Source organism: Notolepis coatsorum (assembly GCF_963971535.1).
Source record: "Notolepis coatsorum genome assembly, chromosome: 7".
Lineage (NCBI taxonomy): Eukaryota > Metazoa > Chordata > Actinopteri > Aulopiformes > Paralepididae > Notolepis > Notolepis coatsorum.
In genome coordinates this window covers 121,322,011-121,394,099 of record NC_140171.1, presented here as the reverse complement: position 1 = coordinate 121,394,099, position 72,089 = coordinate 121,322,011, and the positions used below count along the sequence as shown (strand labels likewise).

The following is a 72,089-nucleotide window of genomic DNA, read 5'->3' as shown; positions in this document are numbered from 1 at the left end:
TCGATTGCTTAAGCATGATTTTGAAAACGGGGCCCGGTGTTTCAAAACACACAATTAGCACAACCACATACAATTATCAGAACACCTCAGATCCTTTGCTAAATTAAACACTTGTCAAAACCATACACTAATTTATAAAAACTACATTTTGTTACCATATGAAACACACGTTTCATATGACTTAATTCTGTTTGAACCAGTTACACACACTGCTGTGCTTAACCTAAAACACATTTAGCAATTCTACTTCTCAGTGATTAGAGTACTGTAAGTGAAGTACGCAGAGAATGTGCAAATATACAATAAATTCACCAAACACTACACAAGACCAATGCTGTAGACTGATGAAAATATGTTGTATTGTTTTGCAAAAAGTGTGAGGCTGAGATTGTGCTTATAGGGGTGCAAATCTGGGCCTATGTTTTGCTCCTTGAGTGTAAGGTTTTGATAATTGTGTAATACTTTTGATTTGCGTGTTTATGCAATTGAAGAAAACTGTAAAGACTAGAGATGAACTGTTTATTTCTTTTGTACAGGCTGTGCATATGTTTGTTTGTTTGTTTATTTGCTTATATGATTCTTAACTGTGTTTTTATTTTGTTATTGGTGTATATGTGTGTATGTATGTACAGTATATGTATATATATGTGTATATATGTATATTTGTACTCCTGTTGGGGCCTCTTGGACCAGATCAATGTTTTATCTGGCTAAATAAAGGTTAAATAAATAAATAAGAAACTGATGATAGGGGAGCTCCAGTAGCTCACTGCGTACCTCGAACGCTATTTCGGCGTCAGGGACAACCGTGCTCATCACGGATCTGGGGTAGCAAGTTCGATTCCCGGACAAAGCCGTAACTTTCTCAGAGTGTCTTCCCCCCATCTGTACCCCCATTCAACCTGTTTCTGTCGGTCATACTTGACCAGAGAAAAAGCGATAAACGCAAAAAGAACCAGCGGAATGGTCAAAGTTTAAAAAAAAAAAGAAACTGATGATTTGGTCCTGTTAACTTTGAATTTTCTATGGGGACTTCCCAGATCCCTCTCGTGGACATGGACCTCACTTTGAGAACCTCTAATGGTTCTAGTTCTTCAGTATTCATCTCTAATTACTCAAAAATTGCATATTTCTGTGTTAAAAAAATGAGATTTACAGTATTTTTAAATGTCGACCCCCATACTTCCACACAGTAAGATATAAGGAAGTATAAGTGAGCAGTAAATGATGTACAAGGCTTTATAGTTAAATATATCCTTACATTTATACAAGATTGCTACTGACTTAGATATTTTCGCTTGAATATAGTTAACATGTTGTTTCCAATCAATAACTACCCCTAGAATTTTTATCTCAGAAACTCTTTCTATTTTTACATCACATATTTTTTACCCGATATCCCCCTCTATTCCTTTTCGATTACCAAAAACCATACATTTAGTTTTCTTAATATTGAGAGACTATTTATTAACGTCAACATACTCTTTTTATTATTGTCTAAAACTGAATCAAACCTTAAACAAGGTGGCCTGTTGGGATGTTAGATCCTAATGTAAAAAACTGTGATTTTATATGTCTGCACTTTATGTGCTCATTTTATGCCTGTCTTTTTTCTGTTGTGAAGCACTTTGAGCTGCAGTTTCTGTAAATAAATAAAGTTTATTATTATTATTATCAAACCAAGTTTTGAGAATTTCAAGCTCTCTTCAATATCAAAATGAAGTTTGTTTAAATTATTTCCTGAGCAATATAAATTTGTATCGTCTGCAAAAATCTAAAAAACTTTAACAGTTCAGCAACATTGCACATAATCATAAATATAAAGTATAAAACGTTTTGGACCTATCACAGATCCCTGGGGTACTCCACAGGAAAACTCAGATAATCTGTCTCCCTCTAGTTTAGCCCAAGCTGGTTGGTATATAGCAGGGCCGTGCAGAGACATTTAGAGGGCCAGGTGCTTAAAATTGAAAAAGGGCACATGTATCAAAATGTTAGAGGGAGGGTGACGGGTCGCGCAACATAACAGAAAACCATGCTCCTCAGACAGACAGGCATTAAAATATTTATTTTTATTTATAATATTATTAATTGTTTAAATTATTCTTGATGAGGACCATGGGCATTGCCCTTTACAATAATAATAATAATAATAATAATAATAATAATAATAATAATAATAATAATAATAATAATAATAATAATAATAATAATAATAATAATAATAATAATAATAATAATAATAATAATAATAATAATAATAATAATAATAATAATAATAATAATAATAATAATAATAATAATAATAATAATAATAATAATAATAATAATAATAATAATAATAATAATAATAATAATAATAATAATAATAATAATAATAATAATAATAATAATAATAATAATAATAATAATAATAATAATAATAATAATAATAATAATAATAATAATAATAATAATAATAATAATAATAATAATAATAATAATAATAAAAAATAAAATAAAAAGGGCACTTTGGTCATCAACGGGCAACTACAACCCCCCCCCCCCCCCCCCCCCCCCCATCTGCACGTGGCTGGTTGGTAGTGTGTGTGTGTGTGTGTGTGTGTGTGTGTGTGTGTGTGTGTGTGTGTGTGTGTGTGTGTGTGTGTGTGTGTGTGTGTGTGTGTGTGTGTGTGTGTGTGTTACTGGCTGCCTTGAAGCCGACGAGGTGAATAATGTTAGTAGAGGAGACTCACCTCCATTTTCATAGTCGGAATAACATTTTAATAGACTTTGGCACTTGACGTGTAGATAATATGAATATGTACAACATAATTTTTGTTATGGTTTGTAACCGACCCCAATCGCACAACACAAGACAGGTATGAGAGTAAGCCAAGAACTGGGCATTTATTGTATACAACAGAAAACGGCACTGTCCCTTTAAGGGAGAACACAAAATACTGGAAAACAAGAAATGGGAAAATAGGCACAGTGCCTTTAAGAGGCGAGCTGGCTAAGGGGAAGGCTAAGGGAACAGGGGCAAGGGACAAGGGCAGGAACAGGGAGGACTAGGAGGACTGGACAGGGATGACTAGGAGGACTAGGAGGACTGGACAGGGAGGACTAGGAGGACTGGACAGGGAGGACTAGGATGACTAGGAGGACTGGAAGGACTGGACAGGGAGGACTAGGAGGACTAGACGGACTGGACGGACTGGACAGGGAGGACTAGGAGGACTAGAAGGACTGGACAGGGAGGACTAGGAGGACTAGAAGGACTGGACAGGGAGGACTAGGAGGACTAGAGAGGGGAAACAGGGACAGAGGCCCGCGGAGGCGGGCTGGGGACAGGGAGGACTAGGAGGACTAGAAGGACTGGACAGGGAGGACTAGGAGGACTAGAAGGACTGGACAGGGAGGACTAGGAGGACTAGAGAGGGGAAACTGGGACAGAGGCCCGCGGAGGCGGGCTGGGGACAGGGAGGACTAGGAGGACTAGAAGGACTGGACAGGGAGGACTAGGAGGTCTAGAAGGACTGGACAGGGAGGACTAGGAGGACTAGAGAGGGGAAACAGGGACAGAGGCCCGCGGAGGCGGGCTGGGGACAGGGAGGACTAGGAGGACTAGAAGGACTGGACAGGGAGGACTAGGAGGACTAGAATGGGGAAACAGGGACAGAGGCCCGCGGAGGCGGGCTGGGGACAGGGAGGACTAGGAGGACAGGACAGGGATGACTAGGAGGACTAGGAGGAACTGGACAGGGACAGAGAGAAACAGAGTCAAGGCCTTGGACAGGGCGAGGGCTGGAGTTGCTTACAGGGAGGAGTAGGAGGGCGCAGGCTCGGAGAGCGCATCTGGCGCGGAGGTCTGAGTGGTGCGCGTCTGCTTGGAGTACGCGCCGGTACGGAGGGCGCATCTGGCGCGGAGGTCTGAGTGGTGCGCGTCTGCTTGGAGTACGCGCCGGTACGGAGAGCGCATCTGGCTCGGAGGTCTGGATGCGCATCTGGAGTGCGTCTGGATGCGCGTCTGGATGCGCGTCTGGAGTGAAGAGCGCGTCAGGCTCGGAGGTCTGGATGCGCGTCTGGAGTGCGTCTGGATGCGCGTCTGGATGCGCGTCTGGAGTGAAGAGCGCGTCAGGCTCGGAGGTCTGGATGCGCGTCTGGATGCGCGTCTGGAGTGAAGAGCGCGTCTGGCTCGGAGGTCTGGATGCGCGTCTGGATGCGCGTCTGGAGTGAAGAGCGCGTCTGGCTCGGAGGTCTGGATGCACGTCTGGATGCGCGTCTGGAGTGAAGAGCGCGTCTGCTGCGCGGAGGTCTTAGTGGTGCACGTCTGCTGCGCGGAGGTCTGAAGTGGAACACTGGAATACCTCCCGTAGAGGATTAGAGAGCGCAGTACAATGTCTCCCTCCAGGCAAACGGCGACAGGTGGCCAAAGCTTGCACCTCGTCTCACGCCGGAGATAAAACAGCATATAGACAGAAACAGAAACTCCCGTAGGAGCCTACAGACAGAGAACCTCCCGACGGAGCTTGGTGATAGAGATATGATACGGAGCGACCCGACCAGGACTGAGGGGAAGAGCGAGGTACTTAAAGCCCACAGGGGTGCTAATTAGAATACACATCAGGTGCGTGATGGTAAATGATACTCGAACTAGAAGTGTGTGTTCGGCACCAGACCAATCAAACACATAATGACAGGTAGTCCAAGGGTGTGGCTGCTGAAGAGCAAACGAGAGTAAACAAACGCGAGGGTGGGGGCTAGTGAGGTGAGGAGACAGGGAATTAAAGGTCAAGGGAAGGCGAACCTCACAGTACTCCCCCCTCCACGGGAGCCACCGGGCGACCCAAAAATACAGACAGAGTGGCAGGGGACAAAACAAGGCAACAAACAAAAAGTACCGGGCCATGCTAGCAGGGGAAGCTACAACAAAAGTGGGGCTAGCAAAGGAACAGGGTAGCTGAGGGGTAACCAGGGTAGCAGAGGGGTAACTAGGGTAGCCGAAGGGCAACTAGGGCAGCTGAGGGGTAAGTAGGGTAGCTGAGGGGTAATTAGAGGAGCACCGGGAAGGGGCTAGCAGAGGGAAAGGGCAGCTGCCAGGGCACTGATAGCTACAGGGCCTATGCTAGCTGTACTGCTACATTAACAAAGAGGCTGCGCTAGCTGCCGGAGCTAGGCTGGCAGACAGGGCTGGACCAGCATGAGAGAACAAGCTAGCTGGAAGGACAGTCCTAGCTGTGGGGAACTGACCTTGCTAGCTGAAGGGGCAGTCCTAGCAGTGGGGAAAAACTGACCTTGCTAGCTGAAGGGGCAGTCCTAGCAGTGAGAGAAAACTGACCTTGCTAGCTGAAGGGACAGTCCTAGCAGTGAGAGAAAACTGACCTTGCTAGTTGAAGGGGCAGTCCTAGCAGAGGGGAAACTGACCCTGCTAGCTGAAGGGACAGTCCTAGCAGTGGGAGCAAACTGACCTTGCTAGCTGAAGGGGCAGTCCTAGCAGTGGGAGAAAACTGACCTTGCTAGCCGAAGGGGCAGTCCTAGCAGTGGGAAAACTGACCTTGCTAGCTGAAAGGGCAGTCCTAGCAGTGGGAAGGCTACACAAAAAGTGGAGACCATGCAGAGGGACCGGGTTAGCTGCCCGGGCATGGCTAGCTACAGGGCCCATGCTAGCTGCAAGGGCTGCATTAACATAGAGGCTGTGCTAACAGCCGGGGCCAATCTAGCAGACTGGGGCCATGCTGGTAGTAGAGGCCTAACAAGCTGCAGGGGAGCTAACGAGGCTAACAGGGAAGCAAACAGGGGAGTCAACAGGCTAACAGGGGAGCTAACAGGGGAGACTAACAAGCTAACAGGGGAGCTAACAGGGCTAACAGGGAAGCTAACAGGGCTAACAGGGGAGCTAACAGGGAAGCTAACAGGGGAGACTAACAGGCTAAACAGGGGAGCTGACAGGGAAGCTAACAGGGGAACTAGAGGGAACAAAAAAAAAAGGCAAACTCAACATACACCGTCTGTGCTGGCTGGGGTCGTCGACGGGTCGGGTCGTACTGTTATGGTTTGTAACCGACCCCAATCGCACAACACAAGACAGGTATGAGAGTAAGCCAAGAACTGGGCATTTATTGTATACAACAGAAAACGGCACTGTCCCTTTAAGGGAGAACACAAAATACTGGAAAACAAGAAATGGGAAAATAGGCACAGTGCCTTTAAGAGGCGAGCTGGCTAAGGGGAAGGCTAAGGGAACAGGGCCAGGGCAAGGGACAAGGGCAGGAACAGGGAGGACTAGGAGGACTGGACAGGGATGACTAGGAGGACTAGGAGGACTAGGAGGACTGGACAGGGAGGACTAGGAGGACTGGACAGGGAGGACTAGGATGACTAGGAGGACTGGAAGGACTGGACAGGGAGGACTAGGAGGACTAGACGGACTGGACGGACTGGACAGGGAGGACTAGGAGGACTAGAAGGACTGGACAGGGAGGACTAGGAGGACTAGAAGGACTGGACAGGGAGGACTAGGAGGACTAGAGAGGGGAAACAGGGACAGAGGCCCGCGGAGGCGGGCTGGGGACAGGGAGGACTAGGAGGACTAGAAGGACTGGACAGGGAGGACTAGGAGGACTAGAATGGGGAAACAGGGACAGAGGCCCGTGGAGGCGGGCTGGGGACAGGGAGGACTAGGAGGACAGGACAGGGATGACTAGGAGGACTAGGAGGAACTGGACAGGGACAGAGAGAAACAGAGTCAAGGCCTTGGACAGGGCGAGGGCTGGAGCTGCTTACAGGGAGGAGTAGGAGGGCGCAGGCTCGGAGAGCGCATCTGGCGCGGAGGTCTGAGTGGTGCGCGTCTGCTTGGAGTACGCGCCGGTACGGAGGGCGCATCTGGCGCGGAGGTCTGAGTGGTGCACGTCTGCTTGGAGTACGCGCCGGTACGGAGAGCGCATCTGGCTCGGAGGTCTGGATGCGCGTCTGGAGTGCGTCTGGATGCGCGTCTGGATGCGTGTCTGGAGTGAAGAGCGCGTCAGGCTCGGAGGTCTGGATGCGCGTCTGGAGTGCGTCTGGATGCGCGTCTGGATGCGCGTCTGGAGTGAAGAGCGCGTCAGGCTCGGAGGTCTGGATGCACGTCTGGATGCGCGTCTGGAGTGAAGAGCGCGTCTGGCTCGGAGGTCTGGATGCGCGTCTGGATGCGCGTCTGGAGTGAAGAGCGCGTCTGGCTCGGAGGTCTGGATGCACGTCTGGATGCGCGTCTGGAGTGAAGAGCGCGTCTGCTGCGCGGAGGTCTGAGTGGTGCGCGTCTGCTGCGCGGAGGTCTGAAGTGGAACACTGGAATACCTCCCGTAGAGGATTAGAGAGCGCAGTACAATGTCTCCCTCCAGGCAAACGGCGACAGGTGGCCAAAGCTTGCACCTCGTCTCACGCCGGAGATAAAACAGCATACAGACAGAAACAGAAACTCCCGTAGGAGCCTACAGACAGAGAACCTCCCGACGGAGCTTGGTGATAGAGATATGATACGGAGCGACCCGACCAGGACTGAGGGGAAGAGCGAGGTACTTAAAGCCCACAGGGGTGCTAATTAGAATACACATCAGGTGCGTGATGGTAAATGATACTCGAACTAGAAGTGTGTGTTCGGCACCAGACCAATCAAACACATAATGACAGGTAGTCCAAGGGTGTGGCTGCTGAAGAGCAAACGAGAGTAAACGAACGCGAGGGTGGGGGCTAGTGAGGTGAGGAGACAGGGAATTAAAGGTCAAGGGAAGGCGAACCTCACAATTTTTAAACTTAGAAATAATTGTTGATCTCTCCGATCAGAGGAGATGTGTCCGTCTTTCAAAGTATTGCCGGTTTGAGCAGTTGTACCATAAGATTATATTAATACTGGAGTTGTAGGCATGTCTTAAAAAGCATGCCGTAATTCAGTTTAGCAGAGCACAACATGTCATTGTCTCATCACGTGATTGTGAATAGAAAATAACATTGCTCAAGAGAATACACTACATTTAAAATTAATTTGATGAGCATTTGTTATCTATATTTAAACAACTTTTAGAGAAATTAAAGAGTATCCCCCAAAACTGCCTTTTGTCAGTCATGAATGGCTATTTGGTGTAATTCTCCCATTGACTGCAATTCATTTTACACTTGCTGTACTTTGAGCGCCCTCTGTTGGCAAAATGAGAGTCGGTCCTCTTTGTATTTAGAAACTGTTTGATAGAACTATGGACACAGTTTAGCTCAAAACCCCGCCCCATAGTTTTCATTGGTTTACATGTCGGACTGGGGCGTGATTACGAAACCTAGCCGCGTTTCTTGGAGACGCTCTCTGATTGGCCGACGCCTGTTTCTACACTGGTTAAGCTTAGGCACTCTTCGAAGTTGGTTAAGGTTAGAGTTTGTCTTAGAGCATGGCGATAGAACGCCAGGTAGTTTGCAGGCTGTTTGATGTGGAAATGGGCAAAGACACAGCTCGTCACGGATTGGGCAAACGCGTCAGTGGCCAATCAGAGAGCGTCAGTCAGTGCCAATCAGAGAGCGTCTCCGAGAAATGCGGCTAGGTTTCGTAATCACGCCGGACTGGGTTTATCTGGGTGTATCATTTAAGTTTATTAAGCTAAACTTAAACTTCCTGTTGACAGCTTTTTTTATTTCAAAATAAAGGTCTAGAAATTGACACGAATTCATGGCTGGCAGTACAGATTGATTGATTGATTGATTGATTGATTGATTGGTTGATTGATTGATTGATTGATTGATTGATTGATTGATTGATTGATTGATTGATTGATTGATTGAAAACTTTAAATAACAGATTGCAGAATGGGTACAGTACAGCTCAATACACACAATTGTTAAGTTGATGCAGACCAGAGAAAGACTTTCGTCTTGTTTACATAAGGGTCCCCCATTTTCAATTCATAATGACATTTATGACATACACAATATACAGATATAAAAATCTAATCTAATCATCTAATCTAAACTAATCATGTCATTTATGACATACATGACATACCGATATGCAGAACTGTTACATTTGTGACATACAGGATATGCAAATATACAGTACTGTTAAACAGAGATCCTAACAGTAAATATATACATACGAGGGGGAGGGAACTGTACACTAGGAGGGGGTGGGTTGGGTGGGATGGGGGTTCAGACATTTACGGGGGCCAGTTTTGAATTACAGCCTCCGGTAGGTGCTCTTTGAGAGCGTTTTTGAAAGTGGGTAGGGATTCAATTTTTTTACCGCTGTGGGTAGGGCGTTCCACATTGATGTGGCATAATTGCGAAACGTGTTTAGTCCCTTGTTTGAGCCGAATCTGAGTTTAACATGATTTGTGGAGCTCCCTCTGGTGTTGTGGTCGTGGTATTCACTGACCTTTGGGAAGTATTTCGACCTGTACATGGTTACCTTAGTGGTGTAGTGTATCTTGTAGACCAGGCCCATTGCAAGTTGCTGTACTCTGTCGTCTACTCTAAGCCATCCTAGGTAGTCAAAATGGGCAGGGGTGAGGTGTGTTCTTGGAGTAAGGTCAAGCAGTAGTCTGACCAGTTTGTTTTGTGATGTTTGTAATCTTGTTTTTAGTGCCTTTGAGGTGCTTTGGTACCATGAGGTGCAAGCATAGTCGTAGTACCCTTGAATGAGTGCTCCTGCCAGAGTCTTCAGGGTATTCTTGTTTACCAGAGAGGAGATCCGGTACAAGAATTGAGTTTGTTGATTGACTTTTTTTATTACATTGGATGCCATTTTGTCACAGGAAAGATTTGCCTCTAGGATGGAACCCAGGTATGCAATTTCATCTTTCCTTGTGACAATATTGTCACCCACTGTAACTGAGAAGCCGTCGGTCTTGCTGAGTTTGTTATTTGATCCGAAGAGAATGGACTCTGTTTTGCCCATGTGTAAGGATAGTTTGTTATCAGCGAGCCAGGTGCAGATTTTGCCGAGTTCCGAGCTGAGGGTTTTTTCAACCTGTAACTTGTTCTTGTCAGAGACCAGCAGGGCTGAGTTGTCCGTGAACAAGAACAAGTTGCAGTCACAAGCTGACGACATGTCATTTGCATAAATTAGGAACAGTAACAGTCCTAGTATGCTTCCTTGTGGAACACCACAGCTCACTGTGAGGGGGGGGGGGGGGGGGGGGGGGGGTAGGGTACCACTTACCTCTACCATCGGTTCTCTCCCCTCCAGGTAGGATTGCATCCAGCTCACTGATAAACTATCAAAACCAATTGCTTTTAGCTTGTCAATCAGAATGGAGTGATTGACAGTGTCGAAGGCCTTTTGGAGGTCCAGCATGACCATGCCGCAGTATTTGCCGGCGTCCACCTCTTGTTTGATGTGGTCGTTCAAATAGAGAAGGCATGTGTCAGTGGAGTGGGATGTTCTGAAGACAGATTGGAATTCGTAGATTAGATTTTTTCCCATGAGGTACTTTTCGACCTGTTCATAGACTATTTTTTTCCATGACAGCACAATAACAATCATATCACAATACTCTGGGGAACCTCTACATTAAACCTAGGGTCAGTGTTGTAGTCGAGTCACCTAAATCTTGAGTCCGAGTCCAGTCTCGAGTCCCCGGTGTTCGAGTCAGAGTCCGAGTCACCAAAGAAGAGCCTGAGTCCAGTCCCTGTTACCCTAGTCCGAGTCCAAGTCATCAAGGTTGAGTCCACTCCACTCTGCCAGTCAAAGAGCTGACATACAAATAAAAAAGTCTACATTAAACATTTTTTTTTTACTATGTGACACAATAGCCAAACAAATGCAGTGCATTAATGCACTAGCCATCAATATCTTATGACAAATGATTAGGGCCTATTACAAAATAAAAAATAAATAACTATTTATTAATTAACAAGTCCGAGTCCTCGTCTGCACCTTCCGAGTCCAAATGCAGTCAATGCTCGAGTCCAAGTCCAAGTCAGAGTCATCAGTGCTCAAGTCCAAGTTGAGTCACGAGTCCTGAACATCAGTCCAGGTCTCGGACTCGGACTTGAGTACTACAACACTGCAGGGTGTATACAAGTCTTTTAAACATATGTAAAAACAATTATGAAGTAATTATGGTGACTGCTATTTATCATGTACACTAGGGTCTCTTACTGCCTATGCTATGGGCTAGATCTATAGGCCTTATGATAAGTGGATACAAAACATTTACAAATGTATGTCTTCTTTCATAATCACATGAGTCTAACTCCATAGTAGTGTCAAATTCACATCTGGGAGCTTTAGAATGTGATGTCAAGAGAGTTTAAAAAAGCACTTCCTGCTACTGACTGAAAAAAGTAGCTATTGCATTAGAGAATCCAGAAGATTGGAAAGTTTACCGCTCATTGAGAAACAAAATAACCAAAATGAATAGGCAGAAGAAAAAACATTATTATCAAACCAGATTGGAGGAGTGTAAAGGGGACAGTAAGAGACTATGGAAAACATTGAATGAACAAGCTATGGGTAGAAATAAAATGGGCAAAACGCCATCACTTATTGAGTCAGATAGTATATTCATCACTAAACCATTTGACATTGCAACCCATTTCAACAACTACTTTGTTTCCAAGGTAAACACAATTAGAAATCAAATGTTGCCAATGAGTGGTAAGCTGTCAGACTCTGTAATTAAAAAACATATAATGTATGACAAGAAATGCAGATTTAAATTCAGGAGCACAAGTCCAAATGATATTGAAAAGCTCCTCCTAGCACTTAAACCAAATAAACCTTGCGGTGTTGATAATCTGAATGGAAAACTGCTACAAATGTCTGCAAAATGTGTGGCTAAGCCACTATCACATATATTTATTTTATGTTTTGAAGAGAGGGTCTTTCCTCAGCCTTGGAAAATAGCCAAAGTAACTCCACTACCAAAGAACTGTAAAGAGCCATTTACAGGTTCAAACAGTAGGCCCATTAGTATATTACCAGTAATAGGTAAGTTATTGGAAGGAATTGTGTTCAAGCAGATTCAAAAGTATTTCAACGAAAACAACATTAATTCTGATTTCCAGCATGCATACAAAGTAGGATACTCTACAGGAACTGCATTAACATCTCTTACAGATAGCTGGCTACAGCTGATCGATAGGAAGTTAGTTGTGGGTACAGTGCTCTTGGATTTCAGTGCGGCTTTCGACATCATAGATCATGACCTATTATTATTGAAATTACACACATATGGGTTTGAAGACACTGCCATGGAATGGATGAGAAGCTACTTGTCTAATAGACAACATACAACAATGTGTTATATTTAATGGTTCCATGTCAAATATGGTAACACTCCAGTGTGGTATTCCCCAAGGAAGTTGTCTTGGACCCCTCCTTTACTCTATATTTGTAAATGATATGCCTTATGTATTGGAAAGCGCAGGTACAGCGATTTATGCTGATGATACAACTATATATGCATCCGCTGAGAGCACAGAACAAGTGAATAAGATACTTCAGAGTGAATTATTTATGATTTCGAATTGGATAACTGAAAACAGACTAAAATTAAATGTAGCAAAAACAAAAATGTTATACTCTGCCCTAAATATGCCTTAAGGTCGGAGCATAGACTGAAAGACCCCCACCACACCACCCCAATAACAGCCTGTTCCAGCTGCTGAGGTCAGGCAGACGCCTGCGAACCCCAGCTACTAGGACAGAGAGGCTTAGGCTCAGCTTCTTCCCCCAGGCCATCAGAGCCTTGAACAATGAACATTGAGTGCCACAGAACACTGAACTATCCACACACAAGCACACATGAGCACACACACGACACGCACGCTGTGCACTAGCAGCCACTTTAACACTTTAACATGAGCGGGCACACACTCATGCCGCACTCACCCACACTTATTGCCAAAAGGAAAGGCCACTTTAAATTAGTATAGCAACAGTAACAGTGTATTGCACTATCAAAGCTACCTAGCATGTCCTATATGCTCTGTAAATAACTATGTACAGATACCGAGATGTCACACCATGTTACCTGTTACCTGTTATTGCACAATGTTGTTTTTATTGGATTCTATTATATGTTGTACCACTGTATTGCACTGCACATCGTTGCGGGCAAGACCACCCGCATTTCATTGTATACTTGTATGCTGTGACAAATAAAACTCTTGACTTGACTTGACTTGAGTCTCTCATTACAAGACGCTGGTATTGGTAGTGAAGGAGGCCAAATTGTTGGGTGTAACTATTGACGAGGCACTACTTTGGTCTACCCAGATTAATAACATGGTTACCAGAATGAGTAGAAACATCTCCATAATAAGAATAAATGCCTACCTCCTAACGAATACAACAATTAAAATGGTAGTACAATCTTTAGTCTTGTCCCATCTTGACTACTGCCCAGCAATTTGGTCTAGTGCATCAAAGCAAGAGCTTAGTAAACTCCAGCTCACTCAAAATAGAGCTGCCCGACTCACTCTTCACTGCTCTATAAGGAATAGTGTGGAGGGAATGCATGCTAGACTGTCGTGGATGAGGGTGGACGAGAGACTAGCATGCAGTTTGATTAGGCTTTTAAAGAACATTTGTACCTTGGGTAAACCCACTCAATTGTATTCTATGCTTTTATCCACCAATGATAGACATGACCATAATACCAGACATGCTTCAAGTAGTCGCTTCACCCTACCTCTGCCTAGAACCAACGCTCTAAAGAAAACTGCAATGTATAGAGCCATAACATACTGGAATAGGATCCCATTACATATTATACGGATGGAAAACAAGGACAGTTTCAAAAAGAAACTCAAAGGAGCCATAATCCGGAAGGAAATTAATATATGTCATGCATGAGTGTAGCTGCAGCCATGTTATCCAAAACTTCTTCTGATTACTTTGTGTGTTTTTTTTTCTTTTTAAAGGTATGGTGAAATTGACGTTTTAGTAACATTGATGAGCATTCTAAAAGCAATTCTTAAAAAGATTCAATTTTAAAAACAATCTTAAATTGTATTTAACACTGTATTTTGTATTTTGTTTTGTTTTGTTTTTTTGTTTTCTGTTTCTTTGCTTGCATGTAATTTTAGCCATCTTAATTGTTAGTTTCATTGTGTATTGTATGTTGAGTACTGACTTTTAATAATTCTGTTTTGCAATAATTGTTTTTGTATGTTTTTTTGTGTGGACCCCAGGAAGACTAGCTGGTTGCCATGGCACCAGCTAATGGGGATCCGTAATAAAATCAAATCAAATCAAATCAAAACCTATTATCGCATTATTGGCCGCATTTTAAAAAGTGAACAAAAGAAGACTCAGACACAATACATATACCACATGATACAGGAAGCTATATAGCAACGCCTCTACCACCTGAGACAGTTAAGGAAGTTCAGAGTATCTGGGAAGATACTCCAGTCCTTCTACTCCGGAGCTGTAGAGAGCATCTTGACTGGAAACATCACTGCCTGGTATGGAAACAGCACGGCACAGGACAAGAAGGCCCTACAGAGAGTGGTGCGCTCAGCCGAGCGTACCACGGGTATTGCACTACCACCCCTGCAGGTTCTATACAACAAGAGGTGCAAATCCAGAGCCTGCAGAATAATGAAAGACCCACACCACCCCAACAACAGCCTGTTCATGCTGCTGAGGTCAGGCAGACGCCTGCGAACACCAGCTACTAGGACAGAGAGACTTCGGCTCAGCTTCTTCCCCCAGGCCATCAGAGCCTTGAACACTGAACTCTCCACACACAAGCACACATGAGCACACACACGACACACACACACACTGTACACGCTCACACACTAGCAGCCACTTTAACATGAGCAAGCACACACTCATGCTGCACACGCCTACACTTATGGCCACTAAGGAAAGGTCACTTTAAAAAGACTATAGTATAACCGGAGATTGTATAAATTAGCATGTACAGAAAGACACTACCAAAGGACCTAGCATGTCCTCCATGCTCTGTAAATAACTTATGTACATATACTGATATGCCCTAATATGTTACTTGTTTATTGCACAATGTTACTTGTTTATTGCACAATGTTGTTCTATTGGATTCTATTATATGTTATTGCACATCGTTGCAGGCAAGACCACCCGCATTTCATTGTATACTTGTATGCTGTGACAAATAAAACTCTTGACTTGACTTGACTTGTTTCATAAATATATGCGTTTACACCCATATAGTATCTCATTCATATCATATCTGAAAGCTTTAGATTCGAGTAGATTCAAATGTATTATACAGCACAAGTACAGCAATAGTGATATACACTGTAGACGTGATTAACCTGGTGAATATATTTTATTTTTATATTGAAATGTTGAAGAGGAGATGTTGCAGTTGTTGCACAGTCATAAATGAAGCACTTTCTGCAGGAGATGTTGCAGATGTGGCACATAAATAAAAAAAAAAATAAAGCCGCATTTCATTGTATACCTGTATGCCGTGACAATTAAAACTCTTGACTTGACTTGACTTGACTAAATGAAGCACTTTTTTTGAAAAGTATACTACTTTTGCAATGTAGTTAAATAAAAGTTGTGAAAATGTGGTTGCATGTTGTGTCAAGTGTACATATATTCATAGCACGGGGAGGCGCCGTGGCAGTCCGGCCCCTGGCCCCTTGGGTTTCTGACAATGTGGCCCCCTGAACAATTTAGTTGAATAGCCCTGGGCTAGGGCAGTGGTTCCCAAAGTCGGGGTCGCGACCCAAAGGTGGGCCGCGAGCAGCCACGGGTGGGCCGCGAGATGATTTAAATTTTTTATTTTTTTTGTCAGGCCACTGAACTTAGAAGCAGGCCAGGACAGTGTTTCTAGTTGTATTCTAAAATTCTATTCTATTGTATTCTAAAATGTGACTATATGGTTTTATATTAACTTAATAAATAAACAAAAACGAAAAATCTACTTATTTCAACGAACATTTCAAACTAAATAACAGATTATGCACATAAAACGCTGAAAACAACCGAAGCAACAATAGTATTTTAATGAGGCTATTATTATTATCATTATTATTTTGCAACAAGTTAGCCCTCTCATAAATAGCACATATAAATGAATAACTAACTTGAACTAACTTAATAGGATTGAAGTGATATTTGGCTTAAAAAATCGGTCGCCTGGCAAAAAAAGAAAGAAAAAAAAGCCTGACGATGTGCATTGGGCCGCGGCTCTCTGACGCCTTATTTTCTGGGCCCTGGCCTGAAAAGTTTGGGAACCCCTGGGCTAGGGTATACAACTAGGGTTACAATATATATATTATCATTATTTAACAGACCTTTCGTCGTTAGTTGACTTTCTTTTTAACTTTAGTTAATACATTTCACTCAGAAAACTTTGTATAATAGAATTGTGATGGTGACTTTTATTTAGATATTTCTAGTCCATTACAAACCGGAAGTGAAACTCTTATTTAAGATAACTTGACACACCTCTTCTACACACTCACGTCATCAATGTTGGCGGTATTTTGTAATGGAAAAAAGGCAGCTATCTGAATTGACATTATTGTGCTTTTGAACAGTGGAAAAAAAATCTTTAATATGGTAAGAATACACTGTCTGTTAGTTTCTTACTATGTCGAGTTTATTCATTCACCGGAACCCACTGTGCTTGCTAATTTTTGCTTTCAGTAACGTTCGTTTGTGTTGTTGTCCCTCCAGCTAACGTTAAGTTAACGACGTGAACCTTATTACTAGGGTTACATTTTCTTTTGTGGGCCAATAACTTCGACAACACAGTATAATGTTACCCCTTTTCGACTTATATAACGCCTGCTTGCTTTCACTTGGGCGGCTAGTTCATATATTGTTTTATAATAACGGTCTCTCTGGTTGGTTGTTGACCATATTATTCACTCCCAAGCAACACGAGAGAGCAAGGCAACAATATATTTCGTCTGCTTTTATGTCCTTTAGGCACAAGCGGAGAGTAACCACACAGATGAGGCATGTGCTGAGGCTGCAAAGGCAGAGCTGTACAAGGAATTCGAAGAACAGCATACCCAGCTTCAAATGGTAAACAGACTAAAGTACAGTAAATACTATAGTATATTTGGACATTGACACAATTTTCACAATTTTGGCTCTATACACCACCACAATGGACTTGAAATTAAACAATCAAGATATGCTATTAAGAGATGTTCAGCTTTAATTTGAGGGTATTTACATCCAAATCAGGTTAACAGTGTAGCCACTACAACTGTTTCTACATGTGCCCCCCTTTGTAAGGGACTAAAAGTAATTGGACAAACTAACAATCAAATCAAATGGTCACTTTTAATACTTGGTTGCAAATCCTTTGCAGTCAATGACAGCCTGGAACCCATAGACATCACCAGACACTGGGTTTCATCCCTGGTGATGCTCTGCCTGCAACTGTCTTCAGTGCTTGTTCTGGGGGCATTTTCCCTTCAGTTTTGTCTTCAGCAAGTGACATGCTGCAATGCTTAATTGGATTCAGGTGATTGACTTGGCTATTGCATAATATTTCACTTATTTGCCTTAAAAACGTGTTTGTTGCTTTTGCAGTATGCTTCGGGTCATTGTCCATCTGCACTGTGAATCGCCGTCCAATGAGTTCTGAAGCATTTTGTCAGCAGTCACATCATCAATAAATACAAGGGAACCTGTTCCATTGGCAGCCATACATGCCCACGCCATAACACTACCGCCACACCATGCTTCACTGATAAGGTGGTATAATTTGGATCATGAGCAGTTCCTTACCTTCTCCATACTCTTCTGTTGAAAGTTGATCTTTGTCTCATCTGTCCATAGGATGTTGTTCCAGGACTGTACAGGCTTTTAAGATGTTTCTTTGGCCAACTCTAATCTGGTCTTCTGTTTTTTTAGGCTCACCAATGGTTTACATCTTGTAGTGAACCCTCTGTATTCACACTCAAGTCTTTTCTTGATTGTTTACTTTGACACAGATACACCTACCTCTTGGAGAGTGTTCATGATCTGGCCAATTGTTGTGAAGGGGTTTTTCTTCACCAGGGAAAGAGGTATTCTTTCCTCCACCACAGTTGTTTTCTGTAGCCTTCTGGGTCTTTTGGTGTTGCTGAGCTCACCAGTTATATCTCTGGTAGTGGCTTGCTTCACTCATAGTGACAGCTCTTTGGACCTCATATTAGTGTTGACAGCAACAGATTCCAAATTCCACACTTGAAATGAACTAGTAAATTAAATATATGAGGGAATAACGCACCCCTGGCCATGGAACAGCTGAGCAGCCAATTGTCTAATTACCCTCCGTTACTGAATTACTGTTGCAATTCCTACACTGTTCACCTGATTTCGATGTAAATACCCTAAAAAATGAATGCTGAAAGTCTGCACTTAACACATTCGGCGCCAGACCCGAGATATCCCGGGTTAACTCGCCATGCGTTGGGCGCCAGACTCGAGATATCTCGGGTTTTGGTCGTTTTTTCTTTTATTCATTTCTTTTATTTTTCTTTTAATCGCGATCAGACAATTGGAATATTATTTTTGGAATAACCCCGATCAAAGGTAAGGACTATCTGACATAAATTTCAGCTTGATCCAAGAATGTTTTCATATCGATCCAGCTGATCAGCGTGTGTAGTGTTCAACAGGAATGCCGTTACTGGCCATCAAAGCATAAAAAAATGCCCCCCCCCCCCTTCATGCATTCATGATGAAACATAATACCTATTATATACATTTGATTTGTAAATAGTAGCGTGTACACGTAGCGCCCTATAACTGAGCTTTTCAGGAATTATCCCGGATCACTCCTAAACTATACTTATATTCACCACAGGATATCGCACGAACGTATGCATGAAAAAATTATCTATTTTTTGCATGTTCGTCGGAAGAAAGTCACTGTCAAATGACCATAGTATTGTCTCCATAGCTATAATATAGAATATACATATAGGTCTTCAAACATAGTGACGCACAGTGAAAATATGCTATGGAAACCTCAAACCTGGCACGTTAGCCACAAGGACCAGGCTAATGGCTGGCGCCCAATGTGTTAATGGTTGATTGTTTCATTTCAAGTCCATTTTGGTGGTGTGCAGAGACAAAACCTTTAAAATGTTGTCAATGTTCAAATATTTATGGCCCTGACTATAATGTCATACCATTGCACCCTTTGAAGTCGAGCAGCATTCAGTGTCTGTGCAAAGTCTAATCAACTCTCTCTGTTGCAGCTTCAGGATGAGATTGTATTGTCTGAGCCAGATCAGGGTGATAACGCACAAGATCAGGTGACGATGATGATAATAATAATACTGTACGTACAGTGTACCTAGCTAGTAGGCTTGCTGTGGTAGTCGGTGATACCGGTGTTTCTCTGTGTTCAGGCTCCACCGAGTACATTACTTGCAATACTTACTATAATAATAATACTTACTTGTCTTGTATACTTACAATTTTCCTTTTTATATTAATTTTTTTATAGAAATAATAATAAACTTTATTTGTATAGCACCTTTCATACAAAAATTGCAGCTGAAAGTGCTTTACAACAGAAAAAGACGAAAGACAAAAATGAGCACAAAAAAGTGCAGACATATAAAATCAGTTTTTCACATTAGGATCGTCATATAGGGAGGTGTAGTGGTTACGTCATTGCCGTTTTTCCGTGTTCCACCCTCTGTCCAACGCAATGCATAAACATTTGCATGGTGTACCTTTCTGTGCGTATTCATCCACAATCTATAGCTCAACATGAAAATATTCGCAATTAATCGTAAAGGTAACAAAATAACAACGTTTGTTTTCGTTCACTGAGAAACTACACTGCGATTTGGCGCTGCTGACTGACCTAGGATCAGATTTCCCTTACATTCCATAAGCTTAACAATTCGTATGATGATGCATGCAGTGCTTTGCCCCATAGTGTAACCACAGGTCTGAGAAGAGGACCTGCACATTTGACTCGTTCCCGAAACTCCTCTACATGCCCCGATTTAAAATGGTTCATGACAGTAGACATTGCTAACGTCTAGTATGTTTAGCTAGGTAACGTTAACGTTACCTAGCTAGCTTGGTATCAGCTAGCCGTGACGTGGATTAGGCGACAGCACTGAACAACAGGCATTCTACTGCCTACTGGTAAGTGTAGTTCTTTTTTTTACGACATTAAAAACCTTATAACTACCTTATTTCAACAAAAAATGCTTAAACAATAATGTTAGTGGTAGAAGGGAACTCATTTTGTGCAAAAATGGAAGCTTTTCAATTTCCATGCGGCAGAATTGTTACAATAGCCGATAATCCATTTTCCCAATGATGAATCCCTATACGAGTGGAACAACCAGTGACGTCAGACTACACCTCCCTATAGGCCACCTTGTTTATGGTGTCATTCAGTTTTAAAAATAGACCATAATGAAAAGAATAATATGGAATAGACGAAAATAGTGCAGCGCAATAAAATAGTAGAATAGATAGCAGACATATAAAATCACAGTTTTTTTACAGTGCAATAAAATGGTTCTCGATTACTGTTTAACTATTAAACCCATTTGGTTAATTTTTGCATATCAGTGCCCACATAAAAAGAAAAATGCTAAATTGTAAAATACTGTAACAGAGCTTCTTGATTCAGGGTTCTCATGAGCTGGGGGCCGTGGCTGTCGGGGTTGGCACGGTTGGGGACTTGGGATGTTTCGCTCTGTGTGGTGGGCCTGTGATCTATGGGGGTTCCGCTTTTTGGGTTGGATAGCAGGGGTGGGTGGGCACTCCCGTGATGTTCTGGTTTGTTGAGCTACACCTAAAGAAAGAAAGTGTTTATATATTTTATTATAATTTAATTGATTAATTTAATTCGTCATGTTTTATTTTATTGTATCTTGTTACATGTGAAATGTAAATGAAAAATTAAATACTGTAACGGAGCGCCTCACACACACCACATATTCTTCGGAGCGACTCCGACACCGAGTGCGGGCAGCACACATGCACCCATAACGGATTCCCCGCTCCTTTCTGTTCTTTCTCAGTACTTCATAAACCTTGCTATTATTTACTGTTTCAGTAGCACAACCAAGGGTTCTAAACGTCTTTATAAAGCTTGTAAATCAGACGACATTGAGCGTGTGACACCAGCTATTTCTATGTTTCACTTTTACTTAGTTTTAACTTCACGTGAAGGACGGAAACGGGCAACACGACATGTTACACAACGATAACGGAGGATTCAGAAATATTTCAAATTAAACCCTACAGCAGTGAAAGCTCGATGGGGAGGAGCTATTTTTAATGAGAACCTAACATCAACTCTGTCTGTACAACAAATGGATACTAATCATTGAAAATGTATTAAAAACAGACGTAGACGGACAGACTCAGTGGATCAATGTAGCTGTATACTGTTAAAGATCAAAGTAAGCGCTCTACAGATATTGAGCGCCATGTCCGGTGTCACCAGTAATACATGAGTTTATTAGTCATGGGAAATTCCACATCACCGTGGCAACCCTAATACTATTTGATAAGATACTTCTGAAGCCCCATTTAAGAACTGTGTGTAAAATGTTTTATTTCATCTCCTAGCCAGAGAGTAGATTGATAGAGACAGATGCTGAACTGCGACTGTGGCAGTCAATGGAGCCTAGATGTAAGTGCATCTAATCACACACACACACACACACACACACACACACACACACACACGCACACACACTACTATAATACATAGATTACAACATTCATTGGGGAGTTACAAATTATTCTTTATAATAATGAGTCATAACATTGCCTGACATGACAAAATCCATAAATAAAGATTGTAATTTTAATTCATGTCAAACAGCAAGGCATTTAGATTCTTATGCATTTAATCCATATACAATTTTGAAAGAACCTTATAACCTTGGATGAATGTATGCCATTTTAGGAACTAGGGATGTAACTGTATGAATTCTCACAGTGAGGTACGGTATCTACCAAAATAGCACAGTATTTCATGGTATTACACCCCCCTTTTAATTAAACGTATTATGGCCGGCCAAAAAAACAAACAAGTATTTTGCTTTAACACATTGTTTGCCAAAAACATAGATCTACGGTTCTGTCGCCCGATCGTTGAGTGCCGGAAACGTAGATCACTACGTTTCTGTCACGGTATTTATTTTATTAGCTATTGCCATTCATAATTCAGCGGGGCACCTTGTGCATACTGTTCCGAGTGTGTCTGAGCTGGCAGACGGTCTTATACCGCCCTCTAACTCCTTCCGGCATTATTGCACCCCGTTAGAAACGGGTTAGTTTATTTTCCCTACCGAGCTGTGGCGTGGGGGCGGGTCCTAAATCACATTGCATCCGTGCACGACGAAGGATAATAATGATGATCTGTCGTTGATTTCAGGAAGATCCGATAATCGGGTGAAAAATTACGTGTTTGTTGAATTACACAAAAACAGTTTTCGTGTCTTTTCCCTGGAATTTCTCAGAAGCGGCCGGACTATGTTCATATTCAAAACGGTTTAAAACGGAAATGTACGGATGAAAAAAAGAATCAGTTTTTTGCACGTTGACCAGAAGCAGCTCACTGAGACTCGAGGGTGTTATTATACCCATAGCTAGCTACTATAAAATATAAGTTTAGCTCTACAAACTACAACTACGTTTACATGGGTTTAATGGGCGGCACGGAAGGGGTCACTTCCCGGAAGGGGCGTGGCACTCAATGTGTTAATGTGGGGAAAGGTCTTCCGTCTTCAGTCGGATGGAATATACACACAACAATCTTGGAATCTAGTGCAGTTTAATAATGTATAGTACCGTACTTTTCGCACTATAAGCCGCACCTGACTATAAGCCGCAGCAGCTAAATTGAATGATGTGTACATATATAAGCCGCACTGGACTATAAGCCGCAGGTGTTTTAATGTTTAATTACCATATGTTATTGGTAATATGTTATACGCTATTCTTGTGTGTTAACACCTCGCTAAGTGCACCCGCACAGACCACACCCAGCTTCTCGTTTGTAGTCTTTCCACCAGCATTGGGACACAATACTGTCGGACAAATAACAAGAATTAACTCATTTACAAGTTGTATTAAGTTGAGCAAATAAGGGAACAGATAAATAACATTTCAATGCAGTAAAAAAAGCAAGATTTTTACATTTTCGGGTTTGGTCCACATATAAGCCGCACCGTTATATAAGCCGCAGGGTCGAAAAATGGGGGAAAAAGCCGCGGCTTATAGTCCGAAAAGTACGGTAAATTGCAACGCACTGCTTGCTGGCCTCCCGGCCACTGCCACCAAGCCTCTTCAACTCATTCAGAATGCAGCGGCCCACCTGATCTCAAACCTACCGAAGTCGGCCCATGTCACCCCACTTCTTGGGGACCTGCACTGGCTCCCCATTGCTGCACGAATCCGCTTCAAGGCCCTCAACCTGGCATACCGTGCGGCAAAGGGAACCGCTCCCGCCTACCTCCGGTCAATGGTCTCTAACTACACACCCTCAAGACCCCTACACTCTGCATCTTCTGGCCGCCTCAGACCTACTCCTATCCAAGCTCCGGGAGGGTCATCAAAGAGAAGTCGCCTATTCTCAGTCCTTGCCCCACAATGGTGGAATAAACTACCCACCCCAGTTAGGACAGCCGAAACCCGTCCAATCTTTCGCCGTAGACTAAAGACGCACTTCTTCATCCATTATCTGAAGAAAAAAATAATAATAACCTTACTGTCATGCACTTGTCCTAATAAACTAACCTACACTGTAGCACGCAACACTTTGATGAACATTGTTACTCAGCTGATAGAGTTGTACCCTTCCTGATGACTTGTCGTACAGAACTTGTAAGTCGCTTTGGATAAAAGCGTCAGCTAAATGACTAAATGTCAATGTAAATTACAAAGTCCACTGTTGGAATTCAATATTGCTAGCAACTTGAAGTGTGATTTATTCTTTCCCCCTGGCTGTCATGAGCAGAGCTAGACTCCATTGTAGTGGTGTGCACATGTGCATTGCAACATAAATCTATACTGTGGGCACGGTATTACAGGGAAAGTCTTACAATTCCTAAGCACCATGGTTTAATTTAGCATATATTCTGCCATATTACATAATGTGCAGCTAATCTAACGATAGAAGTGTGGATAGACTCATAGTTTCGTTCAAATTCTGAGCACTTTTTGTTTTGATTTTTTCCCCTCAGTGTTGGCAACAAATCCAAAACTTTTACTCCACGTTGGAACAGAGGAGGTATGTTCATGTGTAAAATACCAGACAGAACCATGTGTGTCTTAAAAACATGTCATTATTGAGTATTTTCTCACTGTAAATCTTCATTTTCCACAGATGCACAACCTCTGCTCAGAACTGGAGATGATAGTTTCTTACTGCCAAGCCAAGAAGGACAAGCTGACGGAAACTCTAAAATGGTGACTTGTCAAATCATTCAAAGTGGCTTCAACATGAAGCCTTGTGATGCCTATTAACCCTTTCACTACCACACTACAGAAGGTTAACCTTAGTGTGGAAGGGTTAACCTTCTGTAGTGGTAGTGAAAGGGTTAACCCTTTGGTAGTGTGGTAGTGAAAGGGTTAATAGTTATTCGAGGACTTCAATGAGGGGAACATTATGCATTGAATGTGTTCAGATAAGGATGGTTTTGATGCTGGTCTTGTCTGTGACTGACCGGCCTTTTACATGTTTATTTTCAGTGAAGAGAAGTGGCTGCAAGGGAAGAAAGAGGTGTTGCTCGCCACCACTGAACATGCTGAAAAGCTCAGACTGGAGAATGAGAAAATAACAACCCACAGGTAAGTGACTTTTAGCCTAGACCAGAAACTGTGGTAACAGTATATAGAAGATAACAAGCCTAGACCAGAAATTGTGGTAGCAGTATATAGAAGCATGAATGAATGAATATTTTTTATTTTTGAACAAGTATAAAAACAAATATCTGTTAATTTGACATATACAAAAGATAATAATAAAGAAAAGACAACAAAAATAAACTGATAAACAAATCATAGTTTACCCTGTTTGAAAAAGGAGTAGGAAGAAGTACTATACACTTTTTAAAATTCCTACCCCTATCAAATTATATAATTGTATTCTATTATTAATTGTATGTATAAATGCTGTATCTCTATACAATCCAATACATTTATAATATAAATATATATATACTAAATAAATACCTATGATATACATCATAATTTCTTCAATTTTTTATTTACATCTTACACATACTCCCAATCAACACACTTCCTCTTCCAGATACCCATTTAAGAAAGATTTTGTGTTCATCTTTTTAAACTGATTCATGTGTGTACTCCGTTTTAGCTCTAACTCCAGACTGTTCCACAAGTCCACCCCACAGATTGACATGCACATACTTTTCATTTTGGTTCTGACACTGATAAAGAAGCAGCAGGATAAAGACGATACTGTATGTAAAGATATTGCAAACATTTAATTATCATTTAGTAGTAATCGGACTGTGCAATTAATTACATAATGTGTATACACAAACATACATAATTAATATGTATTCATTAAAATACATATTAATTGTGACCACGGCTTTGGCCTCCACAATTAATGTCCTTGTTTATGTTTCTATTGCTCCTTAGTTTTGTTAGCTGGAGCAAGTACACAGGACACACATTTGATTTGGAAACTAAACCTTGAATTACTTTTAATATACGTATATTGTTTTTTTTTCTAAATTTGCTCTTGTGCATTGTAAAGGTCCCCTCCACTCAAAAACGTGTTTTTCTTCTACAGTTAACTCCTCTTGGAGTTGGAGGCATGACTTTGATCATACAGATTGTTATTTGTGCAGAACACCAGAGCACCATTTTCACATTATTCTACTGGAGGGGGGGGGGGGGCTAACGTGAGAAGCTAACATGAAACTTGTATAAGTTGATCTATGTATGATAACTTTATTTAAATTTAAATTTTTTATTTTGAATCTCTTAATAACATTGTAAGTGTTGCGTTTTGGTGAACTGTTTAGGTGGGAAAAAAACTGGCTTATGGGAAGACTTGAGGGGAGGAGTGGGGCTTGGTGTCCAACTGTCCATAGATCCTTGCATTCTCAATGAGCGCAGAGGTGTAGGGAGACTGCTAAGACATTTTCAGTCATTTATTCAATAACATCTTTGGTGGAAACTTCATACCAAACAAATTGTTATTCAATATACAACATTTTTAAAATGCTAAAACATGCGTAGAGGGGATCTTTAAGATGATTTGTTTTTGATCCATTATCGATATTTAATCTATTTATTACTAAAGGATTTGCACTACATCTCTACCTAATTTTTGCATTTTGTACTTTAGTTTTGTATATTTTGTATAGTGTTTGCTTTTTATTCTTTTGACTTTTTCTTTTTTTACTATATGAAGCACAATCTCAGGAGGCTCATACAGATTACAGAAACAAGCATTTAACTATAATGTGTACCTTTTTACATGTGACAAAACATGAACTTGAAACTTTATCATCCCAAAGGGGAGGTTTTCTTAGCTGCCAAAGTGTACAAGCATACGACAAATAATGTTTACATGCCATTCAGGTAAGATATATCACGTATATGAACCAGCCCGCTGGTCCTAAACTAGTCCATGTTCTTGTGTGTGTGCGTGCGTGCATTCTACAGTGTACTGCATGACACAAAGGATAAGATTGCGAAGATGAAACTGTACCAGGATAGGCTGATGGAGACGCTGTCGTCGGTTCTGGAGGAACATTTCCCTCTCCCTCAGGAGGCCAGTGCCAGCAATAAAAAGGTGATATGAACATATTTATTCATTAGAAACCCTATCATTGCCTCAAAACAATTACACAAAATGTACGCGTGTGCAACTCGTGCTGGTCCTTGGAAACATCTGAACTGATGGGAGATACGATGGTTTGAATGGGTGCTACAGACCCTGGAGTTTGGGTGACAATACAGATTAAATGGGTGCTACAGACCCTGGAGTTTGGGTGAGTATGGATGAAATGGGTGCTACAGACCCTGGAGTTTGGGTGAGTATGGATGAAATGGGTGCTACAGACCCTGGAGTTTGGGTGAGTATGGATGAAATGGGTGCTACAGACCCTGGAGTTTGGGTGAGTATGGATGAAATGGGTGCTACAGACCCTGGAGTTTGGGTGAGTATGGATGAAATGGGTGCTACAGACCCTGGAGTTTGGGTGAGTATGGATGAAATGGGTGCTACAGACCCTGGAGTTTGGGTGAGTATGGATAAAATGGGAGTTTGCAGACGGTCCAGTTAAGTCGTGTGACTCCTCCCCACGCGTTGCGCCGGGTTGTGTCATTTAGGAAAACATCAGACTTTGATTTGGGATAGTATGTTGGTACCTGTTAGGAGGGAACAACCTGCCCCTGAGAAGTAACGCCGGGAACAGCGGCACATTTCTCCCATGTGCACCGGTCTGCTCCACTGCTCTTTTTTATAATCGCATGTAGAGATGTTCCGATACCATTTTTTCCTTTCCGATCCGATTCCGATACCTAAGCTTTGGGTATCGGCCGATACCGATACTTATCCGATACCAGTGCATACATTAAAAAAAAATAAAAATAAAAAAAAATATTATATAAATTATAATTTTTTTTTTTTAAATACAGCTACTGTTTATATACTGTTTTTTAGTAATAACTATAAAGTTTTATTCAACAATAGGTGATTGTATAGATTAGTATTAGTATCAGTAATTGAAAACTATCTCAATGAGTTCACCCACGGAAAGGTTGTTGGCACATTAGTTCCACACAGACATTATTCGTTGCTGCACTTGCTTCCACAAGAAGGCTCCGTTTAGTAGCAGAGGCTCTGTTGTTGTGATTTTTGCACAATAAATATTCAACATTCTCTTTTGAGACTTCGCCTCAGACTCTTATCATTTGGCACTAAAAGCTAAACATTGTCGCCGATATGGCTGTCCGCAACATGTCATTAATTGTGTATGCGACGTGCAATTGTGCAATGATGACGTTACCGTGAGCTAGGTTAGCTAGCATCAGAGCTACCGGTATATGGAAAAACTAACGTTACTGGTGACATTGTGATTTAACTTGGAATACTCCTTTGCCAACCTGCTGTACTTTGCTTGCAGGTCTGCAGCCATTATTGCTGGATTATGATTAGCCCCAACTTTAGCCAAGGTAACGTTATGGCTAAACCTTTAACGTTAGTTAATGCTAGCTTTCGGTTAGCTGTTCAGCTAATGCTAATAACATCAGAGCTCCCCATCAACAGCGCTCTGCCAGGACGATGGCATTTTAAGAAAGTATCTGCTCTGCTGTTAAAATGGCAATTGACACTTTAATTCACGGTCGATTAAGCACACGTTTGTTTTATAATGCTCACTCAGCGAGTAGGGTATATCTACAGAACCCAACGTCCGCAGTGTTGTTGATAAATTATGTCATATGGTATCGGAGCGCAACATTAGAGGGTACTCGCCGATACCGATACCAGCATTTTAGGCAGTATCGGCGGCATTTCCGATACTGGTATCGGTATCGGAACAACTCTAATCGCATGTAGAGTTTCAGGTTCTGTTTTATTTGTTCATTACAGTGAAATGTTTGGTTCTGTATGAGCCCCCTGAGAATGTGCTTCATACAGTAAAAAAAAAGAATAAAGTCCAAACGCTATACAATATACAAACTAAAGTACAAATTAAGTACAAAATGATAAAGAATATTTATACAAAAATTAGGTATGGATGTTGAGCTGATCTTCATCATGGGTAACAACCTCATCAATTTATAATGCTATTTACTTTTATATAACACAAATAACAACATATCATTTTAAATAACAACATGTCATATATATATGATTTAATATATATAATTCTATTTTATCATTCTGCTCTTAGGTTTAATACTGGTGGAAAGATTTGGGTCGTCTTCTCTGTCTGAGAGACAAGATGGATATGTATTTGTTTATCTACAAGGCCCTTATTGGGGAAAACTGCCATCGTACATCACTTCTATGCTAGATTCTCTGGACCAATGTGGTCTAATGACTGGCTTTTACTGCAGGTCCCTCAGGCTAGGGAGATCTGCCTTTAGTTTCTTTGCTACGACCACTTGTCAGACCATTCGGTCTCTCTTTGTACCTGTCTGAGTGCCAGGACAAGAAGGAAAGAGAGGGAGAGAAAGTGTCTCTCTCTGTGGTATCTCTCTTTATCACCTTGCGCTCTCTCCCTCCCTCTTCTCTGTCACAACCCCACCCCTCTGTGTGTGTGTCTTTCTCTGCATTCCCTCCTCTTCTCAGCAACCAGCAAATTATAACAATATATATTATATAATAATATCAATAAATAACTATTTATGAAAAAACTTGTTTACAAACCAAACTGAAGAACATCCTACCCTCTTAACTTCTAAAACTAATAGTTTCCTAAATACTGAAACGGTTTTTGTGTTTAACTGTAATAACAATGCCATTACCTAGCAACTTAAATGCCATTTGAAATGGTCTATATCCCTCCTCCAGTGACCTCATCGTCGCATTGAAATGGTCTATATCCCTCCTCCAGTGACCTCATCCCCCCCCAAGGTTTGTTTGAAAACGCTGCATCTGAAACGTAGGGCTGTCCCAATAAAAAAATTGGCCTTGAACATTTCAGTAGCAATTATCAGTGAATAATCGAAGCTTCATTCATTCTATGTGCAAAGTTTCAATGCGTTGGATAAATGAGTTATGTGGTAGATAGGTTTTCAGATGGTTCTCTAGTGAGGCCTTTAACCAAGAACTGGAGAGCCTGGACTGGTCAGATGAGCTCAGTGGTACACTAGTTGAAGAAACATGGCTTGCATTCAAAACCAAATTCACAACAATACTCAACAACATAGCCCCACTAAGAACCACCAGGGTTAAAAATCGCGCTGAGCCATGGATGCACTCAGACATACTGACCGCTATGAAATCCAGAGACAAAAAATGCTCTGAACTTCATAAAAGTCAGTCAAAGCTTGCCAAAAGATTCAACAGTGATCTCCAAGCCCATGTGGTTAAACTCGAACAACAACGAAACAGACTAAGAAACGATGTAAATACCATGATCAAATCTGCACAAAATAATTTTTTCAATGATAAAACTGAGGAACAAAAACAAACCCTGTGAGCTTTGGAAATTACTCAACAACCAACTAGGCTGCAGTAAAAAACGTAACTAGATTTACATCAACATAAAGACAGAAAACATTCATCACAGACAAGCTGGATGTGGCCAAGTACTTAAACGAGTGCTGTCAGGCGATTAAAAAAATTAATCTAATTAATTACAGGATTTGTAATTAATTAATCGCATTTTAATCGCATAACCATTTTATGCCTGATATTCTATATTCTATAATCATATTTCAAATTGCATGTGTCCGGATGGCAGAATTCAGTACTGTATCTACAAAACCTTCTGTTTTTAATCATCTTCCATCTATTAATTTGCTTAGATTTTTCAGGGCTGGTCAATTTGATTATTATTATGTTATTCAGTCAAAGATAAAAAAATTTTTTTTATTGATATTCTCATTTGGTTCATTACAATTTACTCAAGGTAACAGACACATTATTTCTGACACTGGGAATACATTCCCTGAGATCCATAGATGTCCCTAGAATCAGATACCAAGAACATGCAAATGGACCATATAAAAAAAAAGTCTGTAAATGTGTATTCTACGTTATTATGGAATGAATGAGATACATTTTTTTTTTTTTTTTGTAATTCATTTTGAGTTAATTTTCATAACACGATAATTTGCTGTGTAATTAATTAATCTAATTAACGCGATAAACTGACAGCCCTAACTTAAACATATTCTTTACAAACATAGCCACAACACTGGTTAATAAACTACCCTCCCACTCTGGGCATTTTGGTATAGAACACATCCTAGCCTTCTACAAAAACGTAGGGGTTTGCAAAGACGACTTCAAACTCGAAATGGTAACAACTGATGAGGTACTCAAAAAACTGAGCGCCCTCCAACCTAACAAGGCCACTGGCCATGACAAATCCCCTCCAAATTCCTCAGAGACTCAGCAGCCACCATCACCCCAGTCATCACCCACATAATAAACCTCTCCATAAAACAGGGACACGTCCCCAAATATTTCAAAATTGCGAGAGTGACCCCCCCCCCCCCCCCCCCCTGCACAAAAAGGCAGCAAATTAGACCCAGGCAACTACCGCCCTGTTTCTATTCTTACCTCTATCTCGAAAGTTATGGAAAAAAATCTACGAGCAGGTAGAAAAGTACCTTGCGGGGGAAAAAGCTAATCTACGAATTCCAGTCTGGCTTCAGAACATCCCATTCCACTGACTCATGCCTTCTCTATTTGAACGACCACATCAAACACGAGGTAGACGTGGGCAAATACTGTGGCATGGTCATGCTGGACCTCCAAAAGGCTTTCGACACTGTCAATCACTCCATTCTGATTGATAAGCTAAAAGCAATTGGTTTTGATTAGGGCTGACCTTTGATTATTTTTTTGGAATTCGAAGCTTCGGGGCCGAGATTAAATTTTTATTCGAAGCTTCGAGAGAGAGAGAGAAAAAACAAAACAAAAGATTATTAATATAATATTTTGTTTTTTTATATATATATTTTTTTATGTTGTGGGACTTGTACAGCACTTTGTTCAACTTTGTCAGTGCTGTAAAGTTTACACCTTTTTAAATCTTAGACAAACTAAACACTTTGCTTCCATGAAATATTGTAAGCCGTCATTTGAGGCTTTATAAAAGCAGCACAATGGAACACAAATCTGTCAGTGCCGAGTCCGACCTCATCTTACATAACAAACCGCATTGATTGTTGTAATTAACAAAGAGAGGCAGAGTTAATTTTGCAAAATAATTTTTTTTTAATATATACATATATATATATATAATATTCTTTTTACATAATCAAATTTTATTTTCATATTCGAATCCCATGCCCATCGAACGAAGCTTCGAAGTATTTAAGACGGCCCTAGTTTTGATAGTGCATCAGTGAGCTGGATGCAATCCTACCTGGAGGGGAGAGAACAGATGGTGGAGGTGCACGGTACACTGCCCCCCCCCCCCTCCCAGTGAGCTGTGGTGTGCCACAAGGAAGCATACTAGGACCTTTACTGTTCATAATTTATGCAAAAGACATGTCAGCAACTTGTTCCTGTTCGCGGACGACTCAGCCCTGCTGGTCTCTGACAGGGACAAGTTGCAGGTAGAAAAAGCCCTCGGCTTGGAACTCTGCAGAATCTGCACCTGGCTCGCTGATAACAAACTATCATTACACCTAGGTAAACAGAATCCATTCTCTTTGGATCAAATAGCAAACTCAGCAAGGCCAACGGCTTCTCTGTTACAGTGGGTGACAATATTGTCACAAGGAAAGATGAAATTACCTACCTGGGTTCCATCCTAGAGGAAAATCTTTCCTGTGACAAAATGGCAACCAATGTAATAAAGAAAGTCAACCAACGAACAAGATTCTTGTACCGGATCTCCTCTCTGGTAAACAAGAATACCTTGACTCTAACAGGAGCACTCATTCAAGGGTACTACGACTATGCTTGCACCTCATGGTACCAAAGCACCTCAAAGGCCCTGAAAACAAGGCTACAAACTGGTCAGACTACTGCTTGGCCTTACTCCTAGAACCCACCTCACCCCTGCCCACTTTGACAACCTAGGATGGCTTAGAGTAGACGACAGAGTACAGCAACTTGCAATGGCCCTGGTCTACAAGATACACTACACCACTAAGGTACCCATGTACATGTCGAAATACTTCCCAAAGGTCAGTGAATTCCACGACCACAACACCAGAGGGAGTTCCACAAATCATGTTCAACCCAGATTCGGCTCAAACAAGGGACTAAACATGTTTTGCAATTATGCCACAATAATGTGGAACGCCCTACCCACAGCTGTAAAAGAAGCCTTCAAAACCACTCTCAAAGAGCACCTACGGGTGGCTGCAATTATAAACTGGCCCCGGTAAATGTCCAAATCCCACCCAACCCCCTCCAATGTACAGTTTCTTCCCCTTCAGGTGTATATTTTTTTTTATGATCTCTTTTTTTACACTACTGTATATTTGTATGTCATAAATGTCTTGATGAATTGAAAATGGAGGACCCTGATGTAAACAAGACGAAAGTCTTTTTCTGGTCTGCATCCTCTTAGCAGTTGTTTGTATTGAGCCATACTGTATTGTACCCATTCTGCAATCTGTTAATAAAGTTTTCAATCAATCTCATGACTAAACATCCTTTGTCTGTGAAGAACTGATTTTCAAAATGAATGTTTGATTATTACTTCTATAAACTATTTCTTATGTTGATCTAGTAACATTTTTGGAGTGGTAAAAAGGGTAGTGATTTTGGCATCAATTACTATGGCAATGATTGAAGCTTCGAAGTATGCGGTTCAGCCCTACTGAAAAGTGATGAATGATTGTCTCCACCAGTCACATTACAATGGAAATACATTTGCAGGTTGAAGGTGTAGACATGTTGTGCGCTGGTGGGACCAGGCTATTACTCCTACTTTGCCATTTCAAACAATGATTTACTTGCTAGGCCTGTTCTGAAAATGATCACATTGTTGACGAGAGCACTGAAGGGCGTCTTCAAAGAGGGACACCACCCAGATGAATAGGGCCTTGTGGCGAAATTCAATACTTTTATGGTATCTATCGAATTTCTTCAATACTACAGAGTATCGAAAAATACTGTGGTATTGAAATTTGGTATCGAATGGTGGTGAAAATGTTCAAAACTATACCCAGCCCTACAGATTTATTTAAATACAGAAGAATTTAAATATAATTTTCATGGCCTAGGGAAGTTGAATCTATATTTGTGAACTTAGCTACTCTCCCAAAGCCAAAACCCAGAGAAGTAACTGGAGAAGTAACAAACTGGTGATGTATTCAGGTAGAAAGTGGAGCTGCTTCATTAACAATGGGTGGGAGACGGGCTGTCTTTTGTGGACAGACGGTACTGAGCTTTATTCTATAGTAGTGTTCTCAGCTCTGCAACGGAAAACATCCCAGTGGACACAGAACATTCCCCTGGGTGTTCTCCGTGTCTATACTATCTATACCATCTCTCCCAATGCATTGCCTATGGAGCAGCCTCAGACTTTATATACCTCCTAAGGACATCACAAGTTTGAGTCTCTGCATTCTAGTTTTTGGATTTGGGGAGTGAGTTGGATCGTGTTTACTAATATTTATGGTTTAAAATGTTTTTCTATTTTATGTTTTAGACCAACAAAATAACATTTGTGTTTGTATCACTTACGTGTGACTGACCGTTATGTGCTTTTTCAGAACATTCCACAAGAGTTGAATGAGAACCTGCTTCCACTCGATGAAATTCTTGAGGTGGGTTTTAGTTGCACCACACATCCATGATTCACCATCAAATCTCTGTTTTAACCTTTATCAGTGTTGTAGTACTCGAGTCCAGGACTGATTTTCAGGACTTGTGACTCGACTTGGACTTGGAGCACTGATGACTCTGACTTGGACTTGGATTCGAGCATTGACTGCATTCGGACTCGGAAGGTGCAGGCGAGGATTTCCGACTTGTTAATTGATAAATACAGTTATAATTTTTTTGTAATAGGCCCTAATCATTTGGCATAATATATTGATTGCTAGTGCATTTGTTTGGCTATTGTGTCAAACTCCCTTTTGAAATGGTGACCACTGTGTCATTTATGTTTAATGTAGACCAGCTTTCAAACTACGGGTCGTGACCCCAATTGGGGTTGCGGGTAGGTGACAGTGGGGTCTCGCATTGGCAAAAAATAAAAAGATCAAGTGAAAATCCGCGATGGATAGGTTTGTTGTCAGAAGCGGCGCGTCACATGCGCGTGTTCCAAATGCTGGCAAGAGAAAAGCAGAATTTAGTAGTAGCGATACCAGAACTACTATGAAACGGAGTAAAATAAGTTTATGATCCTAAATACTTGGCATATGGATTTACTTGGACTGGCCAAGAAGATGACCTGAGACCACAATGCGTTTTGTGTTACGAGATCCTTGCTAACGAGAGCTTTAAACCAAGTAAATTACAGCGGCACTTGGAAACTAAGCATCCTGAATTTAAAACTGAACCGTTAGTTTTCTTTCAGAAAAAAAAACTACGGTTTTAGAGCAGAGAAAACGGCTGAAAACTGCAACAACCGTCAACGAAAAAGGACTACCGGTACATGCTTCGTTTAATTGTTGCCAATTGGATCGCAAAGACTGGGAAACCCCCACACACACCAAAGATGTGGTTTCTGTCCTTTGTGGACAAAGTGTTGCAGAGCAGCTCCATACAATACCGCTGTCAGATGACACTATTTCAAGAAGAATTGACTGCATGTCGGACGATGTTAAGAGCCAAGCTGTGGAAAAACTTAAGCAGAGCCTGTATTTTGCTATTCAACTTGATGAGACCACTGATATCTCTTCTGATGCTCAACTATTAACACTTTGAGCGCCACGCCGTGTTTTCCTTTTTACCTCCTTGAATGCCACGGTCCACTCCCAATGTTAACGTTAATATCGCCTAATCCATGTTTTAAATTATGGCTATGTGTCTAATCTGCCCGTCGCTTATCAAAGAATCATTTTCCAGTCAGTGTTGTCAAGGCAGATTGGTTTTTTATCGCTTCATTTCCGTTTGAGAGCATTTTGAAAAGCAGCCGTTTTCAGGTGAAAAACAGCCCATTCTGTGATAATCGCCTTTTACTGGAATATTCCAGAACGTTGATATTTGTCGTCCTATTTATGAATCGTTTTCAAATAAACGCTAGATGATCAATAGTATACGTGCATGCACGCACGTTCGAGCCGCGCGCTGATAATAGCCGATTTCATTTCCTCATGGATTTTACAGTGAAACAGATAGAGCACATATCACAAAAAAGCTTATATCTCCTCGAAAACGAGTCTGATTATCCTAACACTGATAACATAGATTCCTTACCTGACATCAGATGGTATCCAAATGGTATATTCCAATTCCTGATCACCATTCGAAAAAACCGATAAGTGTATAGATCTAACGTGTATACAGTAGAACTCATGTTCCGCTGGGCTCAGAGGATCCAGAATGAACTCTGGTAACCCCGGCTGCATCAGTGGACTGGAAAATGTGGACTGGAATATTTTTTTTCCCCCATCCATTTTCATTGAGTCTATTCCAAAAGGGTGATTTACCATCTGGGAGACGATAGGGGGCGCTTTTTTCACATCTGATCGCCGGCGGCCCTTGGGTAGGCTAGGGTAGGCTCGCGTGATGCAATATGATTTCAGATCGCTAAAAAAAAATTATAATAATTCCGAGAAATCTCGTGAGTGGCTTTCAACGTAACTATCGTAAACACAAGATTAGCCGTGAGTGGCTCTCAAAGTGTTAACATATGTGAGATATGAGCATGGTGGACAACTTCATGAGGATTTTCTGTTTTGTCAAGCTTTACCCGATAGTGCAACTGGGGAGGAACTATTAAAAAAAAATTGATTTGTTTATGACTGACACTGGTCTGGATCTGCAGTGACGGTGCCCGTGCAATGACAGGAAAAAACAGTGGGCTGGTTGTTAGGGTTCAGTCTGTTGCCCCACACGCAGTTTAGACTCACTGCATCATTCACAGACGAGCCCTAATGGCAAAAAAAATTCCACCCAGTCTTAAACAGGTGCTTGATGACGCAGTCCGCATTGTTAATGCAGTGAAAACTAGTGCAACTAGTTCTCGCATATTCAAAGTGTTGTGATGAAATGAGCTCAGCGCCTAACCAGCTACGTTACCACACTGAAGTGAGGTGGCTATCTCGAGGCAGAGTATTACATCGCCTTTTTGAACTCTGAGAAGAAGCGCAGATTTTCCTTGCAGACAGAAACAACCCATTGGCAGATAAATTTGCCGATAGTGAATGGCTGGCACAACTGGCATATCTAGCCGACATTTTTGACCATCTCAATGCGTTGAATCTGGTACTACAAGGTCGGGACACAAACCTGTTTGGATTTACAGCTAAAATGGAAAGCTGGATTAAAAAAACTGTTTGTGGCACTCCAAGATCATCAGCAGAAATTTTTGGGGTGTTTACTCAGCTTGATTGCTTTTTGGAGGAACATAATGTGGCACAAAATGATTTGAAGCCCATCATCTGTAGCCACATAGAAGGGCTCATTGATCAATTTAGGAATTATTACCCCGAAAGAAAGAGCACAGACAATTTGAACAACTGGATCCAAGATCCGTTCATTGTGCATGACACAACAGGCCTCCCACTGTCTGAGCAGGAGGCGTTGATCGATCTTTCTTGTGACGAGCTACTGAAAGTCAAGTTCACTGAACAGGCCCTCGCAAAGTTTTGGATATCAGTCCGGAACGACTACCCGGTGCTGTGTAATGCTGCGCTGAGAAAGCTTGTCCCGTTTGCGTCAACATACCTCTGTGAAGCGGGATTCTCGGCTCTGACATTAATAAAAAATAAATACAGATCTCGCCTCAGAGTAGAAGCGGATCTGCGCCTCTTTCTCAGCACAATGCAGCTACGTATCATGGAACTATGTTCAAATGTACAAGCACACCCTTCCCATTAAGTCTAGTTTTTATTTATTCTTAAAGCGCATGTGAACGCATTTAAAAAAAAAAATTGCTACATATGCCTCGATCGTTTTATAAATGTGTATACAGAAACGATTCCATTTGATAATATTAATTAATAACATTGTGCTGTAATTAAATGTTCTAATAAATATGCATGATCAAGTTCCAACAACGTGTCCTTTTATTTTGATATTCATTATTTCCATGTTGAAATTACGCGATACATTAAGTGTGGGGTCGCCAGGGCGGCCGGGTAGTGCAGCGGACTAAGCGTCTGCCTACCACCACAGAGACAGTGGGATCGAATCCAGCTGTGGTGCTTCCGGGTTGGCCGACCATCCATACTAACACAATTGGCGGTGTTAGCGGGTGGGAAAACCAGCGAGGGTGGGTCCTGGTCGTTGTAAACTTCCACACGTTACACTCTCCCAGTGAGAGTCCGCGCTGCCAGGTGAAAAGACGACTAACATTGGGAGGGGAGAAAAACGGAAAAAGAAGGGGGAAAAAGATAATAAAAAAAGTGTGGGGTCGCCAAATAAATTCCAAAATGAAAGTTTGAGAACCCCTGATGGACCTTTTTGTATTTGTATGTCAGAGTGGAGTGGACTCAACCTTGATGACTTGGACTCGGACTAGGGTAATGGGGACTCGACTCGACTCTGGCTCTTCTTCTGTGACTGACTCGAACACTGGGGACTCGAGACTCTACTCAAGATTTAGTGACTCGACTACAACACTGGTTATAGGATAATGTGATCTGCGTATGTTATGGCAATGTGACATTAAAAGCCGTGGGATGGTTCAAGGCCATCTTGATTCCTTAGACCTTTTGTGATTTTCAGTGATTTAGCCAGGTATTGGACGACTACTAGCATCGTACACTATACGTATTCCCTCGGTTTCTGTCCATCTCTCCATCCATCTGCCTCATGGAGCACGTTCAGTGTTAGACTAAGACTCCAAAGATGCAACACTGAACGGTACAGGAAGTCCTTCATTCCGACCATATACATACATATATATATATATATATATATATATATATATATATAATAAACACTAGATGGCTCAAGGCGGAGTCTCCCGCGTTGGTCACTGGTGTCTGTTGGCCATCTTGCTTGAGTGGACTGCTTTAAGGTGATGATATGCACAAACAAAAATACTCTTAACTCGCTGAAATCTTGATGGATTTACAAACGGTTTGGTTTATTACAAACGTTATTAACATGGCTATGTGCTTGGAAGAACTTTTTTTTTATTTTATTTTTTATATGAAAGTCTATTATAAGTATGCAGTATGATAACTACATCTGACGTTTTTAACAAACCAAACGGTTGAAAATTGAGCAAGCTATGGCTATTTCAATAGTACATGCATGTTATGAGTCGGCATGCTCCACCCATGCAAGATGGCCACCATCTGGCAACATCTGTCTCCATTGGCCAGCAGCATCTAGTGATATATATCTATGATTCCGACAGCCATTAGACTATAACGCATCACTGTGCCTCACTGCATCACTGAGCACCTGTAGGGTGACCGTACAGTCTGGCATAATCTTCCTAAACACTTTACAATTTTTACCCTTCTCATAATCTTCCTGGTCACTTTACAATTTTTACACCTATTACTGTATAGTTTTGGCTGTATATTTTATATTTTAGAAATGTATACTATATACATACAAGAATGTATATCCTGGACTGCATTTTATTCTTTATTTTTATTTTTTTATATTATTCTCATTGACTACCTAAATGTTTATTGTTTACTGCACTCATTAGGGATGTTTGTGATGTTGTACTGACTGAATGTCATGTTAGTGTGGTCATGTCAGTGATGTCAGTTTTTATGAATGAACGTTGTATGGTCCGTTTTGTGTTTGTTTTATGTTAGGACTACGGGTGAAAATTAGCCCTGTGCTATTCCCGGCATATTTACGTCCTTATCATGCTGTGATGTTATGCATACACTCATGTAAATGATGTTCATTAATTTGCATTGTCCTTAATAAACAAATCTTAATCTTACTGTGAGTGGTCTGTAGTGCCGAATTTCCCTCAGGAAGGATTTCTATTCTATGTACAGTCTCTTGTCAGTTAGGTGGTCTACCATTAATTTCACACATTACACCCGTGTTGTGTCCTTTTCAGCTGCTGGTTAACAAGACCGACATCACGCCACATGACCCCTACGTGACTATAGACGAGACGTTCTGGCAGCCGTACGTAGAGGTTCTGCTCCGCTACAGTATAGCAGTGAGGCACCCAGAGGATAACTTAAAGATCCGTCTGGAAAACGTTGACTGGTGATGATGGAGGCAGTCAGGATTACCCTACACATTTAGCTAACGTTGTTTTTTAAAGAAAGTGGGGCATGATTTGTTTGTTTGTATATATGTATGTAAAGTTTTTGCACATTTCTTCATTTTGAATTCCAATAAAGTAAACGAATTCAGTAAATATTGAGTGGTGTGTAATGTGACAAATAATAGGATAGGCCTTTATATTTGCAAGCCAATGTGTTGCCAATGGGAGAGGAGGATGAATGAATGAGAACTTTATTTAACAGATTGCAGAATGGGTACAATACAGTACGGCTCAATACACACAATTGTTAAGGGGATGCAGACCAGAGAAAGACGTTTGTCTTGTTTACATCAGGGTCCCCCATTTTCAATTCATAGTGAATACAGGAATACATAATGGTCATTGTTGGCAATAAAAAATGCATGGGAAAGGAATGGAGTTCATTCCATTCACAAACTGGCCACGTCTATGTACGTCAGAGGATGACGTCAGGCGCATCGTCCAATCCGACAAGTTCCTCTAAAGCTCAAGAATTATTGTGGGCGGAGACGAAATTCCGGTTCCGGGTGTTTTCATATTTCTCCCGAAAGGCGTTCGTTTCCGATTATGATCGTAATTCACAAAGTTGTCGCAATTCGCCCAATATTTATGCTAGATTAGTTATTTTTTTATTGAAGAGAGGTCACATCGAAACGGCAAGTATGACGACCCGATCAGAGCGAGAGAAGTCCCAGAAACTCAACGAGCAGCACCAGGCCATCCTGTCCAAAACGCTGAGGGAGGACGACAACAAATACTGCGCCGATTGCGAGGCGAAAGGTATTATTATGATTCATCTAGCTAGCCGGCTAGCCTAATATAATCCATTTAACGCTTAATAGTCTCCATGCCAATCGAACACGTTAAAGTTAACTCGCACATCTGTTGGCTAACGTTCGTTAATTTAAAGCTAAGCTAATTTAGCTGTGGCTCAGTACTGGACAAGTCAGCTGATATCCTTCCCTTTTAGCCAGCTAACTTGTTTAAATCATCGGGCCATTTCTCTTCTCCCACTGCCTATATACTGGCTTTATCGTACATAAACCTTTAACACAGCATGTGACGAAAACTTTGAGCGGATCATATAATGTTAAAAGTTAACAGGACTTCACTGTTTCACTTCACAGTCACTGACCATTCTGATTGACAAGCTAAAAGCAATTGGTTTTGATAGTCTTATCAGTGAGCTGGATGCAATCCTACCTGGAGGGGAGAGAGCAGATGGTGGAGGTAAACGGTACCCTACCCCCCCCCCCCCTCAGAGTAAGCTGTGGTGTTCCACAAGGAAGCATACTAGGTCCGCTACTGTTCCTAATTTATGCAAATGACATGTCGTCAGCTTGTGACTGCAACTTGTTCCTGTTTGCGGACGACTCAGCCCTGCTGGTCTCTGACAAGAACAAGTTACAGGTTGAAAAAACCCTCAGCTCAGAACTAGGCAAAATCTGCATATGGCTCTCTGATAACAAACTATCATTACACATGGGCAAAACAGAGTCCATTCTCTTCGGTTCAAATAACAAACTCAGCAAGACCGACGGCTTCTCAGTTACAGTGGGTGACAATATTGTCACAAGGAAAGAAGATATATGCCACTGTCCTGATGAAGGCTGAATAGCCGAAACGTTGACGACGACAAAAGCAGAGAAAAAGTGAGTGCGGGAATTGTAAATTTTTTCATAAGAAGATATTACCTACCTGGGTTCCATCCTAGAGGCAAATCTTTCCTGTGACAAAATGGCATCCAATGTAATAAAAAAAAGTCAACCAACGAACTCTATTCTTGTACCGGATCTCCTCACTGGTAAACAAGAATACCCTGAAGACTCTAGCAGGAGCACTCATTCAAGGGTACTACGACTATGCTTGCACCTCATGGTACCAAAGCACCTCAAAGGCGCTAAAAACAAAACTACAAACATCTCAAAACAAACTGGTCAGACTACTGCTTGACCTTACTCCTAGAACCCACCTCACCCCTGCCCACTTTGACAACCTAGGATGGCTTAGAGTAGACGACAGAGTACAGCAACTTGCAATGGGCCTGGTCTACAAGATACACTACACGACCAAGGTACCCATGTACATGTCAAAATACTTCCCAAAGGTCAGTGAATACCACGATCACAACACCAGAGGGAGCTCCACAAATCATGTGAAACCCAGATTCGGCTCAAACAAGGGACTAAACACGTTTCGCAATTATGCCACATCAATGTGGAACGCCCTACCCAAAGCTGTAAAGGAATGTGAATCACTACCCACTTTCAAAAACACTCTCAAAAAACACCTAAGGGAGACTGCAACTCGAAACTGGCCCCTGTAAATGTCCGAACACTACCCCCTCCAATGTACAGTAAATTACCAAGTATGGTCTTGTCAATAATCCAATGTACAGTTTTGTTTGTACAGTTGTACAGTGTCCCCCACCCACCCCTCCTACCCAACCCCCCCCACCCCCCACCCAACCACCTCCAATGTACAGTTTCTACGTCAAATGTATATACTTTTTCTTTCTGGACTCTTTTTGTATCACAAACAGTACTGTAATTGCAAATCTGGTATGTCATAAATGTATAGATGTAGCAGTACTGTCTATCTGTATGTCATGTATGTCATATATGTTACGATGAATTGAAAATGGGGGACCCTGATGTAAACAAGACGAAAGTCTTTCTCTGGTCTGCATCCCCTTAACAATTGTATGTATTGAGCTGTACTGTACTGTACCCATTCTGCAATCTGTTAATAAAGTTTTCAATCAATCAATCAATGTTAAAGAATGCAGCATGCAGCTTGAGTCTTGGCAATTGTGACACAACAGGCAATACAGGCTCATGCATGTTCAATGCAGAGCCAAGTAGCAGCCACCCCCCCTGCTGTCTTTTTGGCTGCCTGTAACTGTATTCTCTTCCCTCAGGTCCAAGATGGGCGTCATGGAATCTAGGTGTTTTCATCTGTATCCGTTGTGCTGGCATACACAGGAACCTTGGGGTGCACATATCCCGGGTGAAATCAGTCAATTTGGACCAATGGACCTCGGAACAAATGCAGGTAGGCTGGATGTTTTTGTTTTGAGGTACGGTCGTCAGCATCACTTTACTGACGATCTGTCATCGGTCCTATGTGTCACTTTTAGTTTATTTTTTTGTCCTTTTTTTGTTTTTTACATTTTCAAGAACATACCACAATGCCTTGTGTCATGTAATGTATTTGATACAGTAGGGGAAAGTATCAGTTATGTGCTTTATCAATGTCCCCCCCCCATCTCTCTCCTTCCTCTTTTTCTCTCCCCCCTCTCTTTTTCTCCCCATCTCTCTCTCTCCTATCTCTCTTTCTCACTTTCTATCTATCTCCTCCTCTGCTCCCTCTCTCTCTCCTGGTTCAGAGTATACATGATATGGGGAACACCAGGGCCAGGCGGCTTTACGAGGCCAACCTTCCAGAAGGCTTCAGGAGGCCTCAAACGGACCAGTATCCTTCATCGCACATGAGAGCACGCATACACACACACCACGCATAAACCATTATTAAATGTAAATGCAAGCTGACTGGACAACAGGACAACAATGACTAATACCTATTATACAGTATGTAGTAAACACACTTAAGATTAGATTCCAATTTATTGTCATTATACAGCGCAAGTACAGTACAACGAAAATAAGTTTGGCATCCAACCAGAGTTAAGTTGACAAAGACTGAATAATCCATCATTTGGGTCATCGCAATTGCAGAATGATTGATTCATGTGTTCCACAACAGAAACACTTAAGCATCCTGAAACTGTACCGTCTGAGACCGTCTCACATCATGCTACCACTTCTCCCCCTTAACGCTGACCTCAGATCAGTGGAGTTCTTCATCAGGGACAAATACGAGAAGAAGAAATACTACAGCAAGAATGTGACCAACGGAGACAGCGTAGGTGGAACCAAGTTCAACTCTCAATCCTATATGTCCTACCCCCCCCCCCCCCCATACTCGACGATCTATACTTTTAACTCTTCTTTCTTCCTTCTGTTCTAATTGATGGTTTGTTTTAAGCACTTAGTACAGATTTATCTGAATCCATATTCACCTGTATGTGTGTGTGTATATATATATATATATATATATATATATATATATATATATATATATATATACACACACGTTTGCTGACCTACCCCCATTATGTGTCTTGTTAGCCAAAAGAGAAGGACACTAAGGGAGAGGAGCCAGACAGAGGGAGTAAGCTGTCGTCCTATTCCAAGGTGAGCTGTTTACTACAAGACACGCATTCCCTTCTAAATCCTCACTAGTGTCATCTGAATGTAGTTTTGTAAAGAGATGCTCCTAAGTTGAGCCCTGGGTTGGTGTTGTAATCAACTTTTTTCCCCTCCCTTTTGAAGAGTGAAGAGAGTCGGCCGGTCCCCAAAATTAGCCCAGTAGCAGCAACCTCAGAACCTTCTGTCAACCTCTTAGGCCTTGGTGAGTGTCGGCCCTCTCTTAAAACACACTGGATGCAGAATGGGCCATATTCACGCAGCGGCCACTTTGCTCTTATGTCATGCTCTGGTTGGGATTCCTTTCTACCCTGTTACCACCCACATTCTTGCTTGTGTAAATATGGTCATTGGGCCGATGTGAGAGGCATGTGTTGGCACTAGAGCAAATACACACCACATGAATCTAATCTAATCTAATGTTCTGCACTGTACATTTAGTAATTTAGCTGACGCTTTTATCCAAGTGCTGTACGACAAGTCAGCAGGAAGGGAACAACTCTTTCAGCTGAGTAACAATGTTCCTCAAACAGTGTTGAAACTCAGGTGCTACAGTCTTGAGTGTATAGTAGTATAGACATATTAGCGTAGGAGGTAGTAATATAGGCAAGGAAGATTATTTAGTGGCAAAGTGCATGATAGTAAAAGTTGGGTTCGTTTTTTAGTGTCACAGGTGCTGTTCTGCCCATTCCACTTCCAGTGAGTGTGGTTCAGCGGTTGTTTGATGAGATAACTAAATGATTGTTAGACTCTTAGTTGACTAAGGGTTTGTTTGTAGTCGATATGTCCTTTTTTATGCTGTTATTAGTCAGTTATTATCTAAATTGCTCATAGGATTCTCTGTGTGTTGTGCCATGCAATATGGCACAATGCAACAGCTCATTGGACATGTTGTCATTTTATAATAATCACCTGCTATTTGATTACAATCGCCTGTTTGCGACCAAGACATCTGCCCTCAAATACTATAACTGTAAAATTAATAAGCACATCTCTGGTCTCGTAAAAATGAACAATATGCTTTGGCACTTGAACATTATGCACTTTGCTTAATTTCATTAATTGGACTAAATTGCAGAATACATAATTTTACAGGTATGATTATTAAAAACAACTGTTTGATTAGTTGACCGAATCCTATGGCCATTGGTTAACGAAGAATCCTTTAACCCAGGACAGCCCTGGTCAAATCTGGTCCTAAAAGAGATTTTGGTTCATGTTGCTTTTCCATCTGCTCTCGTCATTACTGATCCAATAAGTAAAGCAATGTAAATCTATACCGTTTAGAGATAGTAGATCCTGTGGACTATGCACACAGTTTAAGGTGAAGCTTAGAGATAGTAGATCCTGTGGACTATGCACACAGTTTAAGGTGAAGCTTAGAGATAGTAGATCCTGTGGACTATGCACACAGTTTAAGGTAAAGCTTAGAGATAGAGATAGTAGATCCTGTGGACTATGCACACAGTTTAAGGTAAAGCTAAAGAGATGGTAGATCATGTGGACTATGCTCACAGTTTAAGGTAAAGCTTAGAGATTGTAGATTCTGTGGACTATGCTCACAGTTTAAGGTAAAGCTTAGAGATAGTAGATTCTGTGGACTATGTACAGTTTAAGGTAAAGCTGTTGAGGTAAAAATTGTTAATCAAAACATTTGTACATAATTACTATCGGTAGATTCGGTATGGCAACAAGATGCATATCGAAGCCTCATCTCGACTAAGACGAGGATATTAGCAAGTATCTAAACACATTCAGACATGCTGAGTTCAGTTGAAACTGTCTGAGACTACAGATATTGTTACAGTGCAGCAGGAGCCTATTTGCCACCTGAAAAACCAGTTTGCTCTCCTCTTTGTCTCAGACGCGCCGGCAGCTGTATCGACTAATAACGGTAGCAGCACAACTCAGAACAACAACAACGACCTGGACATATTTGGACCCATGGTGTCCAACCCCCTCCCATCGTCTGCTGCTCCCTTCTCTCAGGTAAAACCAAGCGCTCCTATTGCATTTGAACATATTGTTCACAATCACAACTGCATATGCAGTTACTACAACTACTACTAAATAGTAAAAGAAGAGAAGCATACAGTCGTGGCTGATACCTTTTTTTCAAAGTAACACTTTCCTTCAAAAATGAGTATTTTCGAGTGCACTTTTCGTTCATGTGCAAGTGCTACAGGGTTAAAACATAGTTACGGTAAACAACATTATTATTAATAATAATACTAATTATAAAAATAAAACATAGTATGAACAGAAAATAAAACTATGCACGCAGTTTAAGTAAAGCTTAGAGATTGTAGATCCTGTGGACTATGCTCACAGTATTTAATTTACTTGTCAACATTACAGAGCGTTTTTTGTATCAGAAAATAAAAAGAGATGGCACTGATCAAATTTTAGACACTCTAGACTTAACATTTAGTTGCACAGCCTTTATCCAAAGTAACTGCAATTCATTAATTGTACTCTTGATGAATGAGCTTCCCGCGCCTCTTCACTGGCAGTCTGGCCACTCTGTTTGCACACACTACCTCCCTCCTCCCAGGTTTGAGGCGTTGACTCCCTTCTCCTAACTGCTGTAATCCAGGAACCAGGTTTTCCACACTACCCTACACGTGACGTGGATTCTCTGCTGTGGGAACAAACTTTACATCTAAATCCCACAAGGGGGTAGTTTACACAGGGGCAGTTGACACAGGAAGAGTGGTGCAACTGCCCGCATAGGTGCAGGAAGGCAGCTAGTGGCTACTAGAAGTGCTTGATCACTTACTTTTGCCAAAACCAAATATTGGGGCTAGTGCAATAATTTTGTCAATACTATCTCTTTTGTAGAACGTTTATAATGGTTGTATTTGATTGTGGACTTTCATGGTTAATGTATAACCTGCCGTGTCAGGACAACAAACTCATCAGTATTGAGACTGATTTAAAGCCAACCTATTTCTTCTTAGTTCACAAGTAAATCATAGAGCATTTTAAGTTTGCTTAACATTATCAGTAGTAAATAAACGAATCAACCTTTGTTCATCTGTGCCGTGCTCGTGAATTGTAAGCAAGCGAGTTCACTGATGTAATTAAATTGTCATCAGACAGCGTTTGAGTGGTGTTCTCATTAATTAATGTCTTATTTCCACCCTCCTGTCTCCCTCCCTGTAGACCAGCTCCAGTAACCCAGCAGGCACCCCGACACAAGCTCCAGCAGTAGGCCCCGCCGCCTCAGCGTCCGGCCAGGCAGACCTGGACCTGTTCAGTGAGAGCAGCAGCACTAAGGGGGACGACACGGCCAAGAAGCCCCTGTCCAAGGACTCCATCCTGTCCCTCTATGGAACCAGCAGTATGCCCCAGCAGACCCCCACCGGTGAGTGAGTTAGACTCCTCCACCTAAGATGGGATATAAAAGCATCAGGCGTGTCAACCTCTCGTATATTTACAAACCCTACTCTAGATCAGTGGTTCCCAAAGTGGGGGTTGCGACCCCTAGGGGGGTTGCAAGCCGCCGTGGGGGGGTCGCCAGATGGATTTCCAAAAAAATAAAAATTAATAAAGGTTACAAATTTTTTATTTTTATTTTTTATTTTTTTTGCAGTCAGGTCACTGAACTTAGAAGCAGGCCAGGCCAATAGTTGGATAACCTAGGTGGGGAACAACCAGGAGATCACTGCAACCCACACAAGTTGGAGAACTGTCTCTCTCTCTCTCTTGCTCACACACACACACACACACACACAAAGGGAGCCGCATGTGATTGGTGGAGGCGGGACCCTTACAAAAAACTGAAAATCCATCAAAATCAGTGTTGTTACTGATCATACATATGCTAGCCTGTTTTTTAACAATAATTTGTGATGCCATCACAAACACTGGCATTTAAAGGGTACAAATAAAAGAATTCCTGCACCAGAATGCAGGAAATTAAGTCTTTGTAACAAAAAATGTCCTGGTGGGGAACCCCAGACCCCCCGCTTAAAAAGTGGCCTGACTGGGGCTATATTTCGCACTATATTTCCTGGCCTGAATGATTTCCCCAGTCCGGCCCTGGTTAAAAGCCTCCAATGCTTATTAGTGTGTGTGCGTTTGAACGTTTGCATGTTTCAACCATACATTTCCATTTAATATAAAAAAAGAAAGAAATTTCTTTTTTCCCCCTCCTATAATAGTGGGGGTTGTGGCTCTCTGACACTGTTATTTCGGGGGTTGCGGCCTGAAAACGTTGGGAACCCCTGCTCTAGATGTTAAAGGGAAGTGCTCAGTGCAGGCGTGTTTGTTGGGTTATCAAGTGGACACATCGTAGACACTTCATTGATTTATCTCAAACCACGCCCCCTCTTTTCTTGATCCTCATCGCAATTGTTGCTTTCCTCTGAAATTTGTTTGCCATTGGAGGATCAAGAAAAGAGGGCAGGGTTTGAGATGGCTCAATTAAACCATGAATGAATCGGTACAATAATGTGGCTGGTGAATATAAATGGTTGTTGTCATCTGCAACACCCGTCTTTCTATCAGGGGCATTAACCCTTTCACTACCACACTACCAAATGGTTAACCCTTTCACTGCGACAATACAGAAGGTTAACCCCTTCACTGTCACACGACAAAGGGTTAACCCTTTCACTGCCACACTACAGAAGGTTAACCTTTTCACTACCACACTACAGATGGTTAACCCTTTCACAGTGTGGTAGTGAAAGGGTTAACCGTTTGTAGTGTGGTAGTGAAAGGGTTAACTTATGCCACTGTAGCTTCTGCCTCCAGGCTCCAAACTCTTAATACTAAACACTGCTACTACCATATATTCCATTATTATTATACTGAACTCCCCCCCCCCAAGGGGATTAATAAAGGAATACTTGACTCGACGACAAGCGAACGAACAATGGAGTCATTGATATAGCGGTCAGTCGGTGGTACAAAGGAGCGCCTGAAACGCTGGGCGGAGCGCCTCGGTGACTGGAGCTCCGCTGCCTAGTCACCGAGTATATATATAAAATATATTTATTCCAACAATCGCATGGATCTTTTAGTTAAAGGAACACGCCAACATTTTGGGAAATTAGCTTACCGTCTTCTCCAGAGAGAGACAAGAAGATAGATACCCGTTTCCTCTCTGTGCGTTCAGTTGTGCGTTCAGTAGAAAGCTATCTGGCTGCATGTTAGCCTAGCTTAGCACAATGAATGGAAGCGGACAGTACCGGTTAGCCTTCGGGAGAGGTGTTAGTTGGACAATGCCTAGGCTAACCGGCACTGTATGCTTCCATTCATTGTGCTGTGCTAGGCTAATGTGCAGCCAGATAGCTTTCTACTGAACGCACTGAGAGGAAACTGGTATCTATCTTCTTGTCTCTCTCTGGAGAAGACGGTAAGCGAATTTCCCAAAATGTTGGCGTGCTCCTTTAACCCCTGTCCCATGTTATGAAAAGTATCCTAGGACTGCATAGTCAGCTGGTGCATTAATCAATGTGATTTTTAACATTTATTTCTAATAGATTCCAGTGTTCCTGCTTTAAAAAAAAAAAGCGTTTTCCTCAATTATAAGAGTGATTCATTTCTCTATTTATTGCTCAAGTATATTTACAGGCTCAAGTATATTCACATTTAGTCATTTAGCTGACGCTTTTATCCAAAGCGACTTACAAGTTCTGTACGACAAGTCATCAGGAAGGGCACAACTCTATCAGCTGAGTAACAATGTTCATCAAAGTGTTGAGTGCTACAGTGTAGGTTAGTATATTAGGACAAGTGCATCGCATGACAGTAAGGTTAGTTAGGGTTAGATCTTTTTTTATTCACAGGCTGTAGTCCCTCGCTACCACTCGTAAATAATTGTACTGTTGAATCATAAAGTATGTTTTGATTCTGTAGGAACCACCTCGTCAGTATTTGGGTCCAGAGTTTCAAATGTACTCTTATAGTCAAACATGCACTGATCTTTTAGATGCAACGCACCTCATAGACCTGCAATGTTATTCCGTCACTTGGCAGTCTCTCATTGCCGGGTCTATCTTCTCCCCACACTAGGTGTTGGCACCGTGCTGGCAGCACAGGAGAATGGTCCGTCAGAACCACCAGTTATCACTAGACTTGGGTGTTCACACGAAAATCAGCTCATACACACAGGGCCTTCATCTGCCTGACATGTCCCGTGCTTTTAATCATGTCCCGCGTTTTTTAATCATGTTTGAAAACAAACTTAAAACTTCAATGGATCAATGGAAAAACCTTTTTTGTATAATTATCTTCTGCTTTCTCCTCACTTCACCTCTTCGCTTCTTCTTTTCTCTCTTCTCTCCTTTCACCCTTTCTCTCCTCTCACCTCTTCTCTTTTCTTATTTTCTCTTCTCCTCTTCTCGCCTTTCACCCTTTCTCTCCTCTCACCTCTTCTCTTTTCTTATTTTCTCTTCTCCTCTTCTCTCCTTTCACCCATTCTCTTCTCATCTCTTCTCATCTCCTCTCCTTATTTCTTCACCTCTTCTCTCCTCATCTCTTCTCTCATATCTTCTCCTCACCTCTTCTCTCCTCTTCTCCATTTGTTTCTCTTTCCTCTCTTCTCACCTCTTCTCTTCTCTCCTCTCCTCTTCTCTTCTCTCCTCAGCTGGCATGTTCATGGGTCCCTCTCAGATGCAGTTTCCGGTCCAGGCTCCTGCCGGCTACCAGGCCTTCCCTGGCATGGGCACGGCCATGCCTCCCACCACCGTCATGGGTGCCATGATGGCACAGAGCGGGGCGGCCATGATGGGGCCCAGCGCTGGCATGATGGTCGGGATGACCATGCCCAACGGGTTCATGGGGAACGCCCCTGCCGCCGGGGTGATGGGCATGGCCCCCAGGATGATGGGAGCACCGGGAGGTGCCATGCATGCAGGAATGATGCCTGCTCAGGGCATGTACACCATCCAGCCTGCGCAGCAGGCCCAGTGGAACATGGGACAGGTATGGAGCCATATTACTAACTATTACACCAGTGCATTTAGTTGTAGTATAGTTTTAATAGACACAATGTGTATTTTCCCGATTAATTGGTAAAGTTCTGGAGCGTGTACAGAGAAGTACAGAGAAAATTGAGACAATCAGTCAACGCACCACTCCCCGTTACTGCTCTGGCCTCTAATGATCTGGTGTAACCACTAACCAGCTTAGTCAGCCTTCTTGCCATACCAGAAGTATACCACAGGTTTATTACCGGTGATGGCTACAACGCTCACCACTGTATTTTCTATGATACGGTTGGTTGGTCTTCACTAACTGACAGATGTGATAATCATTGCTATATAATATCTGTACATTTATAAAGCTTTGCTCTGTAAACTACCATCTTATATCATGTATTTTACACTGGAATACTGGCCTGTAAACTACCATCCTATATCATGTATTACACTGTAATACTATCCTGTAAACCAGGGGTTCCCAAAGTCGGGGTCGCGACCCACAGGACGGTCGCGAGCCGCCGCGGGGGGTGGGGGGGGGGTCGCCAGATGATATAATTTTTTTCTTTTTTTCTCTTTTTTTTTGCAGTCAGGCCACTGAACTTAGAAGCAGGCCAGGACAGTGTTTCTAGTTGCAGCAGCACAATAGTTAGATAACCTAGGTGGGGAACAACCAGGAGATCACTGCAACTCACACAAGTTGGAGAACTATCTCTCTCTCTCTCTCTCTCTCTCTCTCTCTCTCTCTCTCTCTCTCTCTCTCTCTCTCTCTCTCTCTCACACACACACAAAAGGAGCCGCATGTGATTGGTGGAGGCGGGACCCTTACAAAAAACTGTTGTTGCTAATCATTGACACATGCTAGCCTGTAATAATCCCCCCCAGAAAAATCTACTTTGCATTTGATATATTGCAAATATATGCCATCACACACACTGGCATTTAAAGGGTTAGAATTATCAAATTAATATGTGGTGTTATGATCAGGGCTGAAGTTGAATAAAAGATTGTATTTTCAATCTGACATTACAAAAAAACTGAAAATCCATCAAAATCTGTTGTTGCTAATCATACATATGCTAGCCTGTTTTTTAACAATAATTTGTGATGCCATCACAAACACTGGCATTTAAAGGGTACAAATAAAAAAAATGCCTGCACCAGAATGCAGGAAATGAAGTCTTTGTAACAAGAAATGTCCTGGTGGGGGACCCCCAGACCCCCTGCTTAAAAAGTGGCCTGACTGGGGCTATATTTTGCACTATATTTCCTGGCCTGAATGATTTCCCCAATCCGGCCCTGGTTAAAAGCCTCCAATGCTTATTAGTGTGTGTGCGTTTGAACGTGTGCATGTTTTAAACTTTCAACCATACATTTCCATTTATTTAAAAAAATAAATAATTACAATTAAATTTTTTTTTACCTCCTATAATAGTGGGGGTCGCAGCTCTCTGACCCCGTTATTTTTGGGTCGCAGCCTGAAAAATTTGAGAACCCCCTGCCGTAAACTACCATCCTATATCTCATGTATGTTGCACTGGAATACTGGCCTGTAAACTACCATATACAATTATATAGTTTACCTCCCTATTTCCCATTTCCCCACATGGAATGCACCTGATTGGATAGAATACATGCTGGTGCTCTAGTGCGACATCTAGTGACACAATGTTATCTATAGTTCAAGTTTTGTTTTATTTGTCACGTATAAAGTACATGTACATTACAGTGAAATGCTTGGTTCTGTATGAGCCCCCTGAGAATGTGCTTCTCAGGCCATGTTTAGACGGGAACGCTCGCGGGTGAAACCGGCAAAATATTTCTTCGAATGTGCCTTTTGTTTATACGGCAACGTCGTTTTTGCGGGGAGAATCCGCAAAAAAGTGAGACCACCTTCCTGGGTGGAAATCCTAGAAACGATAAAACTTTGCGCTATCATCTGAACAGTCAAACCACATAAAACTATGACGAAAGGGTTCTCAAGGCTCTCATCGCGTACTGCTTACATCACAGGCATGCGCCAGTAGACTAGAAGCGTAAACAAAGCATGTCTGATTATATCCATGGCGATCACCTGAAGGCTACATTGGCAGTACTTTTAAATACACAAGAATCTGTCCCGCGACTATCGCAACTATTAGTGACTGGAGCCACTGTCTGTGAGTGACTCTGCTTTGGTCCAATCACATTCCCCCACCCACAGTCTGCGAATCAGAGGCAGAGTAGGGCGGGTCTTCACAGCACGTCATGTGACATGCGCCAATCGTGTGACAGTGGGGCTCCGTCGTCTCGAGTCTTTACAGCCTTGTCTGCACGCAGAATTCCATCCCAAAACACTAGTCTAAACGCAACATTAAAAGTGAGACCGCAAGACGACTTTTGCGGTTTCTGTTCAGACTCTCTCCGTCTAAACATGGCCTCAGTCCAAAAGTCCAAACACTACAAAAAATACAATATACAAACTAAAGTACAAAATGCAAACGATGAGGTACAAAAATACAAAAGAAATTTCAAATGCAAAAATTCGGTATGGATGTGGTGCAAATCTTTTATAATATATAGATGAAATATGGTGTAGTATCTAAAGTGAATGTTAAAGGTGAGTGTTTGTTTATAGCACCTTTTTAACCCGGATATCGGGATTTAAGACATATTTTACCTGCCTGTAAAAACCCCCTCATGGTCTCTCTCTCGCTCCTCAGATGAACCAGCAGATGACGGGGATGACTCTGAGCGGCGCCGGGGGGCAGATGGCCTTCGGTCAGCCTGCCTCGGCTATGGGTGCCTGGGCCGCCGCCCCCGGGGGCCAGACCCTCAGCACGCAGCTGTGGAAGTGAGCGACGTGGCGGTCCACGTCCCGGGGGCACAGTGCAAGAGAACAGGGGCGCATAAAGGAACCCGGCGCATCTCTGCACCCCCCCACAATGAACTTGAGGCTCGATTCCAACGACCACGACCGCTCTTTAATAAGAACATGAAACTTGTATCTCTTTCTTTCCTTCTCTCTCTCTTTCTCTATTGTGCGAGTGAATTGGGAGTCATACAGCATTACAGAGCGTATGTTTTTGGTCATAACTTTTATTTTCCTTTTTTGGAAAACAAACTAAACGGGGGAAAAAAACGTAAGGAAATACATTCTCAAACAGAAGCCTCATCATCATCATCATCAGTAACATATCAGAAAAGCTGCAGGACCAGTTACACATGCTTTTATTGTATCACTGTATCATTATAAGATTATAGAAAATTTAAAATTAATAGTATTTAAAGGGAGAAGACATGACTGTCTGTGAATACTGCTCCCGATTGTACAGCGCTGTATAACCTTCTGTTCCCTCTATAAATAAAGTATGATAAACCAAGCATGAGGTTTTGTCGAGTTTTCTATAAATTAACTCTTAATGTTGTTTTAAATCAAGACGGGCTGTCTCATCTTGCATATCAATTTAGGGCCCATTTTCACAAAGCTTCCCAGAGTGCTGGTCTGGGGTCAGTGACCATGAACACTTTTCTTCATGACCTCGTTCACATGGCAGACTCTAGATCCAATCCAACTTTATTTGTATAGCACGTCTAAAAACAACATGTTTGACCAAAGTCCTTCACAGTAAAAACCATAATATAGTAGAAAACGCAATACAAAATACACAGAACTACGGCAGCAGACTCTGTTTCCCATTAATTACCTAGACGCGTCCCGCCACAGTTTTATAATGAACCGAAAATAAAAAAAATGTATTACATTTTTTATTTTTATTTTAATATAAAGTTTTCCAATAGGGATGTAACAGTAGTATTGGCCGTGGTAGTAATCGTAATAGTAATCCAGTATATCTTTTTATTTTCTAAAAAAAATAAACCAGTTCAACACGGGTAACAACTTTCTTTGATGGCTCAAATGTATGCTCTGTCTAGTCGATTTTGTGTTTTGAGCACTTCAAAGTGAACAATCAAAGTGTTCACTTTTTAATGATTGAAACTCTTCTACCTTGTTCATTCATGCACCTTTCAATACACATTAGTTTACATTATCAGCTAGTATTTTCTGTGTGTCGTATCTGCTGTCATATCTGCAGTGTCGACAGGGTTAAAATCAGCTGTGATTTCATCACTGGAGAGTATATTGACATTTAGGGCAGTCACCCATGATGATCAAAGACCATGTGAGATGATATTTGCTCTTCAAATAAACAGTGAAGAGTCAACAGGTCCATAGACCATACTTTGAATTTCTGCAATAAATTGAAACATACTTAGATATTTTGAAATAGACATGAATGAAGAACATTGTTTCCTAAAAACTAGATAGTGTTCTACTTTATTCTTCTTGATAAATGTAAAAAAAGATTTTTGTATCCATACCACTTATGCTTCCTTTTTTGTTTGTGTCACTTTACTTTTAATCTAGTCAAGAAAAGAAAGTTGCTTTGCTTTGATTGCTAACATGTTACTCATGGTTCCTGCTATCAGATTTTACTATTATTATTATTATTATTATTATTATTATTACGTAATAGTAACATGTCACTTTTCCCCATATTGGATCTTATTTTTAGGATAGGATTGCTTTAACTTAACATTTCTTTTCTGTTTAAAGCACTTATTTTAGCAACTATATTTTGAAAGGTGCTGTAAACTATTAATAGTTTATTATTATGTAAATTCTGAGATAATATGAAATTGAAATTCCTTGATCCATAGGTTTGCAGTTGAATTTAGTCATCCAGATGACTTCCTGGTTTATGCAAGTATCATAAACCATATAAGTCTGTTTGAGGTTTTCAGAGGAACCATCTTTTCAAATTTTAATCATCTAAAGATGATAAGTTAGAGTACTGTGTTCAATCTTAAAGATGGTAGATGCTGAGTACTTCCTGGTGATATATCACATTCACACTCCAAGTGATTTGGATTGATTTTACATCTGCAAATACATGGGCTGTCCAAAGAATTTACATGGTTCTTCAGTTCAAGGGTTCAGCTGTCCCACACAGACAGGTTACTATAATAACACCCTTGTTAAGCCCACAACCAGTGTTGTAGTCGAGTCACTAAATCTCGAGTCCGAGTAGGGTCTCGAGTCCCGAGTGTTTCAGTCCGAGTCCAAGTCTGAGTCACCAAAGAAGAGCCAGAGTTGAGTCTGAGTCAAGTCCCCATTACCCTAGTCTGAGTCTGAGTCCAAGTCATCAAGGTTGAGTCCATTCCACTCTGGCAGTCAAAGAGCTGACATACAAATAAAAAAAGGTCTACATTAAACATAAATGACCCAGCGGTCACCATTTCAAAGGGAGTTTATTTACTTTGTGACACAATAGCCAAACAAATGCACTAGTCATCAAGATATTATGCCAAATGATTAGCGCCTATTACAAACCAAATATAAAAGAAATAACTATTTATCAATTAAGAGTCTTTGTCTGCACCTTCAGAGTCCGAATGCGGTCAATGCTCAAGTCCAAGTCTGAGTCATCAGTGCTCAAGTCCAAGTCGAGTCACGAGTCCTGAAAATCAGTCCAGGACTCGGACTCCGTACTATAACACTGCCCACAACAATATCTGGTGTTGATCTTCTTACTTGGGAGGTATGACAGAAGTCCACCTCTTGGTGGCAGTGTCGGACCATTACCAGATATGAAAAGTAGTTACCCAGACATTGAGGCTGGATCACTTTGATTCAGTTCAATATGAATCCTGACAATTGGAACACTTACATATTTGTACTTTCTCAACAAAGTATACAGTATATGGGGCATTCTACCGAATTAGTTCGAAGTGCTGTACCACAACAAGAAAAACTATTTAACAAAACAATTAAGTATTCAGACATAGATATTTACTAAGAATATGTTATGATCCATTTAAACACAAGGCATTAAATTATATTGTGATGAGCTAAATATATACAAAATCATCATTTATAGGGTACTTTCTATTGGGAAGTAGCTGTCGCAAACCCTGACATGTAAATGTCAATGTATGTAAATAACACTTAATATTTTTTTTTTAGATTTAGTTCAATGGTGTAATTTCAGATCTGCATGATTAAGTTTAAACAGAAGTTGAAGTTTAGATTTATTGTGGGTTTAATTTTTAAATAAGAAAACTACTCAAAAAACCTTGTCCCTAGTTTTCATGTCACTACCGAAACACAGGAGTTTTAGGCCATGGTTACACTGGGGGGAAATAGCAACGTTGTATTTTCGAATGATTACATTTGCATGTCCAAGTTAAAAGGAAACGCCGTTTTGGCAGGAAAACACGTTTTCCTAGCAGCAACGCTGAAAGGGTGTTTTCGTTTTGAAAACTTGCCGACAACAGTGCCATGTAATTTGCGCAGATCAGATACGGAGCCGCTCATGCCCATGCGCAGTAGAGACCGACGCCAAATTCTCCCCTGGCTGGACCTCGACTCCGTCCATTAGTCCAAACATCAGAACTATTTCTGGGAGTCACTTGCAATATATAATTAATATAATTTGCTGTCTCCCGACACCAACCGGCGATATGGGGAGGCTATACAGGATATCAGCTGCGTCCTCCTCAGCAGGGGTGTAAAGTACTTGAGTAATTGTAGTTTGTTACAATACTTAAGTACTGTTTTGGAAGACCCCAGTGAAGCTTTTACCACTACCCCATTCACTACTACCAAGTGCTGATTATCTAAGGGATTGTACTATCTAGTCCTATAAGCTCAACTGATAAGCTGGAGAAATCCAGTGACTGCTGTGAAAGTGCAGCTGACAACAAGGGAAAGACCATGTGACGGCTTGGAAAGACAGCTGACAGGAAGGAAAGACCCCAACAGGGCTGTCATGGACTAGCTATCCATGATGGCAGGCTCTGTCGCTTAATTAAGTGTACAAAAGCCACCCCTCATTGCTACGAAAAATCTAAAGAGAAAAAAACCCTAGAGTCTGCGAGAGCGGGGGCGGAAGATGACTCATCGGCTGACCACCCTGTAACTGACCCTGGAATGAACACGACGACGAACCAGATAATCGGCACATCAGCTGAAGGACAGGAGCACCAACTATGTAGCTGTGGCTGGTCCAAGGTAACATCCATCAGAGGCCTGCGAATACATCAAGGGCGGATGAAGTGCTTGAAGAAAGTGAGGCCGGGACCTCACATTGATCATTATCTTCTGAGAGAAAGGTCAAGTCAGGCGAGTGAAGCTCAGCGGCAGGATTTAACCCACAGTCCACCGAGCATCAGTACCCCAGTGGCTGAAAGTAATTCAAGCACATCAGAGAACTTGGAACCAAGTCACTTGCAACCTTCTTTGGAGAAGAACATGCAAGGCCACAGACCTCATGTGAAGTGGCCAAAGTCCAGCAGCAAGAAAGAGTGGGCAACAATCGATGCAGACCTGATCAAAATCCTGGATGGAATCAAAGGAACAGTAGAAAATAAACTGGAGAAAATGGGCGATCTGATCTACTTCTATGGAGCAGAAAGGTTCGGAACAAAAGAGACAGGAAAGAAGGACATGACACCAACAACCCCTCCCAAGTCCAGAAGGCAGCAAGAAATCCAGCGCCTTGTCAAAGAAAGAAGGGACTTGAGGAAGCAATGGAAGAGAGCCTTATTGGAGGAAAGAGTGGGCATCGACCTCCTGCAAACAGAAGACTGCGGAGAGCTGAAAACCTCAGAACTCGACGCAAGAGGAAGGAAAGAGCGAGAACATCCTTCTACAGGGATCCCTTCAGATTTGTGAAAGGACTCTTCACAAAGGAAAAGAGCGGTCACTTAAGATGCCAAAGAGGGAGTTTGAGGACTACCTGAAAACAACTCACACAGACAAAAAAAGATATGAACAGAGGGAGTTACCACCAGACATGCCACCAATTCCTCAACACCAGCTGGATGACTGTCCTCCAAGGTGGAGGGAGGTTGAAGAAGCAGTGAGGAAGGCAAGGGCAGCTTCAGCTCCAGGACCAAATGGAGTTCCATACCGGCTGTATAAAAACGATGAGCAGGGGGAGTGGTAATCCCCAAGGAGAAGGATGCCTCAAACATCAATCAATTCCGGCAGATCAACCTGTTGAATGTTGAAGGGAAGGTCTTCTTTAGCATTGTTGCTAAAAGGATGACAACATACCTGAAGCAAAACAACTTGATTGACACATCTGTGCAGAAGGCCGGCATTCCTGGTTTCTCAGGATGCTTGGAACATACAAGCATGATATGGCACCAAATCCAATCTGCCAAAAGGGAAGGAAGAGACCTGCACGTCTTATTCCTGGACCTAGCCAACGCTTTTGGATCCGTCCCCCATTCTCTCATCTGGACAGCCTTCAACTTCTTCCACATTTCAAATACCATCACAAACCTGGTGAGAAATTACTTCCAAGATCAGCAATGCTGTATCAAAACAACAGAATACACAACATCATCTTTGGAAGTGGGAATAATGGCTGGATGTACCATCTCCCCACTAGCCTTCACCATGGCAATGGAAGTGGTCATTCGAGCCTCCAAGTGGGTTGTGGGAGGAGAACGTCTGCAATCTGGACAGCGTCTACCTCCTATTCGCGTGTACATGGATGACATGACCACCTTTACCTCAACCATAGCATGCACCAAACGTCTGCTGGGAAAGCTTCATGCCAACATTACATGGGCACGGATGAAGTTCAAACCCAGCAAATCCAGGAGCATATCCATCGTCAAAGGAAAACTCGTGGACCAGAGGTTCCACATCAAGGATACACCCATTCCTTTGGTGTCAGAACTGCCAGTCAAGAGCCTAGGGCGATGGTACAACGCGAGCCTCAAAGACTCAGACCAGAGTGATCAGCTGAGGGAAGAAACCATCAAAGGCCTTGTCAGCATAGACAAGACCTTGCTCCCTGGAAAGTTGAAACTGTGGTGCCTGCAGTTTGGATTGCTCCCCCACCTGATGTGGCCTCTAACGGTCTACGAGATCCCCATGACCAAAGTCGAGAAGCTGGAGAGGACAGTCAGTTCATACATCAAGAAGTGGCTTCGCCTCCCACATTGCCTCAGCAACATCGGCTTGTATGGACACAGGGCCCTGGAATTGCCTGTCTCTAGCCTCATAGAGGAGTTTAAATGCACCAAAGTGAGGCTGAACATGACCCTGACTGAGTCTCAAGATGAAGTGATCCGAGGAAAAAAAGGTCAACAAGTATCAAACAGGGATTCTTATGTACAAAGTAATTGGTCTTCCTTTATCTTTGCCTAATTTTTTTCAAACTTATTTTGAGTTTAATTCTCATTATCATGCACATCTCACAAGAAGAAATAAAGACTTACGCATTCCTTTCTGTAGGACCTCTGTTGCCAAATTCTCATTTGTTTATCAAGGTGCAGTGATGTGGAATGATATACAAAATCTAATAGAAACATTAATCCACTTTAAATATATTTAAAAGTAAGCTTTTTAATTTTTTTTGTGTAGTTATCCTATATAGGTTTAAGAGGGGAGGTCGCTTATAAGCCCTTGGGTTTTTTTACCTTTCCTGCACATTTTAACTGTTCTTCTATTTACTTATTTTATCCCAGAATGTATGTTTGTAAGTGCGAATAACAATAAACAAATGGATCCCATCTGAGGCCATACAGCAAGCAAAATCTGCTCTCAGGCATGGAGACATTGTAGGACAGGTGCAGCATGGAAGAGGTGGGTTTGGACTTGGGACAAGTCGACCCACATGGCACAAGGCAACATCAACCCAGAGGAGAAAGCTGGTGGTGGCTCAGGTTCGGCAACAAGAGGAGGCAGACAGATGCGCAAAGGCAGTCTCACAGTCCAAACCTGGAGCATCGTAAGCTCACATGGAAGGATCTTTGGGAGATGGAAGGAAGCCAAATCAGCTTCATCATCAGAGCCACCTATGATGTTCTTTCCACGCATAAGAACCTAAATCAGTGGTTTGGACAAGATCCTTCTTGTGCGCTTTGCCAAACCCCCGCAACACTGAAAGGCACATCCTCACCGGCTGCAAAACCAGTTTGTCCCAAGGGCGCTACACCTGGAGACACAACCAGGTCCTAAGACAACTGGCGATCACCCTGGAAGGAAGGAGAACTACCAATAATGCCCTCCCTCCCCCAATGCCTAGACACTCAAACACCACCTCCTTTGTAAGAGCAGGACAGCTCCCAGCAAAGCCATCTGCAAGAGTAGAAGCAACCCTCCTAGACACTGCCCGGGACTGGAGAATGCAGGTTGACTTAGACCAGAAACTCATCTTTTCACCTGAGATCATTACAACCAACCTCAGGCCGGACCTGGTCTTGTGGTCAACCTCTCAGAAGTCAGTGTTCATTGTGGAACTAACTGTACCATGGGAGGCTGCAGTTGGTGAAGCATATGAACGTAAACGACTGAAGTACTCCGACATAGCAGCCGAGGCAGAACCACGCGGCTGGCGTGCCCAGGTGCTTCCGGTTGAGGTCGGGTGTACAGGATTTGTTGCCATGTCCACAACCAAGCTTCTCAAGGGGATGGGAGTGCGAGGACAGGCGTTCCGACAAGCTGTCAAATCACTGTCAGAGGCTACCGAACGAAGCAGCAGATGGCTATGGATTAAGAGAAAGGACCCCAACTGGGCTGCAAAATGACCATCGAGGGGTAAAAGCAGAGGGGGGCACACCTGGGCCCTGTTTCTTGTACCTGGATAACTGAGTTAGCCGGATAACTTTAACTGGATAAATGGGTTAGCCGGACTTTCCGGTTCCCTGTACGTGGATTTTCCAAATCACCATGACAACAGATCCAAAAGTTTGAGCCTGGTCGAAAGCAGAGTTTAAGTTCAAGTTAGCCTGACCCATCGCCACGCCCCCGCAAAGAAGTGACAGCCCGTTTCCTGAAACTATTCCCACAGTCTACGATCTGCATTATACCATTCTGAATTACGTTTTTGTGCTCCATTCTTCCAGAGGGGGCTTTTGAAATGTAAAATAGACCCAAAATGCTGATACTAAATTCACTTTGTCCTAAATAATGCACGTTATATATACCGTGGCGACGGTGGCGCTCGCTCGTGCGATGTACACATTATGTGGTTATTTTAATTGTAACTGGGATTAAGATGTCTGATGAGATGCGCTGTTTGACGGATTTGAGAAATTGAATGAGCCGTTGACGTCACATTAATGAATGAGGATAAAGAGATAAACTTCATTCAAAACAAAGGATATTCTAAACACGGGTCTCTCGTTCATTAATGTATAAACAATGAATTTATCCCATCTGGCACAGTGGTGCAGCGGTAGTGCTCAAGCCTGCCAACCCAGCGACCGGGGTTCAAAACCCGGTGTTTCCAATATGATTTTTTTGAATATAATATTAATGATTATACGCCAAAGTAGCCTGGTTTTAAGTTAAAATATTATAAATCTACATGCATTGAGGATGTCATTCTTTATATAGCTCTCAACGTGCACCAAATTGAATTATTCCTATATTGCAAAAAAAACGAGACGACTAGGGTCTCGAACCCCGGTCGTCTGTGTGAAAGTCAAAAGAACAACCCGTTAGACCACATTGGAGATAAGTTAAAGTTTGACTATACATCAATCAATGGGTAAGAGAGCCGTATCGTAATTCTGTATAACAGTTAACTAATTATTTTCGCTAGCAAGATCTCATTTGATTATTCAATCCAGCAGGCAAGTTTAAAGAAATATAATCTGATTGATTGAGGTAATGAGGGACTTAAAATTTGCCTATAGATAACGCATTTAACTTGTCGGCGAGGCGATTGAGCCGTATTGCAATCTGTCAATAAAGTCTTAAATCAATTAATCAATCAATGCCGTTAGAGAATCAGGATCTCTGCCATCGATACGTGCTGGCTTTTCACCTAAAGCGGCTGCGCGCATTTAGCCTGAGTCGCAAGTCTGGCTTGAGTTAACGAGACTGAATCCACCTTCATGGAACAGGAAAATCCCGGCTTCAAACATCGGGTTAACTGAAGCTGGATAATGACATATTGATCGACTTAGTTGAACCACGTACAAGAAACAGGGCCCTGGGACGCCAGGTGTTGCCGTTGAGCCCTTCGGAGGTGTCGTGAGCCTGTCAACAAAACACCAATGAAGGAGGGTGCACCTGAAGACCCCAGTGAAGCTTTTACCACTACCCCATTCACTACCAAGTGCTGATTATCTAAGGGATTGTACTATCTAGTCCTATAAGCTCAACAAATTGGGGGATTTGTACTTTACTCAAGTATTATTAGGTTTGTATACTTTGTACTTTTACTCCATTACATTTCAGAGAAAAAAAACATACTTTTTACTCGTTACATTTAAAATGCAGACCTACAAAGTACAAAGTACAAATCTCACAGGTCCAACCATTTTAATTAGTATATTTTAATTGTTTATCTGGCCGAACTAACGTTAACGTTATTAATCCTGCGACCATAGGTAAACAGTCAATCAAATCCCCATCAATGGAAAATTAACCCGCCCATACCCATGCTGATTGGTCCTTGTGCAACACTAGAAAGCGGGGATCTTTGATTAAACACCTGCTATCATGAGCTGCCAACCAGCAAACTTGTGCTGGCATCGATCACGAGGACGTCCCACATTAACCTACGTGGACGTACTCAGGAGAGATGTGGGAACAGAATGCACCGGCGAGCTAGCCAGATGCATGGAGGATCGGGATGACTGGAAGCACCGATGGAGGGCCCGTCCGAGGACGACCTAGATAGATATCAGAATAATAGACAGTCAGATCCGCATTATGCTGTGGTTAATATTGTGATATTATTCAGGGTATTCCAGTATTCTGTCTTTAATATTGTGATATTATTCAGGGTACTCCAGTATTCTGTCTTTAATATTGTGATATTATTCAGGATAATCCAGTATGCTGTGGTTAATATTGTGATATTATTCAGGATACACCATTCTGTTTTTAATATTGTGATATTATTCATGCTGTGATGTGAATGCCGTCCATGTTAGTTTACCTTCAATGGAGAAGTGCATTAAATAATTTTAATGCAAAAAAAGTGTCCTCTGTTCTTTCATTTCAGCATTGTCTATCGCATAACACATTCCATTGTGGGCAGAGTGTATGCTTGGTTTCATTCCAGCCTTGCCTAAACACCAGGGCCCCGTTCCCCGTACCTGGTTCAACTAAGTCGATCAAGATGTCATTATCCAGATTCAGTTAACCCGATGTTTGAAGCCGGGATTTTCCTGTTCCTCGAAGGTGGATTCAGTCTCGTTAACTCAAGCCAGACTTGAGACCCAGGATAAGTGCGCGTGCCCGCCTCAGCCGAGAAGGCAGCACGTATCGAGAGCAGAGATCCTGATTATCTAGCGGCATTGATTGATTAATTGATTTAAAACTTTATTAACATATTGCAGTACGGCTCAATCGCCTCGCCGACAAGTTAAATGCGTTATCTATAGGCTAATTTTAAGTCCCTCATTACCTCAATCAATCAGATTATATTTCTTTAAACTTGCCTGCTGGATTGAATAATCAAATGAGATCTTGCTAGCGAAAATAATTAGTTAAACTGTTATACAGAATTACGATACGGCTCTCTTACCCATTGATTGATGTGTGGTCGATCTTTTACTTATCTCCACTGTGGTCTAACGGGTTCTTCTTTTGATTTTCACGCAGACGACCGGGGTTCGAAACCCTAGTCTTTTCCTTCTTTTTGCAATATAGGAATAATTCAATTTGGTGCACGTTGAGAGCTATATAAAGAATGACATCCTCAATGCATGTAGATTTATAATATTTTAACTTAAAACCAGGCTACTTTGGCGTATAATCATTAATATTGTATTCCAAAAAATTATATTGGAAACACGGGGTTTCGAACACCGGTCGCTGGGTTGCCAGGATTGAGCACTACCGCTGGGCCACTGTGCCAGATGGGATAAATTCATTGTTTATACATTAATGAACGAGAGACCCGTGTTTAGAATATTCTTTATTTTGAATGAAGTTTTATTTCTTTATCCTCATTCATTAATGTGACGTCAACGGCTCATTCAATTTCTCAAATCCGTCAAACAGCGCATCTCATCAGACATCTTAATCCCAGTTACAATTAAAATAACCACATAATGTGTACATTGCACCGAGCGAGCGCCACGGTATATATAACGTGCATTATTTAGGACAAAGTGAATTTAGTATCAGCATTTTGGGTCTATTTTACATTTCAAAAGCCCCCTCTGGAAGAATGGAGCACAAAAACGTAATTCAGAATGGTATAATGCAGATCGTAGACTGTGGGAATAATTTCAGGAAACGGGCTGTCACTTCTTTGCGGGGGCGTGGCGATGGTTGATCCGGCTAACTTGAACTTAAACCCTGCTTTCGACCAGGCTCAAACTTTTGGATCTGTTGTCATGGTGATTTGGATAATCCAGGTACGGGGAGCCGGAAAGTCCAGCTTAAGTCAGACTTAACCGAAAGTTATCCGGCTAACTCAGTTATCCAGGTACGGGGAACGGGGCCCAGCTGATGATTTCACTAATTGGCTCACCTCTTCAACTAACTCACCTGGTGCAATGTATAGTTAAAATGAAAACTTGGCCCACGATGGAATGAGTTTGAGACCCCTGGTCTATCCCTTTTAAAAAAATGTACTTTTACTTTTTAGTACTTAAGTACATTTAAAAGTAGGACTTTTTTTTACTTTTACTCAAGTGTGTTTTTAGCCAGATACTTTGACTTTTACTTGAGTCAGATTTTGAGACGGTACCCATACCTTCACTTAAGTATAATTTCTGGGTACTTTTTACACCCCTGCTCCTCAGATTGCTTATTCATGTGTAACACGCACGGTTATTTCCAGTGTTTACAGCAGAGCTGTCCCAAGTAGCTGCAGCTACCAACTATAGCTCATGTGTTGTCAAGTTATTGTTATAAGGAGCCCAGTCCAAACTCCAAACAGTCTGCATACCCTTAACAATTGTGCGTATTGAGCCGTATTGTATTGTACCCATTCCGCAATCTGTTAAATAAAGTTTTCATCCATTTCTACTAGCGTTAACGTTACTGGTAACGTTACTGGTACTGGACTTTCTGAGTGAAAGACCCCAGGCGGTCAGGGTGGGGGGTCAGACCTCCAACACCATCACCCTGAGCATCGGGTCCCCCCAGGGCTGTGTTCTAAGCCCCCTGCTGTACTCACTCTACACACACGACTGTGTGGCCAAGTTCAGCTCCAACTCCATAGTGAAGTTCGCAGACGACACGGTGGTGGTGGGGCTGATCTCGGACAACGACGAGAAGGCCTACCGGGAGGAGGTTGAGGTACTGGAACGCTGGTGCCAGGACAACAGCCTGCTCCTGAACATTGGTAAAACCAAGGAGCTGATCGTGGATTATAGGAGAGGACAGCAGGAGACACACACACCACTGATGATTAACGGGGCTACCATGGACAGGGTGAGCAGCTTTAAGTACCTGGGGGTCCACATCTCAGAGGATCTGACATGGTCAACACACATAGACACAGTAGTAAAGAAGGCGAAACAGCGCCTCTACCACCTGAGACAGTTAAGGAAGTTCAGAGTATCGGGGAAGATACTCCAGTCCTTCTACTCAGGAGCTGTAGAGAGCATCTTGACTGGAAACATCACTGCCTGGTATGGAAACAGCATGGCACAAGACAAGAAGGCCCTACAGAGAGTGATGCGCTCAGCCGAGCGTACCACGGGTATTGCACTACCTCCCCTGCAGGTTCTATACAACAAGGTGCAAATCCAGAGCCTGCAGGATAATGAAAGACCCTCACCACCCCAATAACAGCCTGTTCCAGCTGCTGAGGTCAGGCAGACGCCTGCGAACCCCAGCTACTAGGACAGAGAGGCTTAGGCTCAGCTTCTTCCCCCAGGCCATCAGAGTCCTGAACAATGAACATTGAGTACCACTGTAACACTTTAGCATGAGCGGGCACACACTCAGGCCGCACGCACCCCACTTATTGCCAAAAGGAAAGGCCACTTTAAATTAGTATTAGCAACAGTAACTGTTACGAAGGATCAGATTAAACCGAATATATATATTTATTTATTGATATATATTGCATAGTATTTGTATATCGTTTGATATCCCCTGTATATTCCTTGTACATATACACGGAATATCCCTTTAGCCCAGACCATAATAGTTCATTCTCCTATTGGACAGCGGTCCACCGGCGCCAGGGACCGGCCTCCGGAGCCAGGTTCAAAGTCACCGTCAAGATGTGTCTGGACATGCCCGGCCTTGCCCAGGGATACGCGACAGAAGTGAGAGTGGAACTAGTTTTGTTCACCGTGCGTATAAATACGGCGCAGGTGAATGTAGAAGCCCCTTAGCCCCTTACCTCCTTACCCTTACCTTCCTTAGCATGTTACCGATAAGTTGAAGCCTCACCCACGATACAACGTGCGGTGAAGTATGGCCTGTTTGGCCTCAGAATAGAGCATCGAGACCGCGTGCGAATTAGTAACTGAATTGTCAGAGTTTGGCGCTATACCGTCGAGTGCGACATATTTCTATTAAGTCTTTAATAGTCTATTTGTGTATAGTGTATCGTGCGGTTAGAATTCTATAGTGACCAGCATCAGGGGCGGAGCTAGGGGGTGGCTACCTGGGCTCAAGCCCCGGATGTATTCTGAAAAGCCCCGAATCTATTTAAAATAAAAAATAAAAAATAATTTTTTTTTTTTTTTTTTTTTTTTTACAATTCATCATTGTTACATGAAAATATGTTTGCACCAGATTTAGCAGAAGCTAATTTCCATCTGTGGTCTTTCCAGCTGCTAACTGTATTTGAGTGAGTTAAGTCTTGGTGTTATGGTAGACTCAGACCTAAGCTTTAAATCACAATCAACAAGTTGACAAAAACTTAATTCTTCCACCTTAGAAACATAGCTAAAGTACGGCCATTTATAAATCAAAAGGACGCTGAAAACCAGATCCATGCCTTTATCTCAAGCCAACTCGACTACTGTAATGCACTCCTTACCGGCCTCCCGAAAAAATACGATGATAACTATTTTATTGCAATGCACTATTGCATTATTTTATTCTATTTGACTAACTATTTTATTGCACTGCACTATTTTACTTTGTATCAGTGAATCATAGACGCCTGGCCATAAGAGCATTCGGAGCATCTCTGCTCTCCCACTATTGAACTTGGGGGAGCAAAGGTATGATCTTGCTCCACCACTTTTTGATTATATGAAAAATATGATATATCCCCCCCCAATATATAAATCTAACCATAACTACGTTATGGTTAACTGAGTTTTATAGTGAAAAGAGCAGCTTTATTGGTCAAGATTGAAGGCTCTATATTGCAGGAAATTGCACGTACAGGTTCATTAAATTCAAAAAAAATCTGTCGTGGAGGGGGTTGTGCCGGACCCCCTCCAAACCACCCCTTGCCTGCCCAAAAACTAAAAAAAAAATTAAAAAGAAATATATATTTTTTTTAAAAATATTGAAAAAAAAAAAAAAAAAAAGGGGGGGCCCATCTGGGCTAAGCCCCGGATCTCCTACAATCCTAAATCCGCCCCTGACCAGCATCTCCAACGCTCCTTGTATTAGCTAGAGTTCTTATCCAGGCTGGGCCGACCGCATGGCGCTTTCACCCGAGGAGACCTAGGCGAGAGTCGTATGGACATGTACACTGGATTAATCTACCCGACGACTACATAGCCCTTTGCGGCTGGAATATATTTGCTTTGGTCCTGTGATTTATGGAGCGGATAATCGCCGACGCCTGCACGTGTTGGATTTACCCCGAGAGGAGTCAAGTCGAGTCGGCGCCCAGAGAGCCTGAGGCTGACTAGCTTTCTTCCCTGTGGAGCTACAGTCTACAAGAGAACCAAGCTGTATTCGTCTGTGGATCAAGAGGCTACTGCACCGGCTTCTGTACCTGAAGTCTCCCTAGTCATCGTTGACCAGACGTCCTACTACCGACAGATCTTCTACCCCCCTTGCTGGCTTACAACCAGTGGGAACCCCTTCCAGTATCTTCCGCTATATTACTAGTGTACCATAGATATAATTCCCTAAGATTCAGGTCGTATAATTACCTCCTGCGTAACCAGAGAATGGACATTCGTTATTGATTTGCCTACGCATACTCCTTTGCCTTACAAGTGCATTCAAAGAATAATGTAAAGTATCCTATGTACCTTTTGCTCCATTAAATACTTGATTAATACCTTTGACTGGAACCGATTTCATTGTGGGAAGTGTTCATCATATTCATATATCGTGTACTGTATGGCCAGTAATTAAAGTACATAAAGCGGTAGTGGTTTAATGATACCATACTTATCAATACAGTCAGGGAATTGTACCCCTCAGTTACAGTAACAGTGTATTGCACTACTATTACTACTACTGTTAACTGTTACCCGTTATTGCACACATTTATTGTTACCTGCTACCTGTTATTGCACAATTTTATTGCAAAATTTTTTGTATTGGATTCTATTATATGTTGTACCAATTGCACATCGTTGCGGGCAAGACCACCCGCATTTCATTGTATATCCGTATGCCGTGTCAAATAAAACTCTTGACTTGACTTGACTACGTTAATAGCCTCGATGCTAACTATATACATGGAGAATGCCATTCACATTAGCATGTAGCTAACAACATCGGAGATCTTTTTGTGAGACTAAACTATCTGCTCTTGGTGGTAAATTGTGTTGATGTTGGTTTTGTTTCTCAACAAATGAGAGGCAGAACACACAGTGAATGTATCCATTTTTGTTTATTGCACTTTTATTGCACTTTCGTTCTTGCTGAAAAATAAATGCTACGTTGCTAAATGGCTAACACAAGGTATTTAAAGATGGTGGACTGTTGTTTTTTAGCAGGAAGTGTAGTGGCACGCTCAACCTTTCTGATTGGTTGAAAATGGCCTTCATGTTTTTATTTTTTATCTACTTTTTCTCCCATTTTCAATTTTTCTCCCATCCCAATTTCGTATCGTCCAATTCTACCCTCCCCTGTCTCAAACGTTGTTAGGCCATGCCTCCCACAAGCCGGCTGCAATGTGGACTAAGCCTTACATCACGTGTCCCCTCCGGTACTTGAGGAAGCAGCAGTCGCATCTTTTCACCTGCACAGCACGATCTCTCAGCGTCGGGGGTCTGCGTTTGGAGGGCACGCCGCCCCCGTCGCTTCCTGATTCTGCTGCGAATGCGCACCAACCGACCTGTAGGAGTCGCTGTCCACAACGTCCGATCCCCACCCATCAGCTTCCCACCCCCTAATACTGCCAATTGTATTAGTATGAACGACCAGCCAAGCTGATAGCAATGCGGAGAGCTGGGCTCGAACCCAGCGTCTCCTGCATTGGTGGTGAGCGCCTTGCCCACTGCATTACCTAGCCGCCCGCTTGGCCTTCATGTTTGAACTACATCGCCACCTACTGCTTTGGCATTGTACTACATTTATATACATCACTGGGTGCTCAGGAGACAAAACAACGTCTAACTTGCCTGCCATTACGTAGCATTCTGAAAAACGAAACTGAAACGAATAGTTTGGCCCTAATGTAACCGCAGCCGTAGTCCATTGGCTGAGCCTGGTTTTTAGCCACACCTGCACCTGCATTTTTGACCAGGCATTGACACTGCCTCCCTGTCCCTCATGGCTGCATCGTAAGTAGCTAAATCCCATCATATACTAGCCATGTGCTTGCTAGCATTCTTTAGTTATGCTCAAAGTTAGCCAGAATTGTCACTACCGAAACAGTCACTACCGAAACATATGGTAACGTTTTGTTAGTGACAAAATGGAATGGTAAGTAGTTAAATCCCATCATTTTGAAATAAATGTGTTCCAAAGTCTGAAAATCAGTGTGTAACTTTAAGAATGGAATATATTATATATTCTCTTCAATAAAGTAAACTTTTGGGGGTTTTATGCTAAATATTATGTGTTTATGTATTATGCAGTCACTACCGAAACACTGGGTGTTTTGTAAAAAATAATTAAGTATATTGATTGAGTTATAAACTAAAATGTTATGATAATGATTGGTTAAATGTATGTTCAATTTCTTGTTATTTTTAAATAAATGTGTTCCAAAGTCTGTAAATCGGTGTGTAACTTTAAGAATTGTCACCACCGAACACATAATTCTCTTCAATTAAGTAAACTTTTTGGGGTTTCATGCTAAATATTATGTTTTTATGTGTGTACACCTCTTCAAAGATGTGTATGCTAGCCATGTTCTTGCTAGCATTCTTTAGTTATGCTCAAAGTTAGCTAGAATTGTCACTACCTAAACATAATGGTAAAGTTTCGTAGTGATGTGATCAATAAAGTAAACTTTTGGGGGTTTTATGCTGAATATTATGTGTTTATGTATTATGCAGTCACTATACCGAAACACTGGGCGTTTGGAAAAAGAAATTAAGTATATTGAGTTATAAACTGAAATGTTATGATACTGGTTAAATGTACGTTAAATTTCATCAATCATTAACTCTGAAATCAATATGATCAGTGTTATGCATTTTACAGAGAAAGATTGCTTTTAGATTTTGATCTAATTGTATCAATTGAACTTAGAAATTTGGTAAAAATGTAATTTTTATTGATTTAATTGTGAAAACCTTCAAGAATAATTTTCAAAAATACTCTTTAAAGAAGGGAAGGAAACACAATTGTAACAGATTAATATAATACCTTTTTACTATAGTGTATTACTATGTTTCGGTATGTGACCATTTTTGGGAGAGGAAAAACATTCCAAAAGATTCTGAAAATACAATATAAAAATTGCCGGTACGCTCACTAGATGTGTACTTTAGATAACATTTTGGGAATAAACATAAAAGAAAATCTAAATATTTCCAACCTGACTTTCAACCTATTCGGTAGAATGGCCCAATATGTGAGCTTGTTGTGTCATCGTGTGTTCTGTATATTAGGAAAAACCTGAAAATTGGCATTTTCTACTAACTGAAACATGTTTTT

At 41.9% G+C, this 72,089-nt stretch overlaps 2 protein-coding genes across 2 annotated transcripts; both read left to right on the top strand.

Moving 5' to 3' along the window:
- Nucleotides 1-16,415: 16,415 nt before the first annotated feature.
- On the top strand, nt 16,416-40,024 carry cenpk (centromere protein K). The gene is made up of 10 exons (XM_084318784.1): nt 16,416-16,513; nt 16,886-16,984; nt 19,159-19,215; nt 21,509-21,572; nt 24,133-24,179; nt 24,276-24,358; nt 24,641-24,739; nt 26,594-26,723; nt 34,292-34,345; nt 39,730-40,024. Exons 1-10 carry the CDS (start codon nt 16,511-16,513, stop codon nt 39,886-39,888), a joined length of 795 nt encoding a protein of 264 aa, XP_084174910.1. The 5' UTR covers nt 16,416-16,510; the 3' UTR covers nt 39,889-40,024.
- Nucleotides 40,025-40,440: 416 nt separating this feature from the next.
- On the top strand, nt 40,441-55,387 carry LOC311232660 (stromal membrane-associated protein 1-like). The gene is made up of 10 exons (XM_084319523.1): nt 40,441-40,704; nt 42,845-42,978; nt 43,313-43,398; nt 43,773-43,848; nt 44,115-44,180; nt 44,319-44,397; nt 46,057-46,181; nt 47,358-47,559; nt 50,791-51,128; nt 53,827-55,387. The coding sequence occupies exons 1-10, from the start codon at nt 40,587-40,589 to the stop codon at nt 53,959-53,961; spliced, it is 1,359 nt and encodes a 452-aa protein (XP_084175649.1). The 5' UTR covers nt 40,441-40,586; the 3' UTR covers nt 53,962-55,387.
- Nucleotides 55,388-72,089: the final 16,702 nt, after the last annotated feature.

Excerpts from the sequence above, each read along its gene's own strand:
- cenpk (XM_084318784.1), top strand. Across the intron at positions 16,985-19,158 it reads AGCATACCCAGCTTCAAATG|CTTCAGGATGAGATTGTATT; the intron begins GTAAACAGACTA and ends TCTCTGTTGCAG. Across the intron at positions 24,180-24,275 it reads TCCACGTTGGAACAGAGGAG|ATGCACAACCTCTGCTCAGA; the intron begins GTATGTTCATGT and ends CATTTTCCACAG.
- LOC311232660 (XM_084319523.1), top strand. The coding sequence starts at position 40,587 with ATGACGACCCGATCAGAGCGAGAGAAGTCCCAGAAACTCAACGAGCAG. Across the intron at positions 43,849-44,114 it reads ATGTGACCAACGGAGACAGC|CCAAAAGAGAAGGACACTAA; the intron begins GTAGGTGGAACC and ends GTGTCTTGTTAG. Across the intron at positions 47,560-50,790 it reads GCCCCAGCAGACCCCCACCG|CTGGCATGTTCATGGGTCCC; the intron begins GTGAGTGAGTTA and ends TTCTCTCCTCAG.